At 33.4% G+C, this 72,089-nt stretch overlaps 5 protein-coding genes, 1 long non-coding RNA gene, 1 other non-coding gene and 1 pseudogene across 7 annotated transcripts; 3 read left to right on the forward strand and 5 right to left on the reverse strand.

Moving 5' to 3' along the window:
* Nucleotides 1-5,818: 5,818 nt before the first annotated feature.
* On the reverse strand, nt 5,819-8,011 carry LOC114740670 (probable protein phosphatase 2C 25; annotated as a pseudogene).
* Nucleotides 8,012-11,679: 3,668 nt separating this feature from the next.
* LOC114740724 (small nucleolar RNA SNORD25) lies at nt 11,680-11,763 on the reverse strand. Its single transcript, XR_003739710.1, has one exon. It is a non-coding gene; the product is annotated as a small nucleolar RNA SNORD25 (small nucleolar RNA).
* A 9,568-nt stretch (nt 11,764-21,331) lies between these two features.
* LOC114740633 (uncharacterized) lies at nt 21,332-30,484 on the forward strand. The gene is made up of 2 exons (XR_003739700.1): nt 21,332-21,381; nt 30,251-30,484. It is a non-coding gene; the product is annotated as an uncharacterized LOC114740633 (long non-coding RNA).
* LOC114740631 (asparagine synthetase [glutamine-hydrolyzing] 2) lies at nt 26,354-30,377 on the forward strand. The gene is made up of 13 exons (XM_028928819.1): nt 26,354-26,474; nt 27,198-27,336; nt 27,508-27,603; nt 27,727-27,868; nt 27,958-28,148; nt 28,292-28,453; nt 28,566-28,646; nt 28,720-28,941; nt 29,075-29,209; nt 29,292-29,372; nt 29,454-29,540; nt 29,640-29,747; nt 29,921-30,377. The coding sequence occupies exons 1-13, from the start codon at nt 26,395-26,397 to the stop codon at nt 30,158-30,160; spliced, it is 1,764 nt and encodes a 587-aa protein (XP_028784652.1). The 5' UTR covers nt 26,354-26,394; the 3' UTR covers nt 30,161-30,377.
* Nucleotides 30,485-30,596: 112 nt separating the features above from the next.
* On the reverse strand, nt 30,597-34,494 carry LOC114740632 (protein PMR5). Its single transcript, XM_028928820.1, has 5 exons — nt 34,108-34,494; nt 33,713-33,884; nt 33,018-33,196; nt 32,756-32,914; nt 30,597-31,215 (listed from the first exon to the last, which is right to left on the reverse strand). Exons 1-5 carry the CDS (start codon nt 34,434-34,436, stop codon nt 30,876-30,878), a joined length of 1,179 nt encoding a protein of 392 aa, XP_028784653.1. The 5' UTR covers nt 34,437-34,494; the 3' UTR covers nt 30,597-30,875.
* Nucleotides 34,495-38,636: 4,142 nt separating this feature from the next.
* LOC114740599 (uncharacterized) lies at nt 38,637-46,705 on the reverse strand. Its single transcript, XM_028928769.1, has 11 exons — nt 46,635-46,705; nt 45,911-46,012; nt 42,324-45,335; nt 42,099-42,216; nt 41,889-41,974; nt 40,792-41,036; nt 40,066-40,152; nt 39,811-39,910; nt 39,364-39,568; nt 39,133-39,263; nt 38,637-39,052 (listed from the first exon to the last, which is right to left on the reverse strand). The coding sequence occupies exons 2-11, from the start codon at nt 45,998-46,000 to the stop codon at nt 38,906-38,908; spliced, it is 4,221 nt and encodes a 1,406-aa protein (XP_028784602.1). The 5' UTR covers nt 46,001-46,012; nt 46,635-46,705; the 3' UTR covers nt 38,637-38,905.
* Nucleotides 46,706-59,656: 12,951 nt separating this feature from the next.
* LOC114740561 (protein PSY3-like) lies at nt 59,657-61,187 on the forward strand. The gene is made up of 2 exons (XM_028928720.1): nt 59,657-59,767; nt 60,871-61,187. Exons 1-2 carry the CDS (start codon nt 59,671-59,673, stop codon nt 60,993-60,995), a joined length of 222 nt encoding a protein of 73 aa, XP_028784553.1. The 5' UTR covers nt 59,657-59,670; the 3' UTR covers nt 60,996-61,187.
* A 414-nt stretch (nt 61,188-61,601) lies between these two features.
* On the reverse strand, nt 61,602-65,065 carry LOC114740688 (jacalin-related lectin 3-like). Its single transcript, XM_028928892.1, is given in 8 exon segments — nt 61,602-62,118; nt 62,247-62,468; nt 62,715-63,086; nt 63,189-63,416; nt 63,524-64,125; nt 64,128-64,203; nt 64,475-64,687; nt 64,770-65,065. Coding segments are annotated over 8 exon segments (2,157 nt in total). The 5' UTR covers nt 64,920-65,065; the 3' UTR covers nt 61,602-61,824.
* Nucleotides 65,066-72,089: the final 7,024 nt, after the last annotated feature.

The following is a 72,089-nucleotide window of genomic DNA, read 5'->3' on the forward strand; positions in this document are numbered from 1 at the left end:
GGAAGGTGGATGGAGATTGATTGGGAACACGACGTAGGTACCAACAAGACGAAGGACACGGTACGAAGTTACGTAGAGTGCAGCTAGAACAGGAACATGATGATGAATATGTTATGGTTAGATGCATGAATGATACTACTGTTGTTGTTGATATTGTGTTTGATATTTTGTACAAGTGTGATGAAACATGTTGGGTGCTTCCGCGAAGATTCCTGTGTCTTAGCAACTGCGTACTTTTTAATTTTGATTCTTTCCGTGTCGTTGTACCTTCCATTCCTTGTTCGTCCCAACCGCACCTTCGTCCCTGCTACTGCCACTACGCCCCTTCATTTCTATGTATTTAATTAAGTCAAGTTCTAGTCAACCTTTTCTCTTTTCCTTGTCTTCACTAGCTACCTGCCATTCTGTCCTCCCTTCTGTGTGTCCATTTGTGCGTTGGGATGTTAAGTGTCAACAATATCCCCCCCCAAAAAAAAAAATCTCGTATCAAATTGAATTGAGCTTAATGGAGTATTATAATAAGTGGGAGGATCGACTAAAACCTTAAAAAACAAAACAAAAAAGAGAGGGAGTTATTGCCTTAGTATGGAGGTAAATATAATATTTCTCCCCAATTCTTAATTTAGAGTTATTCATCTAATTTGAATAAATAAATTAAATTAAATTAATTATTTAATTCTAAAAAATATTTTTAGAATACTAAATTATATATTCATTTTATCTTATATCTTTAAAATGATAAATATAACAAATAAAATGGATTAAAATTTCATATTTAGAATTAAAATTTACAGATAAATCAGCTCCCACATTAATCTTCGCCAGAGTATATGTTACATTGTCTTATGGAGAGTTTCTCATCCCATATAAGCACGTTAAAAAAAAAAAAATGCTTTAATGCAGGTCGAAACAAAAATTCTCTCATGCATTTATCTTAATCTCGCTGTAAAATTATTTCTGAAAATCTAATTTATACACCGTCTTTAGTTGATTCTCTGAAGTAGTTTAGTAGTATTTTTTTTTCCTCCCCACAGTATTTAAAAATCAGAAGAAGATTGATTCTCTCGTTTTATTTTTTGGGTGTGGCTCTCATTCCACACTCCCTTGCCATGTTCATTTCTAATTTCTAATTTTCTTGTCTACTATTAAGTGATAAACTTTAAAATATCAGGTCCTTGAAAATTGCTCCCTATATTATCTATGTTATTATGAATAAGAGAATTATTCTTAATTATATACAGAAACGACCAGATTTTGCTCTGTATATATGTACTGTTTTTTTAGTTTTCATTTTGTAAATAAGCTGATAATGGTGAATTAATCTGTAAGACTAAATAAAAATCCTTTCCCAAATCAATAAATGCTTTTTTGTTCACAACTTTATCTACCAATATTGCATTGTTTCCTGACACACCTACTTATTTTTAATTTAACTTTTGTAAAGGTTAGATTGGGTAATGTGATTTATATTTGGATTTAATTTTATAAAAGTTAATTTGTAAAAGTAGAAAAATTATTTGGATTGGCTTTGTAAATAAATCAGTTTGTAAAAGTAAAGTTATTTGAATTATTATTGAAAATGCAAGTTTAGTTGTGAAATAACAAAAAAATGCATAAATTTATTAAATAATACTCCTTTTGGTTCAAAATATAAGTATCAAATAGCTAAATTATGCGACTCAAAAAAATTAAAACATATTTAATGATTTAACTAACATTCTCTGTTTTGTGAAAAAAGGTTTAATCAACATCTTATGTTATAGATTAGAAGAACTACTCTTATAGTCTTATTTATAAGTCACTTCTAATATATTTTAACCAAATTAAGAAAAATCTTAAACTTTATTAACTCTCATTTATAATTTAATAAGTTCTTAACCTTATTCTTATTTAATATAAATTATAAATCATGAAACCAAAGTCAACAAATAATAAATGAAGTGTAAAATTGTACATTCACAAGAAAAAATTCCCTCTCCTCCTTATAAATAAGGCAAAAAATATTTTTATCTCTCTGTTTTATAAATAGTATTTGAAGAGTAACAATTAATTTATTCTCTCTTAACTTTCCTCTTCGTGATAATAAACTTTTTAAAGTAGGATCCACATTTTTCCCTTCTCTCTCCACTTTTCCAACGGCATAAGCATCAAATTTTAGCTTTTGACTAGTGTTTGGCAAGATAAAAAAGTGATTTTTAAAAATACTTTTTCGCAAAACGAATTAAACTCTTCCACATATTTATCTCGTATACTGTAAAAGCACTTTTAAAACTATGGTTTGGCTTCCATCCAAACACCCTATTAATCTTGCCATTTTGATATAAGCCTTTAACTTTTCAAGTTAATCCAAACACCAATAAATATGCCAAAAGTACTTTTACCTCCTAAAAGCTCCTTAAACACCGCTCAAACGTGACTCCAATTACGGGCATTTATGCATTCTAAAAGGACTTAGGGTGTGTTTGGATGAAACCAAACTATGGTTTGGAGAATAGCTTTTGGAGAATAGATTTTAGGAAAAATAGATTCTGTGAGGAATAGATTTTGTAAAAAGGTGATTCTGAGAAGTGAGAGTGTTTGGATAGTTGTTATTAGAAGTACTTTTTATATATACAAATTACTTAAAAAAACATAAGTTAATATGATAATTATATAAAAGATAAATTTTATGATATATTTTAATTTGAAAGAATAAAATTGTTAATAATATATTTTTTACCAACATAATTAATAATACATAAGATAATGTAATTAATAAATAATTAATATGTGTATATATGTTTATAAAATATAATGTTAAATATGTTTATAAAAAAATAATTAAGAAGTGTTAAAGTCATATTATTGTTGAGATCTACTCTGACAGGCACAATCATCTTTTCAATTTGAGTCAAAAGCAGAATGAATTCACTTCTCCTGAAACCATGGTTTTGGCCCAAACCATGGTTTTAGATTATTGACCCAAAATTGATGCTGTTTGGGTGACATCTCTCCAAAACCATGGTTTTGAGGGTTACCCAAACAAGCCCTTAATCAAATCAACCTCTCTCTATCTAGAGTACTTTTTATTGTTTCAAAAATCGTGTGCATGCTGTTACTATGTAATAATCAAACAGAAATTTAACGTGTCCCACGAAATCAATTAGTTTTTGTTGAGATATCAATTAGTATGCATTAAAATACAATATATATAACCTTATTTTATTAATTCTGCACTCGATTATTCCCTTGTGATTCATAAAACTAATGTACTCTTCTGTTATCGAAGTCACTTGCTTCATATATATATATATATTTATATAAATCGACATCATACCATATCCTACACTCTATAGTTTGGGATAGTTACGCATTTGAAAAAATCCTAAACTTGCCTTGCTTACAAGTTAGGGTGAAGTATAATTTGAAGAGGCGATAATGAGATAGACTAAATCATGATATGGAGAGAAAAAGTCAAAGGGGCGATGAAATCAACAGGAGCATTATAGAATAGACATTTGAAACGGTAACCGAAGACAACAACGATATGAGCTGCCGGTGTGGTCGGCCGAGCCGTTGTCTCCTTCTAGCCGCCCACAATCTTGGTCACCACCCACCGTCGCTGTTATACTTCTTTTCTTTATTTTAGTACTACTATTATATATTTCCCTCTTGCTTCCTATTGGGCCCAAACAAGCCCAACTAAATAAATTAATGCTATTTACATTTATAATTTATAATTTATGATTTGTAATAATTAAATTTATCATCATTTTCATTACATAATTTCAATATTCACATCCTATTTTCTGCCACCTCCTCCACCTCACTCCCAGCTCACCCTCTTGGATTTGGATCCAAGGTTGCTCTATTAATTAAGAGATTTTAATCATCAAATTATGACCCAATGGTGTTAAGAATAACATGAGGTACCTATACTTTTTCTTAATTTTTAATTTGATATCTATATGTTTTTTTCTTAATTAAATAATTTAAAAAACATCTTCCCTTAAATGCAACTAAATTTTCTTACATGTAATTTATTTTCCATTCTATTCAAAACATATCACATGCAACTAAACGTAAAATATCTTTTTCTAAAGGGGTGTTTGGATGAAAATCAAACTATTATTTCAAAAATAATTTTAGAGTATACGAAATAAATATATAGAGAAGTTTTTACAAAAAAATACTTTTAGAAAGCATTTTTAAGTGTATACAAACACTCCCAAGTGTAACTAAGTTTTCTTGAGTATAATCCATCTTTACCAAGAGCACTATGATCATTTTATGAACAATTTGTCTTGAAGTAGCTCAATAATTCACAAAATTCTAAAGAACATTTCCCAATAGAATTTTCAAATGGGATTATTCCCAACTTTCCCAATCTCTTTCTCTTTTTGGTCCTTCTTCCCCAGACAAAAAGGGGTAAACTAACGGACGCTTGTGCAAGTCAGTGATCCAATAGTTCTGATTTAAAAAACAAGAGTTTGCCACTCTTTTGTACTTAAGCACTGTTAACCTTTTCTCTCTTGAAATTTTAATTCAAATTAAAATAATCTTGATGGGGATATGTCTACCTGTCAAGGCGAGATCACACAGAACATGTGCATATATATGTGTACATTGACAATTTCTGTATAGCTTTTACATTGGGCGAGTCTTTACTTGTGAGTCCGAAGAAATTAATTAATTAAATTAAACTACATGCAAATTGACCCGGCCGACTCTCTTCTAGCTGATATAATAAAATAGAAACTGCATTCAAACACATGACATTTTACTATATTGATCTACAGATATAAAAATACATAAAAAAAAAAAACAACTTTATTTATGCAGCTAAGCTACTGGTTTAGTTTGCCAGAGTCAATGGTTTGTGAGGCCAACAACTAGTTACAACTAATTTAAGAACCTTCTGTTGTGTAATTATAAAAATATTATGTGTGTGAAGACGTCAATTCAACCCAGTCGGCATTCGCATTATTAAGTGTTTTTTCCCCAAATTTTACTCTCTTGATATATTTTGAATTGAATATACAGTCATAGCAGAATATGTCAAATTTTTAGCGCTCCATTCCTGATAAATAATTGTTATTATTATTTTTTTAAAAAAATTACACCCTGGCTGGCCTGCCTTTAATCAACTGAAAATATATAGATTAATTTATATGAATATAGGTTGACCCAGACTGACATTTCTTCACTACCAGATTTCAATTTCATACCAGTTCACAGGTGTAATTTACCCCGTTAGAGGTGGCTAATTCATGCTATATTATATCCGTCTTCCTATATTCATTCCCAAATAAGTCGTTTGACAATTTAATTTAATATTTTAGAGCTTATTTAAAAGAAAATGCTCCTGAACTCTTCTCCGAATACGCAGATAGGGAGTTAAGGCAAAGTCTGCAGATTTATCTAATGAAATAGCATATCACTGTCACTCAGAAATGAATTGAAGTGTCACATCCGGCGAGTTTATTTATTCCGATCAATTCCTTTGAACTATATACTGCAGGCCTAAAGAAGTGATCCAACCTCTGAACTGATCATTACAAAATACAAATTAGTAGAATAAAGCAAATAAACAACCCGACAGCTCTAGTTTGTTGAAGGGGCTTCATAGTTATCATCGAGAAAACTAGGAATTTAGGATTATCTAGTAAAGCATAAAAGCTCACTCAGAAGGCCACCGTTTTATCAAATTAATCCATCAGTTTGATTAAGTCGAACCATTCTTTAATCTGACAGAAGAGAGATTGTTTCCAATTTTGCAGTTTTTAAGTATATTGCTATGACAGAATCAAAAAGAACAAGATCTCAGAATGCGGCTGCGAACTTTCAAAGTTGGTAACTTCCATTGAAAAAATCAATATAATGCTTATTACATTAACATCAGTATGAGAAGGGGCGAGGTAAAAAACAAAATGAATAGAACTTATTGTGCTGATTCTATGGGTTAAAAAAAATGGAAGTGCTGGTATGTACAGAGAAAGATTCAGTTCCCGCGCTTTACATAAAGGCAGTAATCTCTTCCGAATGAGAATGAGGAAGAACTAGTTGGCCCTACTCTTCAGCCCTGCTTGAGCCTTCTCCTCAGGCTGAGAATAAAATCCCTAATTCTGTATCATTACAATTAGCTAACTTGAGCCTTCAATTAAGCTCCTCCCAGGCCGAAACTAAAATCCCTAATTCTGTAGTATCAGTAATTCTCTCTCTTGTACTGGTGAAGCTTCATATATAGTCACCCAATTTGATTACCATAACGCTTATATCATCAAAAGAGCCTCGTGAAGCTGACAATTCTACAAGCTTTTTACAGGCCAACAATGGCTGTGGGTCATCAATCTCTATACAAAAGGAACGAGCAATATCCACTGCTTCCTGATTAGTAACCTGTAATCATTGAGAAAGAAAAAAGATTGATAAATATTTGAGGAATAATCCTTCTCGGGTGGAATTTTGATGATAAACTGGGAACGTTGTGCGCATACCTTATCCCATAATCCGTCTGAAGCTAGTATTAATAAGTCATGTTCAGCTTCAATTTTGAGAATTTTAGTCTCAGGTTCTGCTGTCACCCATTGCTTCAGGTGTCTGTCTCCAATTCCTCGAGACACGGCAAGAGATCCCTGGATCCTCCAGACTCCACGGCATAGATCCACATAGCCACCCTACAAGATAGTCAAACCCGGTTCTCTTCAGAAACTGATAAAACTAAAATCAAATAATGTTCTTTCAATATTTATATATCAGGATCAGAAGCATACCAGAGCTTCAACTCTGTCTCTTTCGTCTTCCCTTGAGGGGCGGTGATCAGATGTGAGGGCCTCAGCTTTGCCTCCTCTGCAGATGACAGCACGGCAATCACCAACGTTGGACACAATGAGGTTGCCATCTCTGATCAATGCTGTCACACAGCAAGAACCACCTTGGACATCCTCTTTAAGGAACTCCGAATCTGTGGTCAAGTAACCATGTTTCACTGCGTCTTCAATGTCGTCATCATCTTCTTCTTCGTCGCTACTCTTCCTAATTACTTCTTTGAAGACATTCTTTTCCAAGTTATGAGCCGCAAATTCCGCAGCTTTTGCTCCTCCATGGCCATCGAATATTCCAAAGAAAGCCTATCATTGGTGACACAGTACATTGAGATGTTAACTCTATGCCAGGTGCATTTAATTATTAAATGACTAGACATATTTTTCAAACTCCGGTCATTGTGACCATTCCGAAATTTTCCTTGTTTCAACATTCTATCGAAAACTACAGGTCACGGTTTCATTCGTTTAACAATCAAACTTTCCAGAAGTAACCATGCCCGACCAGGTCATCCAAAAACAGTAGTAGATGGCCAAAGGTAAAATTCTTAATCATTAAGTTATCCAAACAGTCTAGTCAATCTGTAGAAAAATTCAAATGGGGAAAAAGAAAGTACTTTTTTTTTTTTTTGTTTGCGGGGGGGGGGGGTTTACCTGCTTTGGTTTTCCTTGAAGGTTAACGGCAGCCGAGTAACGGTCCTCCATGAACTCCCTCCTTCCCCTCTTGCAATACACAGAAAACCCACTTCCTTCAGCCTCCAAGAAATCCCGAGCCGCCGCAGACGGCGTGCGGAGCACCAAAAGCGAAAGACGCGACAGGAATATCAAGCCTAGTAGGTCTCTTCCTCTTCAAGAGGGAGTTCGTGGGCAGGGAGGAGGAGGGTGAAGGAGCAGAAGAATAAGTCGAAGCAGAAGGAGACGGTGGACTGGGCAAGGCGATTGGAGGCTTCAAGTGCCTGAAGCAGGAAGAAGAAGGTGAAGAAGGAGGAGATATAATAGAATTCATATTGTTGCAGAAGAGAGAAGAAGAGGAAGAGAAGGCTGGGGGGCTAGGGACAGCGATGGAGCAAGACATATTGGCGAGTGGTATGAGGAGAAGAATAGAATTAGAGTGGATTTGAAGGGGACAAAGTAAATTTATACATGTGAGAAGTTTTATCGGGTAAGAAATCGTCAAACGTTGGAAATGGTGTCGGAGGGGAATGAAATGAATAAGGAAGGATATGAGAAGTGAGAAGAGGCGAATATAAAGGGGGGAGGAACTAGTTTTGCGTGTACACAATGCGGCAGAACTGTAGATTAGGTGGTCAACTTTTCAATGAAAAAGTTGTGTTTGACCAGATTATCATTTGGGCCACTCCTCAAAATCTCATTTTTACCCCTTCATCCTTTCCCTTAATATGTAAGCTAGCGAATCAGCGACAAAATGGTGTTTTTTTTTTTTGGCCACCAACAATAAATGGTGTCCAAGACGTGATCGGATGCTGAAATGTATATACTACTCCTCTGATTGACATTTTCAAAAAAAAATCTTAAAATGTATTAATTTTCTATTAAAATATAATAATTTTTTAATTTTATTCATATTTAATATATATACCTTTTAAAAGAAATAACTACTTATATTATAATAAATAAATAACAAAATAGTATATTCATACTGAAAATTTAATGAAATGACTTATAAATAGTATACAAAAAAATCTTCTCTCTCTGCCTTATAAAAAGGAACAGAGGAGTACATCCTTATGAAAATTTAGATTTATTCTTTTTTACATTGAATAATATGTGCATTCATAAGATTTCGTACATGGAATATTGGAAAGTCCATCTATGAATGTTAGGTGTTTTCAGGCAAAAAAAAAAAGAATATTAGGTTTTTTGTTTTAATGATTATATTCCTATTATCATTTTTGTAAATATCGATATTAAATGTGGAATGAGAATATTCTCCACATAAATTTAAATAATGCAAACCGAATATTAATAGATGCCTTTTTAGAATACATACTGGAGTTGAGAATTCAAACTCCAACAATTTGTTTGGAGAACGAGAGTTCGTATGATTCTTATATTAATAACCTATTACTTTTATCATTATTTATAAACACCCCATCGGTCTATATATAAGTTTTAAATTTAAAAAGAAATGTAATTCATTTTGTAAGTTTTTATTCAGGTTTGTGTTAATATTTAATGCATTTTTTCTTTAATTTTCCCCTTAATTACTTATTTTCTCTTATTTATTTTGCTCTCTTTTATTACGTTTTTCTACCTATTTTCTTTTATTATTATTTTATTTATAATGAGAGTATATTTAAAAACAAAAATATATTTTTAACACATTTAATATTTTTAATTTTTAATTTATTTATTATTTATAAATTAGTTATTTAAAATTTATAATAAATATGAGAGGGAGTATTAGACATGGGAAGGGGAGGCTAGGACCTAGGAATGGCAACATGGACGGGGAAAGGGACGTCGGTGAGGCTCGGAATGTTTGAAGCTGAAAGGGATTGTTTCTAGGACTCGATCAAATTTCACTTCTCTTCTTTCCACGTGGCACACCCCCCCAACGCAGTCGTTTCCCAGTTTCAACTTGCAAGTCTTACTATTCACACCTCACGGCTGAGCAGCCCCGGCTTCCCATTGATTTATGTACATCACCCGATATTTTGGATAAAATTAGTTAGGATTATGATAATACTACTGCTATTAAATAATTTTATAAAAAGAATCGAAGGTTGGTAAAATTATGCGTGGGTGGTAAAAAACTTGGATGCGCGTGACATGTGTCGTGGGGATAATATGGAAATAAGAAACCGAATTAAAAGCGGCATCCCCTTTTTTTGATTTTGGACAGCTGCAAGCATATGCGTCCATACAAGGCAACTTCCTCCGTGGGCCAAATTATTATTATTATCATCAAATTGACCCATCATTATGAATCCTTTCATGTTACTTTCTGAGCATGAGCCTGTATAATTCAATTTCGAATAAAAATAAATTATAATCATTATTATTCATCGATTCCTTTTATTCTCTTGTAATTATTTGGTGGTGTACGGCGGTGGGTTCATTTTAAATATACAAAATGTATGGCTCACTATGATGGTCTTCCCTGCAGGATACGGTCCATTGAATGGAGGCGCGAAGGGAAGGGAATGGGCTATATGAAATTGAAATAATCAATAATCAAAGCGGTGGTTGAGATGGCTAATGAGAATATGGAAAGGAAAAGCATGAAAGTGGTGGCCGTGGGAGTTCAGGAAAACTGGGAATGGGAAGTTTCAAAAAGGGGACACCTTTTGTTTGCGACAAGTCCCAGAATGATATGATAAAAAGTAAAGCTAACATGAGATGCTTTTCATAATACAAAATACAAGAAAATACTGTGAGCTTTTTGAGCCCTCAAAGGAAATACCCTATGCCATTATTCCGAGTAAAGGTTAATCATAAGGAAGTTTCCCCCTTCCTTTAAATCCTTATTTGTTCAACAAGGCAGAAGACCTCTTCCCAAAAGCAGAGCAGAGAAACCCTAATCTTGTTGGCTTCATTATCCATAAAATGAAATGTCGATTAAAATATAAGGTGCACCATGAAGAAGAAACTCACTTCCTATATACATCTTACGGCTCAATCCTGTTTTTTACTTTTCAAAAGTGCAGTATCCTAACGAACATGATGCACACTGGAATTCTAATTATTTTTTCACTTGGTGAATTATTGTAATTTCAATTTAAATTTAAACTCTCAGTACCAAGCTTGATGGCCACTAGAGCCCCGGCACATCTGTGTAACGTGTTTGTGTGTGTTCAAGTCTAAAGGGGTGTTTGACATTCTCAAAACCACGGTTTCAGAAACACTTTTCCGTAAAATGAGGTAACCTCCTCCACATATTTACTTCGTAATCCATAAAAGCACTTCTGAAACCATAATTTGGTTTCTATCCAAACACCTCCTAAGATGTTATACCAAAAACCAAAAGCAGATGATGTTCCTTTTGTGAAGAAAAGGCCACATCATTTTTGCCCAAGAAAAAGAAAAACCCACAACGAATCCACAAATACACAATCAGCACTATCAACCCAACATGTTGTTCGTGGGCCCAAGAAAACTTAACGTGATTGGCTTGACCCGAGCCCACCAGCTCCCGAGTTACCGGCAGACTAACATGATGAAGGTATTGCTTTTTTTTTTCTTTTGTTTTTTTACCAACACTGACTTATTTTATGATTCTTTCGTTAGTAGATACAAAATACTCCTCCCGTCTTAAATACAAAAACCTTATATTAGTATGTATAAGAGTCTTATATTTAAAACCGGATAATATTTATCATTCTCTTCCTGTTTTTTTTTTTCCGTTACTTTTATTTCAATCCATTCTTGGATCGAATGAGCACTCACATAATTAGCTGTACTTAAGAGGCCACTTTTTTGTTGAATTCAAATTCAAACCTTGGTTCGTTTGTGAGCTTCCGCTTGATTAAAGCAACCACCAGTCTGCATTTGTTGTGGCGACTTAAAAAGCAGTGGCAATAGTTGCCTAGGCATAACCTAGTGCTGCTATGGGTAAAAGCCGCCCGTATACACATCATCAGCATGGACAATTCGTTCTCATCCGCAGCAATGCAATGCTTGCTGTGTTGGAACTAGAAAGGTGTCCTGAGATTTTTTTCCGATTTCGACCACTTGCTGATCAGCCATCCTTTTTACCAATACAGCAGAAGGGACTTTTGGACGATTGATTGCTCTCATTTATTTTGCAGATCCCGAAACTTGTAATATGATGCGATCAGCAAAGGCCCTATACATGCTTTTCATTCATTCACAGTTCAAAAGCAACAAAGATATTAGTTGTGGGGTGACATCATGAAACTCAGTCCCTTAGATGTTCATTAATGATTGCGATCATATCCGCAAATCATTACAGGTCTGTAGGCTCGTCACAGTTGTGCACAATACACCCCCAGTGAGTTTATTGACCAGAAAACAAAAATTCAAAGCTAAAAAAAGAAAAAAGGCATGGTTTTAAAGAAATATATAGCTGCCCCGTTGACCTCCCAGAGCAACAGCAGAAAATAGCTGCGGGGAAGATATTAAGAAAGCAACACAGTGGCTATTGCTTCAAGGGAACGAGTCGAATGGGAATTGAAAACGAATCCTCAATGACCAGATTATGAAGCTTCTACGCAAATGAGACCCTAACAAAGCAGCACGAGAAGACGCTTGGAAAGGCGCCGGTACCCTAGCTCCATAGGAATATGACCCTAACCCTCACTTATGTCTCGAGTTTTGCTCCTGGAAGTAGAACGGCGTGAGGGCCCTTCTTATACAAAGCGATAGGGTTGGTTCATGGGCCGGCGGAAGCCCCAAACGAGTCCATGTGATTTTCCACGCAGTCCCGAAGGCCCAAGTATTAGTTATCAATTAGGCCCAGAGCATATCATGGGCCCGGACTCCAGTGAGAACAAACTGCTGGGCCCAGACAATCCCCAGTTTCTTAAGTTCGATAAGAATTTATAATAAAAACTTGGCAGGACCTATGCGCGTGTATATACATAATACAAGTATAATTCCTCGGTGCTACAAAGAGCCGAGGAGTATGGGGTTGGACTAGTTGGAGTCATGATTTCTTACTATCTCCCATCTCTAATATAAGAGCTAATTGATTGATTTGAATAGATTAAAAAAACTGCTTAAGTTAGTTATTTATAATAAATAAGTGTTGTATTTCTTAAAATATTTTTGCTAATCAACTCATTCAACTGTATTGGCTAGAACTACTAATATTATCAAGACTATTTTGAAAATAAATAAACAAATATAAGAGAAAACGTAGATTGGAAGTTTTATATTTATGACTAAAATAAAAATTAAACAGGCTCTTATATCAAGAATTGAGATAATGTTGTCCATTTATATAATGCAACTCGTGATTCTTCTTCCGATGGGAACACAAATAGAAGAACTCAGTGAAACCTTAAGGTACAAAACAAATGTGCATGAAAAGATTATGCTGGTGGGTGAAATGATATGGGATTTAAAAAATAGATCATGTAATTAGGTACGATTAACTTTGAAGGTTGCAATGCAAAGCTAACTTCCTTAGGGAACAGAATTTGGTATATATACTACACGCACCTTCCTTTGCCTCCCATTAAGTTAATGAACTCAAATCTGCCACGTTTTTAAATTTTATATATTAATTATCCAACATCTTCATTTTGATTTTCATTTTTGCCATATTTTGGATGGAGGAATCTCATCAAACGTTGTGACGTTGTCAATTCATTTATATTTTTAGCACCGTCATAGCCCATGCTTCACGTTGCTGATTAGTGGGAAGAGATAAGAATGGCTTAATTAATAATAATGGAATCCGACTAATCAGTGGAAGCTGAATTATTTGAGGATCCGATGCAGGGTTAATTTAATCAGAATCGTCCTCTCTTTCTTTTTTTTGGCCAACAATCAGAATCGTTTTCTAATCAAATGATGACACATAACTAGACTTGGTCAATATAATTATATTATCCTTACTTATAACTGATTCGCGTGATCACTCTCGGAATAACTTGAAGTTGAAGTAAATCCATGATTATCCATCCAACAATTAAAATAAAGTCACTATTTAAATATATGCGTTTATGTGTGTCACAAAATTATTTATTTATTTATTTATTTTTCTGGGTAAATGTATACATAGTTTTACATATTATAGTAGTATTATTCCACGCACGCCACTTCATCGTGTCGCCGCATGCTACATTTCTGAGTCTGGAAACGCTTATCGTCAAACTGTTGATTAGTCCTGTTTGGTAGGAAGAAAATAGCAAATACTATGCTTTTCTTTTTTGTTATTTTAATTTGACGTTCAAAATCTTGAAATGTTTGAGTTTAACCTACAGATGCCGATTCCGAGTTCATGTTTCTACAAATGACGACGCCAACGTCCGTTTGGCTAATTAATATTTTAGTTTGAGTTCAACAAATCAATTTAAATAACTTATTATTATTGGGTCGTTTCATAATTATCATTTAAGCCTCCTTTTTTTGACATAAAAAGGTTAATATATCTGGCGAAGCATCTTTTCATCCACATGCCAGATGCGCCATTGGCTCCTGAAAACGCTCAGAAAAAAATCAACATAATAGTAACATATCCTCTTTATTTAGTTGCCGTAAATTAGCGCACACAAACCTAGTCGTCAATGAAGTTTAGTTTTGCATAATATTCAAGATAAATTATATATTGTTTATATTGCAACTTGTAAATAATGCATTTATATATAGATTTCAAATTATATATTGTAAAGAATAACTAACAGCTTGCTGAGTTCTAACTTCTAAGGCTCTGAGATCAAGGGAAAAAATTCGGAATATTTGAGTTTTTTTCAGCTTCGTTGCTTCCATTCCCATCCCATATCTATTATTCTAAACATTATCTGGAGAAGTATAGTTACATTATTCTTTTCATACTTACCAAATATTATTTTTTTATATATACTGACCATTTTACCTAACATTAATTTTCTATTCTTGTTCACACACTGCATAATTTAAATTTTTTTTTTAACTTACAGAGTAAGGAGAGCCTTGTAGTTATCATGTACGGAAGGATAGGAAGAAGATGTAATAGTGGGGACGCCATTATTGTCACTCTCCCCCACGAAGATCCATTCACAATGGCCAGTAATTTGGGGGTTGTGGAAGAACCGATAATTGCTTCTTCCTGTTCAAAAAATAGAAGATGCCAAAAGCATAAAGTACAACAAAGATGGAAAAGAAGGTCCCCAAAAAAATAACGAAGAAGGAGGAGATAAAGCTTCAATGTCAATCATTCTTTCTTTTTTGTTTTTTTTTTGCTTGATATAGGTATTTTCTTACTGAAAGTAATTATCATTGGGTATTAAATATGAACCCATCTTTCAATGAGATTTAAATTTTGATTCATCATGTTATAAGATATCGTTTCTTCTGTTATACCCTATTCCTATTATTAACGTGAATCATTTTATAGAATGTGTACACGTGAAGCCCTGTCTCACGCAGGCCCGACCAATAACACTCCTTATCTGTCTTTTTAATTTTTGACCAACAATCTTTCATGTCTATCTAAAACACAAATCTGAAACGTAGAATTTTTGACCCAAAAAAAAGAAAAGAAAAGTAGAATTAGAAGCTGCTAGTAAAAAAAGCCAGATATCACCCAAAAAAAGCCGGATTTTTTGATAGGAGAACTGAAAAGGATAAAAATATAAGTCGAAATGAATTCAATAATAGCAATAATTAAATCGTATAAAGGCAAGTCATTGAGTGTCTAATATTCTTTTTCTTTTTTTTTGGTCAGAGTGTCTAATATTCAAATTGTCGGGTTTAACATAGCGGCAAGCCAGTGCCAATCCACATGTTTATCTGCTTCTTTGCAAACATAGTTACATAATCTATTTAATATTAATATTAATGCTTCTTCTGCGCAAAAGGACATATTTAAATTGTATAATTTATCCAACAACATTCGAAAGTACAAAACAGCTTTGAAACAAACAAACAACAAAATTAAACAACTCTGACTATTAATCCTTCATTAGTATAATGCCTATTCATCAGTAGCTTCATAAGAAGAGATGGTGGACATAATTAAAACCTAATTTGAATGGCACTTTGTTATATAGTTAGCAACTAGTAATAAATTACTATCTCTGGTACTTAATATAAGAACTACTTAACTAATTTAAGCAGATCAAGGGAATTAGTTATTTTACTTATTTGTAATAAATAAATGTTGCGTTTCTTAAAATATCTTTACTAATCAAGTGTATTGGCTAGAATTACTATTATCACAAAGATTATCTTGAAAAATAAATAAATAAATATGAGAAAGTGGATCGGGGTCTTACATTTAGAGAGTGTTTGGGAACTGTAAAAAGTGCTTTTTAAAAGTATTTTTCTGCAAATCAGGATAAACCTCTTCACCATAACCAAAATAAAAGCCATTTAGAACCAAAATAAAAACCAAACGAGTTTTTATATTAAAAACCGAAGGTGGTAGCTTTTTTTGAAAATCCAAATCACCAATGATTCTTGATTAAATTTCCTTTATAAATTTAACGAAAATGCATGTCATCTTTTCAGTCAGAAGTCATCCATTTCCAGTGCTTCCACCATAACCACAGCAAAAACCTAATGTGACTTGTTTGATTTATATATGTATACGTAAATAAACTGGCTATCATCTTTCTCCTCACGGATGAAATCTTCTCTGGTTGGCTGGCCTAAAAAAAGGTGAATAATCTTCTGTCACGAATGTCTAGTGTGCCAAGTAAATGTCTAGTTACAAAATTAAATATATGCTAAAGTATACTTTTAATTCTTTAATTTTGTACAAAGTTTCAATTTGTTCTCTTAACCTAAAGTATATTTTTAGTCATTTAATCCTAATTTTTTTAAAAAATAATGACTTAAAATCTTAAATATTGATAAAATATTTTTAAATGCTAACATATTAGCTTTAATTTTTAGAACATTCATAATTGTTACGAAAAACAATCATCGAATCCTAATGATTTTGGAGTTTAAGAATCAAATATATGCTTTTTAAAGTTAAAAGATCAAATTAAAACTTTATACAGAGTTAAAAGACCAAATGTATACTTTAGTCATTAAATATGTACATTTATGTGTGTTACAAAATTATTTATTTATTTATTTCTCTGTGTAAATGTATACATAGTTTTACATATTATAGTAGTATTATTCCACGCACGCCACTTCATCGTGTCGCCGCATGCTACATTTCTGAGTCTGGAAACGCTTATTGTCAAACTGTTGATTAGTCCTACTTGGTAGGAAGAAAATAGTAAATATTGTGCTTTTCTTTTTTGTTATTTTAATTTGACGTTCAAAATTTGTTTAGCGTACAGATGCCAATTCCGAGTTCATGTTTCTATAAATGACGACACCCATGTCCATTTGGCTAATAAATATTTTAATTTGAGTTCGACAAATTAATTTAAATCGCTTATTATTATTGGTTCGTTTAATAATTATCATTTAAGCCTCCTTTTTTTTGACATAAAGAGGGTTAATATATCTGGCGAAGCATCTTTTCATCCACATGCCAGATGCACCATTGGCTCCCGAAAACGCTCAGAAAAAAATCAACATAATAGTAATATATCGTTTTTATTTAGTTGCCGTAAATTAGCACACAAACTAATTCGTCAGTGAAGCTTAGTTTTGCATAATAGTCAAGATAAATTATATATTGTTTATAAATTGCAACTTGTAAATAATGCATTTATATACAGATTTCAAATTATATATTGCAAAGAATAACTAACAGCTTGCTGAGTTCTAACTTCTAAGGCTCTGAGATCAAGGGAAAAAATTCGGAATATTTGAGTTTTTTTTCAGCTTCGTTTGCTGTCATTCCCATCCCATATCTATTATTCTAAACATTATCTGGAAAAGCATAGTTACATTATTCTCTTCGTACTTACCTGGCATTAATTTTCTATTCTTGTTCACACACCTCGTAATTTAATTTTTTTTTAACTTACAGAGTAAAGGGCGCCTCGTGGCTATCATAGCGGGGACGCTATTATTGTCACTCTTCCCTACGAATATCCATTCACAATGGTCAGTAATTTGGGACTTGGATTCTTTCCGCTTTTCCTCCCATCCTCTTCCCCTCCACTGCTTTCTTTTTTTTTCCCCTCACAACCATAAGATTAAAATTTCAATAGTCCAGATTTAACATCTTATAAAAATATTATTAAACAAAATAAATAAATTTAAACTGTTAAAATCAGGTCTAAACAGTTAACAACTATAATTAAAAAAAGTTAAAAAAAATTTGCTCTGTAATAACAATCTGTAGATATGAGCTGTTCAAATTAGATTTTAACAGTTTAAATTTATTTATCTATTTTTATAATTATATTTATTTCTATAAAATGTTATAAAATATTAAATCTGACTATTGAAGTTTTGATTCAATAGTTGTGAAGGGCAAAAAAATGTAATGGAAGTGAAGAGAATGGGAGAAGAAGTGGAGAGAATCCAAATCCAGTAATTTGGGGGTTGTAGAAGAACCAATAATTGCTTCTTCCTGTTGAAAAGAAAGAAGATGCCAAAAGCATAAAGTACAACAAAGATGGGAGAGAAGGTCCCCTCCCCCCCCAAAAAAAAAGAGGACGAAGAGATAAAGTTTCAATGTCAACTATTTATTTATTTTTCCTAGACATTTTTTTATTTGAGGTAATGTTATTTAAAATATTTTCAGATGCTAAATATGAACCTATCTCAACAGGATTTGAGTTTTTTTTTAGTGAAAAGCAATTTATTGAAAAATAACAGCAAACTTACAGGGGGAATAAAAGAAAAGAAAGAAAAAGAAACTACTAAGAGATTACATAATAAGCTATTTACGCAACTCAGCAGATCTTATAATTTGATCGGTCAAAGACTTCATAAACTAGTCTTGGAGGCTGGGTCGCCTCATGAACAGGATTCGAGTTTGATTATAAGATATTAGCCTTTTTCCATTCTATAGAATGTGTATACGTGGAGCCATGTCTCACGCAGGCCCAACCAATAACACTCCTTATCTATCTTTTTTATTTTTGACCAACAATCTTTGATGTCTATCTAAAATACAAATGTGAAACGTAGAATTTTTGACCCAGAAAAGAAAAGAAAAGTAGATTTGGAAGCTGCTAGAAAAAAAGCCGGATATCACCCCAAAAAAAGCCAGATTTTTTTATAGGAGAGCTGAAAAGGATAAAAATATAAGTTGAAACGAATTCAACAATAGCAATAATTAAATCGTATAAAGGCGAGTCATCGAGTGCTTAATATTCAAATTGCCGGGTTTAACATAGCGGCAAGCCAATGCCAATCAGCATATTTATTTGCTTCTTTGGAAACATAGTTGCATGATTCATTTAATATTAATATTAATGCTTCTTCTGCGCAAAAGGACATTTCTAAATTGCATAATTTATCCAGCAACATTCGAATATACTACTTTCGATCCTAATTATAAAACCTCATTTATAGTCTACAAATGAGATTTTATCATCTATAGTCTGTAGACAAAATCTTATAATTAAAACCGGAGATAGTACAAAACAACTTTGAAACAAACAAACAACAAAACTAAACACCTCTTGCTATTAATCCTTCAGTAGTATAATTCCCATTCATCAGTCGCTTCACAAGAATAGATGGTTTACACACTCAAAACCTAATTTGAATGGCACTTAGTTACACAGTTAGCAACTAACAATGAGTTTGCTTTTTCTTGAAAATCCAAATCACAAATGATTCTTGATTAAATTTCCTTTCTAAATTGATATTTTCAACGAAAATGTATGTCATCTTTTCAATCAGAAGTCATCCATTTCCATTGCTTCCACCATAGCCACAGCAAAAGCCTAATGTGACTTGTTTGATTTATATATGTATACGTAAATAAACTGGCCATTATCTTTCTCCTCACGGATGAAATCTTCTCCGGTTGGCTGGCCTAAAAAAAGGTGAATAACCTTCTGTCACAAATGTCTAATGTGCTAAGTAAATGTCTAGTTGCTAACTAGCTATTGAGTATGTATAATTATAAAGCTTGATGTTTATATCGTTATATTACGAGGGATGATTATTGTTATTACTCAACTTGTTATTAAATATATAATTGTGACGTACAATGATTATTACTGTTGCTCAAGTTGTTATTCCTTTAGTCTTTAACATAGGACTTAACTAGCTAATTTGAATATATTAAGAATATTAATTAAATTAGTTAATATGATATGTTTTTCTTAAAATGCTTTAAGTATTTTACTTAATTCCTTTCCTCCCTTTCTTATTTGATTATTGTTGGAGAATATTAATAAACTTAATTTGAAAAAAATTGGTAAACATATGAAATAAGTCTTATATATAGGAGACCATCATACCAATATAAACTCTCTAATTAGGTTTTATATTAAGAACCGGGAGAGTATTAAATATGGAGCCCCACAATTTGTAAACTTAATATACACGAAGACAACGATTCACGGCCGGTCCCATGTGTATTAGTTTCTTAATTCTTCGTTAGTGTTATTCGGGCCTTAGAATCTAATCGCATATTCAATTTAGGAAATAAAACTTTTCAGATTCGAACATTATTTTGATTTCAAATTTAAAAAGAGTTGTTTAATGACTAAGAAGCTTTTCGTTGTTATTCTCTTTGTACAATATATGTAGATTCCTTGAACCTAACAAAATGCTTGTTAATTCACACCCGACATCCTTATATAGTTGACATCAATTTGGATATAAATAATTAAAGTGAATTAAAATAGCATTGTTTTGAGATTATATCGTGATAAGAAGACAAGGGAAAAGCTAGTGAATGAACTAATTAAATAAACAGGCAAGGTCGTCATTGATGAAGCTGAAGGTGATTAGGAAACAACGAAAATATATAAACAAAGAGAAGCGACCTAACGGAGATACCAAAAGACGCATGTATCACCAAATAATAATAATAATAATAATAATATATTGCTTCTTTTTTTCTTTTCGCCATCAATAATATATTACTTCATTCGATCATAGTTATAAGACTACACTTATTAGTCATTTATAAAATTTAATAAAAATAATTATGCATTATCTACACACAAAAAAGAAGATATACTCATATCTCTTATGTTTAACTTAATGGATTTTTCATCCTCTTCTCAAATGAGGCTTTTTTTTTTTGGAAAAAAAGGGAGAGACTGATATGTTAATTAATGGGATGAAGAGAAGGATACAAAACGGGAACAACGTAACTCTATGGAAGCATTAAAAGTCAGATTAATATATTTGCGGCCATTGCGAAATAAATAAATTCGTTCCAGCTCATTGATCCAAGACTCTTGCTCTATAGAGTACACCATAGACTAAGACGTACATGAATCGTGATGGGATTTCAGAAACATTTTGATGTCATCTTCTATTAGTTGTTAATATCAATTACTGTATTATTGTTTATATTTATTCGATCCATGCAATACCTTTGAGCAGGGTAAAACTGGATAATGCCTTATAATGTGACTTGCAACATTAATAAGATCAAAATAAATATTCTTATCTTGATGTATGATCTTATATCAGGTAGATGTTGAATATATTATTAGATACTGAGATTATATTTATTATCCTTAATTTAAAATAATATTTTTATATTATTCTATGTGCTTATTAAAATTTATAGTCTTTTTCACTTTATGGCAAAGCTTACCTAACAAATGATGTTTTTTTTATTACTAAATTATATGTTTTACAATGGTAGGAACTACTAGGAAGTAGGAGAGTATAATTAAAGGAGTAAAAATAAAGTTTGCATGCTTAAATAATCATATCTCTTTCTAGTATAACTAAACACCTGTTGCCATGAACGGAGAAAATGCTGTTGAGAGAGCTGTCTTCAATTGAATTTGATAATACTCAATTCTAATTAACTCAATAGTTTCGGATGTGTCATGCTGCTATATAAATACATATATACATATATATATATATATATATATATATAGTAGAAGCAATAAAAAATATATCTCTTGTATAAAAGAGAGGGGATCAGAGGCTAAAAAGTAATACTATATTATTCATCATTCTTAAAAAGACACATTATACTATTAATTAAAGTCTTCGTAAAAAACTATAACATACTACTACTCATTGTATTTATTTATTTATTTTGATATCCCTCGACAAATTATGTTCGACACTCCAAAACAAAGTAACAAATCTGGACTACTTGCTGTGCTTAAATATCTATGCGATACTATATACTCAAGTGCATGAAGAATGAATTTATTATTATATACATAAATAATGTTTTAGCTACATATATAAAACTTTAGAAGAGGCCGAGTAACATAAAACTTAATATTTAAGAATTAATATTTATGTTGGTAACAATTTTTTAAAAAAAAAGTGATTTTTTTCCTCAACTTTCAAAGTGAAAATATGCCGTCATTATTTTGGTAACCCAACGTGTTAGTGGGGTTGATGCACTAAATCAATGTACCTGTATAACTGGCTCTGTTTCCTTGTCGATCAACTTAAAACAATGGCCTTTTAGATAGCCAAAAGTCATTCTAACTAATAACACCCACAGATTCGATTGCCATAACGCATGTTTAAAAGCCTAACCGCCTGTGGGTTTTTTCGTTTTGCCCTCTCATCTGCAATTATATTTTTATTAAGGGACAAATCAAGTAAATAACCATATTTATACTCAGAACAACTTTCATATGAACATGTGTAGGTATATATGTATGTATAGACACACGAAAGTTCAGAACTGTTGAGAAGAACTAAGTGCGTAATTAATAAAGCGCATAAACTACTTTTTTTTTTCCTGAATTATCTCATCATTAGTTTTTCTCCAGCCACGCTAGCTAGTACTCCTCTGGTCCTATTTATAGGGCAGAGAGAGAAGGTTTTTTGTTTGTCTTATTTATAAGTCACTTCATTAAATTTACAGTGTGAATGTACTACTTTGTCTTTCATTTATTATAGTGTAAGTAGTTATCTTTTTTGAAAGGAGTATATATTAAATAGGGGTAAAGTTGGAAAATTGCTATATTTTAATGGAGAATTAATGCAGTTTAAGGTTTTCCTTGGTCTGTGTGAAACATGTTGGAAGTGCCTTATAAATAGGACCAGAGGAGTACTACCTCTGGTCCCTAATATAAGACATTGTTTAACTTTTATTTTGATTCTAAATATAAGATCTCAATCCACCTTATCTCTCATATTTGTATTTTTTTTTCCAAGATAGTCTTTATAACAATGATAGTTCTAATCAATGTACTTGATTAGTAAGGATATTTTATGAAAGACAACATCTATTTATTACAAATAACTAACTTAACTTATTTTCTCAATACCCTCAAATTAATTAACTAACTTTTATAATTAGGAATTAGTATTAAATTTAATTTATCATCAATTCATTGCGTGCGTGTGCGCGTTTTAATTATAGTAGCGGGTTGTAAAACAAAAACCACACTTGCTTAACTACGGATACATGTCATTCTCAATTAGTAAACCATTTCATTAAACAATTTTTCGTATGAGGACAGGTACTTTTTTAAAAAAACCAAGAGGAAAAGTAAGTTGCCTTATTATTACCTTATAATACAAGGTAATAATCTCTCTCTCTCTCTCTCTCTCTCTCTCTTCCCCCCCGTCCCCCCACCCCTAAAAGAAAAAAAAGAAACCTTTTTGGCATGGCAAACATTACATTCCTTTTGTATCTAAAGAATCTTTTCTACAAATTTTTTCTAAGATATACGTTTTTTTCTTGGAATGGAAAATAATTAATAAAAAAGGTCCAAAATAAATTAATGCTTCGGGAAGAAAAAACTACTAAAAAAATTAACTTTGTGAATCACGTTGATGCTTTTTTATGTTTCCAATCCAAATAATTAAACTAATATTTTTTTGCGGTCATTATTATAATTATCTTTGGATACTCGAACCAAACTCAATCTAACCTTATATTAGAGCGAGCACATTCCATGTTTATTTTGAACCATACATTATACATAAGTGACCCGTAATCAGTGAAAATAATGAAGCATGCATGCGTCATTCTCGGCCCCATCAAACACTAAAATAACAAAAAGCACGCTCAAAAGCAAGTTGCTTGTTTTTTCCCTAACGATAACAAGGTGGTGCGTGTAGATATGATATAATATGTTTTAGCGTTTTCTTTTTTCTCCCCTCTGCGATGTTTTTAACGCAAAAGATAAACAATTACAAAAGCTTTGTCGTAGTTCGGTGGCCTTATTAATCCTAGGCTGTCAATTTAGAAGGGAATCATATCTACTTCTAACCCTATAACATTTTTTAAGCAGCAGGATCCATTTAACTATGACCAAGACATGAAAATGACACCTATTAACGTTGAACTACTATTTGCTAAGCCAATATTGACATGATGAGGTTACGGCTAAGAGCATCTCACTAAAAATTAATGCTCCTCCAACCCTTAATATAAGACCAATTTAACTAATTTGATTGAATTAAGGAAGTTAGATAAGTTAGTTAATTATAAGAAATGTAATATATTTTTTCTAAAACATCATAATCATCTGTCTTAATACCCACTCTTCCTCTTCTACTTGATTATGGTTAAGGGAGTGTCCATATGAGTAATTTAGATAAAATTGATAAATATGAGAAATGAGTCTTATATTTAGAAGCAAAACCAACTCAACAATTGGGTCCTATATTAAGTACCGGAAGAGTATATATGTGTGTGTAGAGTTGAAGTTTCCAAAGCTTGTACATGTAAGCTCAGGTTAACAAAAGGATAAGTGGGTGAGAATTTTGATGTGAGATTGTATTATATGCAACTTGAAGTATCCATGAAAAGGACCGGCGGATGGCGATAAGCTATTTTTCTTGGTTTCGTGGGTTAATCAACTTTGTTTTTATCTCTCAGAAACTCACAATTTCTTTTTTTTTTTTTTCCTTTTCTTCTGAACCAAGAAGCTGCGTTTGATTGGCTAAGCCTCCTTGTCCGCCGATCAATACATGCGAACGCGGCAAATATACAATGAACTGCACAAACATTTCCAAGTTGATGAGTCACACACAAAAGATCATTAGACTACAGTGTATAGATTTATGGGCTCCTTCTGATATTTTCAGAATCGGAAAAGGGAATATATATGTATGAATGTGCATGTTGATATACATGATTAAGCAAACAGTCCCTTTTCTGAAGAAAAAAAATAGCAGTACAGAAAAAGGGATTCATGAACAATATATAAACAAGACTTTAAAAATAGCAGGGCAATTTCAGAATATTATTTGTAGAAAAGGACTCATTGATAATTAAACTATGATGCGAATTCAGCCTCCACTTTTGTTAGAACTGCAATAAATATAATATACCCCAAGTTGGCACCAAGAGGTAAATAATTTATTTTTGATTCTAAAATAAAGGAATGATGAAATATCTTACACGCATATGAATATAAATATTCTGACCCTCATCCCCGTCATAAAAGCTACGATCCACGAAACACTTTTGTGTATTGCACTTAATTCTTTTGTTTTAAATATAAAAAATATTAAATCAGAGCCCATGCGATGTCACATTCATTATACTAAAATATAAAAAGATGGTGTGTGAGTTGAAAAAATAACTGATTAGACAAGGCATCGTATTCATAGTGACTAATACTGATGAAGAGGTGATTAAGAGTTTAGGACTTCAAAGTAGGGTCACGTAATTAGTTTAATAAATAATTAAATTATTACGTGGATAATTGGATTCACGATCTTATTCGAGATTGACTGGATAACACTGTTATTGTTCTTAGTCAATATAGTTTACTCAATTCATAGATTTAATTTTTCACAACCAAAATATATAGCAGTAATTCACTTCTAATATTATATTACAGCCTGAATCTCCGCGATATTACAAAGTCAAAAATAACACGCGCATCCACCGTGTTATTGTTTTACTTTTGGAGGCAAATCTGCAAAATTCAAAACTTATTTCAATGACACCGGGTGATCAGGCGTAGAATGGATTAATCATTTTTTTCTTTGCTTTTTTTTTTTTTAAAAAAGGGCTTAATCCATTCCGATAATATGTGACAAAGAAGTTACAGATCACGGCCACGTGGAGAAGGAGTGGGGAGCCGCACAAGATACTGCCACGTAGATTCGTTGAAATATACAGAGAATCGCTTTGACTTTTTTTTTAATCCTCGGCAGTAATAATAATGCTACCTCCCGTGTTTGACAGTATCTTCAATGTTTAATATAAAAACTTATTTAATTTTTATTTTAATTTTAAATATCAAATATTAATTTATCTTATCTTTTATATTTATTTATTTAATATATTCTTATAATAATAGTAATTTTAATTAATATAATTGATTAATAAGAATATTTTAAAAAATAATATATATTTATTATAAATAACTAATTTAATTAATTAATTAATTTTATATTAATAACTTAAAGATTGTACTGATGCTAGTTCTGACAAATGAAAACAGGCTGACGTAGCGCCTCATTTAATTATTCTTAACTTTGAAAAGGTAAAACTAAATTTGGGCCGCGGATAAATGTCACCGTACTTGGGACAGAGTCTCAGGGAGCTTCAATTATTTACGAGATATGGGAAGAAGGAAGGGTGGGGTGCCGCGGGGAGCAATAGAAGACCAAGGAGGCGGTGGTCCCGGCGAGGGAGGGTGCGGAACGAGGCGGTAACCGGTAAGCGTGGAGAAAAACGACAACGTTTGATGGCGTAAGCATGGAGGATGGACGTGCATATAAATAGGTGCCAGGTGCAAGGGGTACTTTACTCCTTCAACCCAAGCATCTCTTACGTGGTGTTCTTTCCTCTCTCCTAGTTACCTCTCCACTTCCCACTCTCCGTCTAATTCTCTTCTCTTTTCCCCTCGTTATCCTTTCACTTACTTTCTCTCTCTACTTTCTCACACCTTTCTTTCTCTTCCTCCTTTTTCTAGTTTTTCTTTCATCCTCTCGTTAATTTGCTGTCACAATGTGTGGAATACTTGCTGTGCTCGGCTGCTCCGATGACTCTCAAGCCAAGAGAGTCCGCGTCTTGGAGCTCTCTCGCAGGCAATTTCATCTTCCTTCTCATCCTTTGTCTTTTCTTAACCTCCATCATCAATCCAAAGTCTCCCTCTTTTCTCTTCTATTTGCTATTTTCATTTCATTTCCTTTTCTGTACCTCATCTTGTTTTGCCAAAACATCATACCATAAACTGCTATGTAACATCAACCTGTGGTTTGTTTTTAAGTTTCTCGATCATATCATAACATATATATATATATAAGTGTATTGTTTTTGTTGTTAATAGTATAATCAATATATATATAATTTGATAGACGAGAGGCAAGCATGCCGTGTTATATATTACTACTAGTATATGCAGAATTGATGGATGAAGAATATATAAATTACGTGGGACCGTGGCCATATAATCGACTTTCCTCGTTTTAACTGTCATGTTGTCTGCTCTCTCCTTTCATATTCTAATTGTTTAGAGGAAAGGAGGCAGCTCAGTCCACAATATTATAGTTGCAGGCTTGTAGCCAGCTAGTTACTGCTTTACATTGAAGATAAATATATTCGGTCACAGATTTAACATCTATTATAGATAGATAGAGATAACCATTGAAGACTTTGTCAAAAGGGCAAGTACTATATATTAATAATATAATCAGAAGAGTAACTTTGAGATATGAACAAGCGCGGGGGATGTGGGGGGTCCACTTATTATATACCATGGAATAGTATAATATTGTTGAAATATGCTTATTGTGAGTCGTCCGCTGCAGATTGAAGCACCGTGGTCCAGACTGGAGTGGCTTGCATCAACATGGTGACTGCTATCTGTCTCATCAACGGCTAGCCATAGTTGATCCTGCTTCTGGGGATCAACCTCTCTTCAATGAAGACAAATCCGTCGTCGTCACGGTACTCCTTCAATAATTCTCATAGGCAGAAATTTGGAGTCTTGTGCATAACAGCCGCTTCAGATATTCTTCCCTCTCGTCCACTGTGGCTCTCATCTCATACACATATAGATTCACATATTTATATTACTTTCTTAAGCTGGTTATGAAAAATACGATCTTCTAAACACAGGTAAACGGAGAGATTTACAACCATGAAGAGCTCAGGAAAAAACTGTCCAACCACAAGTTCCGAACTGGCAGTGATTGTGATGTTATTGCACATCTGGTTAGTCATGTAGTCCTTTTTCCACTTACAACTTTCGTTCAATACTTCCTTCTTTATGCAGAAGCAGTTGTCGTTTTTGTGGTGGATTTAAATGAATCATTAATGGTTTTAATTAATACATAGTACGAGGAATACGGAGAGGACTTCGTGGACATGCTCGATGGGATATTCTCCTTCGTGCTCCTCGACACGCGCGACAACAGCTTCATAGTTGCTAGAGATGCTATTGGGGTCACTTCCCTTTACATCGGTTGGGGATTAGATGGTAATAATACGCCTTCCATGGTCTAATTAGTAATAATTATATTAACAATCTCCAAGCAATTAATGTTTTTTGGTTATTTAATTCATCAGGGTCAATTTGGATTTCATCGGAGTTGAAAGGCCTGAATGATGACTGTGAACACTTTGAGTGGTTCCCTCCTGGTCATTTGTACTCCAGCAAAGAAAGAGGATTCAGAAGATGGTACAATCCTCCATGGTTCTCTGAGTCCACTCCTTCTACTCCTTATGATCCTCTTGCTCTCAGACACGCATTCGAAAAGGTTTAGTGCCAGAATCAATCAAGTAGCATAATTCAGACACTGTTCATACATGTCGGAGAAAGTGGCACAGATTTAATTCCTTTTATGTGGAAACCTTTGATTCATATACTGATCATGCAGTTAATGGTTGTGACTTCAAACAGGCTGTGATTAAAAGGTTGATGACAGATGTTCCTTTTGGTGTGTTACTATCTGGAGGCTTAGACTCTTCATTGGTTGCCTCCATTACTGCTCGTTACCTTGCTGACACCAAGGCTGCTAAACAGTGGGGAACGAAATTACACTCTTTCTGTGTAGGTCTTGAGGTGAGTTACAGTCTGTTAGATTAGAGGAAAAAATAGGAGACTTCTTGTAGTATGTTTCAGATATTAATGATATTAATATGGCGAGAATCCTCTCTGTTAAATTATGATACAGGGTGCACCCGATCTGAGGGCTGCAAGAGAAGTTGCTGACTTTCTAGGAACGGTCCACCATGAGTTCCACTATACAATTCAGGTTAGAATAATGCTCTTTTTTTATACCCTTCAATTTCAAGTAGGACTGAAGCATATTTGTACTGTGTATTTAGGACGGCCTGGATGCAATAGAAGACGTTATTTACCACATAGAAACCTACGACGTAACCACAATAAGAGCCAGCACACCCATGTTTCTGATGTCAAGGAAGATAAAGTCACTAGGAGTGAAGATGGTTATGTCTGGAGAAGGATCTGATGAGATCTTTGGGGGGTATCTGTATTTTCATAAGGCCCCCAATAAAGATGAGTTCCACCAGGAAACTTGCAGAAAGGTCACAGATTTATTATTATTATTACAATTACTATTATGATCCTTGCCCGCTCAACATAAAGAATTCACTTAAAAAGTCATGATAGATTTCCCCCATTTTCAATTTTTCAATTTTTATTTTTGGACATGTGCAGATCAAGGCACTTCACAAATATGATTGCTTACGAGCCAACAAAGCAACTTCTGCTTGGGGTCTTGAAGCTCGAGTACCATTTTTAGATAAAGATTTCATCAATGTCGCCATGAACATTGATCCTCAGTACAAAATGGTGTGAACAAAGCATCAGATTTTGTTTTATTAATAAAAAGTATTGTAAATCTTTCTTTGAGCTTACAGTTTAATCTATGCAGCCAAAACCAGAGGAAGGGAGGATTGAGAAATGGGTCCTCAGGAGAGCATTTGACGATGAGGAGCAACCCTATCTGCCAAAGGTATTACGCAGTTTTCTGCGATTTCTCAAGTTCATGTATTAATTGATGAAACTAAAATCTGAGCTTTTTAATTTTGCGCAGCACATATTGTATAGGCAGAAGGAACAATTTAGTGATGGAGTTGGCTATGGTTGGATCGATGGCCTCCGAGACCATGCTGCAAAACATGTAAATATGAACACGGAAAGCATATCTCCAAAATAATTCCTTGTTCCCTGCTGTTATATATGATTTCTGGATCTTACAAATTGGTTGTTCACATTCCAGGTGACTGATAAAATGATGCTTAATGCTGCAAACATATTTCCTCACAACACCCCTTCCACAAAGGAAGCATATTACTACAGGATGATATTCGAGAGGTTCTTCCCACAGGTAATACAATCGATCAAATCTTAAACGAGCGGTTTTTTTTTTTTGGGGGGGGGGGGTTCTCTGACAAAAACATGACAAATGGATATTTTGTGTTACAGAGCCTGACAGCAAATACTAAAGGAAATTTATAATTACTAGTTTCTAATTGTTTTTCTGTGACTATGGTCTTGCAGAACTCTGCTCGGCTCACTGTTCCTGGAGGAGCTAGTATTGCATGCAGCACAGAGAAAGCAATAGAGTGGGATGCTGCCTGGTCAAACAACCTTGATCCTTCTGGAAGAGCAGCACTTGGAGTGCATCTCTCTGCTTATGATGACAAGGAGGTTAACTCAGTCCCCACTAAAACTGCAGGGCCAGAGAAGATTATCCCTAAAATGGAAATTAATCCTCTTGGAGTTGCAATCCACAGCTGATGCAGTTAAAAAGGGATAGACAGTTGCGGGATTTTCAGAAGAAGCGTACAATGAAGAAGCTTTTGCCTGCTGTATAAATAATCCAGGCAGTATATATATATTTATATAGATCAAAGGCCTTCTACCTGATGGTGTTGTTGTAGTGTTGTGGTAGCCTCATCTTGTATTGTTTTAAATACTGTGATCTGAACTTTATTGCAATATATTGGGTTTCCGATTCCAAGTTAAGTTCTCTGTTTCAGTTATCGGTTTATTGTGAGTTTGTGACCTGCTACTGGATGTATATTTTCACATTGTAAAGCCCATTGTTCAAGTTTATCCAAATCTGAGTGGCACTGGCATATGCAGGCCCGAATACTTTAATACTGTATATTATTAATAAACAATTTCCTAAGCATATTCTTGTAGTAAAAGAAAAAAGAACACTTGAAAGGGGAAAAAAAAGTTTGGCTTGATCAAGTTCAAGCTCTCATTGCAGCCATGTTCTGATCTCGGACAAGAAAGTGAATCAGCTAGTTTTGAAGTACAGTGTTCGTTGGTTTTGTTATTGATGGCCTAGCAAATTATTTTTTGTAATCTATCGTTTTACATCAATAAACAACAAAGAAAACTTTGTTTTCTCTTCATTAGCGGTACTTTATGAGGAGTTGCAATTACTCAACCCTCAAATAAGAATTATCAGCACCTAATAAAACATTACAGAAAAAGAACACAACTAGAAGAAGAACAGGGCGGTATAGAAGAGTTGATTCCATGTATCAGGCAAGCCAGGAAGGCACCAATGGCTGCAATCTGCAGAGAAGTCAGGGTTAGCCCTCTGCTGAGCATTCAAATCACCACTATAAATGGAAGGATGGCCATCCTTCCTCAGAGCTGATAGCATTGTAATGTCAAGCATGTAAGCAGGTCTTGCCATTTCCCTAATCACCATCTCCACTATCCTCATTTGCTCTGGATATGCTCCTGGGTATGCTGCGCTGTGGATTGGTGCTGTTTCCCCGTAGCAATTCTTCGTTGTTGTTTCTGTTGTCCCTATCCCATTCCATTCCCTGGGGCTGCAAACCAGTCCCCTCCAGTTTTAGCGTGATTTATCTTATAAGTTGAAAAGATTCTTAAAGCAGATTCGATGATTGGAGTAAACTGATTATATTGCAGATAGGCAGCTAAATGATGGATTTCATTAGTACTAACCCTTCTTTCTTGATATCCCTATGTATTCCAGTCCCTAGGCCACACATTAGTGTCCTCCAGTTTTAATACGATTATTGGAGACTGAGGGATCAGGTCTTTTGGAATTGAAATACAAATAAGCACGTACAATTTTGTGGCCACATAATGAGATATTTTATGGCTTCATGACAGTGTCGAAGCCCGAGTAGGACCATGCCTATCTCAATGTTAAAGCCTTTTCAATGATGGGGATATAGACTCTAAACTACAAAACGAACAGCATAATGTTACAGATAGAGACCATCTAAATGCATCAATCTCGCTGTCCTGCCCCATCATCTTATAGTAACATTCAATTGTGGGCTTTCAATGAAAAGAGGTGGAGTTTTATATATAATTTTTGCATTATTTTTGAGGTTGTGATATATCGAAGATTTTTTCCCTCACAAGCTTGCATATGAGTTGTCAATTAAATGTGTGCACATATAGGTGGGTTGAGATAATCGTTGCTTATGTCTTTTAACATATTCAGAAAGATCCCTTATTTGAAAAGATGCATGTGTTTGATGTCGGTCCACCGACAACGATTTTATTTCAACCCCCTTCTTTTGAAGGCATGCGTTACGGTGATTATCCTGCCCCCAGAAGGAATTAAAAAAAAAGAAAAAAGAAAAAAAAAAGCTTTCTCCAAGTTTATTACGGATTCGGGACAAGTCTGGCAAGTGTAAATTGCTCTGTGTGCGCCTCAAAAGCCTTTGAGAACGACAAAGGAGAGCACCTTTACAAGATTTTTCAAAGGTTAAAAATTATGGACATGGATCACAAACTAGCTTTGAGACCTGATTGTTTAGCGCTTCAAAATATTACATGATAAATTATGACAGCGAAATTATTTTGATTTTCTTTTTCTTGGGACCTACTGACACATGTTGACATTAATGCCTAAATGCAACTTTTAGCTCTAGCAAGAATTCTATTATTGTGCATTTTACTCCTAATTAGCAACATAAAGCATCCCTCTTCATGTATTTTACTCCTAATTAGCAACAAAAGCACTTGAAGCACCGACAGACACCCAGGACTTGCATAAATGTGAAGGCAGTGAAGGTTACCTAACAGGGCCCAAGCGGGGTCCTACCCTCAAACGAAAGACAACTCATCCCGTGTAGGCAAATTTCTAGTGCTTGGTGCTCCCTCTCCACTTGTACAAACTCACAATTATGAAGCCCGAAAATCAAGCAAGTTTCAATCAATACGATAATGATGAATTGTCTCGGTCTAATGAACAAACATATTAAAAAATCACCATTTATTTTCCCAATGAATTGTTCCGGTTATAGCATTTTTTATGAGTAGGATCCGCATGAAAATCTTTCTGCCAGGATGTAAAAGAGGAAAAGCAATTTCAAGAGAGAGAGTGCCTACTTGTAATGTGTGGGAGAAATGGCCTGGAAGAACACTTTAGTTCTGCTTCTATCAATATTAGCATCCGCCCAATTAGACCAAGTTTTGAGACCTCTTTCTAAAGCTGCCAAACGGTCCATGTCTGGATAGAATTTGCCGCTTAATTCTATATAATCCCATCTGCACTTATTTGATAAAAGAACTCAATTCATAGTAAAATATTCAAATCAATCGTGGCAAACCTTTTTTCCATTTTCATATTCGATTCCATAAAGTTTATTACCCTTGAAGGGATCCTTGATGAGTCCACCAATGTCCTGTGTTAAAGGACAGTACATCAGCATTTCTCCATGCCTCACCATTCCCATCTACCTCATCCAGCCTTAGAATTCTCTTCCCTCCGATCAAATCAACGTTTACCAGATATGGAGATCTGTAGAATGAAAGTGACACTTCATAGTCCTGCACGTACCATAACAAAACCCAATTAGGGACTGCCTGGTCTTGCGGTACTTTTTCATGGTCTACTTTTTTTTTTTTTTTTTTTTGAGGTGAATTTTTCATATTCTACTTTCTACAAGCAAAGAGTGTTGTTATTTCAACGTAAAGCCTGGCAGTAGGTTTGGTCCCCTCTGTAACACCCTTTCAAAATATAGTGACCCAAGCTCTCTGCTTTTGAATTAAGATGAACAAAGAGGAAAAGAATTGTTTAGCTGCTGGGAAGCTGCAGGCATTTGTAATTTCACTGATTTTCCTTCTGAAACAAAATTTCGCCGACTAGAGAAGGGCGAATAATACTATGGCTAGATCTTGAAAAGGAATGAGCTGTGTTTAGCCTCTGCAAAACTGCGCCATTGAGTCTGAATGTAAATTTAGCTCGGAGAAGAAATGGTAAGAGACAACATGGCCTAAATCTTTCGGGGAATGAACATTTTGGGGAAATGTGAAGTTGTAATTGTTCAGAAATTTCAGACTCACCAAGAATCTGAAGGTTGAGATTGGATCTCCCCTGACCATTTGCGTTTTTGCACGAGGTACTGCAGAATATATCATACAAATTAATGACTGCCACTGGTTGCGCCCCAGCGAGTCTCCCACAAACATCACAGTTTTACCCTTCATGTTCAGCAAAAACTCAATCCCATTGAACCTACCATAAAAATGCTACCAAACCATTCAGTACATATTCAGTTAAAAAAAACTAAGAACTGAACGCCATTGAACCGACCATGATAATTTTACAGAAACCACCCAGACTATTATGCAGCATAATACAAAAAAGACTGCACCAACTTTAGCACAATGCAGTATGATTAGATAGTTCAGTACTGTTCTAGGAAACTTCATTTATGCTTTCCTCGTTGTCCTCTTACCTTGGGAGCTCGCAATCAAGGGGCCTCCATCTGTATTTGAGGTAATCGGAATCTGGGCGACCGTACATTTGACAGTTGAATTCCGGGTCAATGATTGGACAGTCAGAAGATTGGTAAAGCGGGTAAGTTTCATCACGAACCCAGGTGCCCACGAACAACGCACAAGATTGGTTGGCTTGAATCATGTGTCCGTGGTAGTGGTGGTGGTGTGAGCGGTTGTGGGGGTGGTTTCTGAAGTGTAACAAAGCAGAAGATGCAGCTAAACGCCATTGAAGACAAACTAGAAGAAGAAGAGCAAAAAATGAGCGCAAAACGCCACAAGAAGCCATTGCAGAGCCTTATGATAGAGAAACAGAGAAAAGTGGAAGCCCAATGGCGCAAGGAAGAAAGAGAGAGAGGAAGAAAAGACAAGAAGGAAGTTGAACTGTTTTGATATATAAAAAGGAAGTGGGAGGTTTCGGTGGTGGTGTAAAGAAATTCTGACAAAAACGGCGTGGGATTTTGTTATGTACGAATGAACGTGTTATCGTGAGCGGAAAAATGGCTCCAATGTACTGATTTGGTGATCATTAGGTGATTTTGCATACAACTTTTTCAAGCGAGGGGAAAAAAATTAACTCCAACATTAATATTACTAATATACATGCATGTCATCGTCATGCAAGAGAAAGGCCTCTGTTAATGTCACTTTACAAAAAAATTTAGCAGTTTTTCGAGGTTTAAGAGGTGTTTGGCAAAATTAAAACCTAGGTTTCAGAATCACTTTTCCGCAAAACGAGGTAACCTCCTCTACATATAGTTTGGTTTCTATCCAAACACCCTCTTAATCTTCAACCGAATGGTGTTCATAAACGGCGAAGACCCAGAGATTTGGATCATTATTCCACCATCCAATGCTGTGAATTCTTTTGGAGTTTCTCTGTTTTGTCAAAAAGGCACTTGCTTTTTTCACGTCTGATTAGATGGGCAATCACTGAAATTTACAGGAGATCGAGGAAATCACTGTGAAGAAAGTGCCAATCAGGGATGACTCCAAAGTCGAGCAATAATTTTATTAGAAACTTTCTACTATGCAAGACTGAAGATAGAGAGATGGGGTGAGAGAGGACATGTTGAGGGGTTACACCTATATTTTCATCTCTTTTCTCATCTGAAAAATTAAAGCAAAATTGAGGGATCCAAATTTGACAATTGATATCACTGTAAATATAAAGTATAGGCAACCTGGTTTGGAAGCAGTAACTTAGTGCAGAAGAGAGGGATGGGGCCTTGAGAGAATAAGTTAGTGGGTAGCCTCCTTTGTAGGTATAGTGAGAAGGATGGGATCTTTCATGCGGCAGGGTGGTGCGAGTAAACTTTATGGCATCACAAACAAAAAGAAAAGGCTGGTTTGGTTCTCTTTGATGGCAGAGGACAATGTTGATAAAAAGCACATTGTTCTTTGCTTTCCTTCAACTACATTCTTAGAACATTATCCTTTCTTCTCCTCAAAAATTGTGGGGAAAGCTTGATTCTTCTTCATCATCATCTTCTTCTTTTATCTTATGTTAAAATAAGCATTTCTAGTCTTATGATTCCATTAATAATTTTAAATTAGTTTTCTTTGTCAGCTTAAAGCTCTGTGGGCCTAGTGTATTATGTGAAGTCTAAACAATAGATGGTAGAATTTACTTTGATTTTTTTTGCCGATAGAATTTACTTTATGACCCATGAATAATATGATATAAATATACTTATTTTTTAACTTGTGCATATGCAAATGCAAATATCTATATGACTTAGCATGTCTATCCATGCATGTGGCTTTAATTTTTGACAATAAAATAAAAACTTTTTCAGTTTTAAAGTGAGACTGAAAAGGGTCTTATCATTGATTATAATAATGAGATTATGTTTTTTTTATTTAATACTGTTTTCATGCTGGAAAAATGGAATAATGATTTTATTTGTATGATGCTACGGAAATTTAATCTTAGTTTGTTTTTTAGCAATTATATTATGATTAGGAGGATTTAGTACTCCTTTTTCTTATGGGGAACGGGGGACTAATCACCTTTTAAAAGTTTTTTTTCCATCTTATAATTAATGAAAAATACTAATGTTGCTCAATCATTTATGTCTTATTCTGCTTTGCTTTGCCGGCAATATTTCTCGAATGTGATTATAATTGAAAGTAACCATTTTAAACTATTTTCTTCTTTTACTTAATTGAATCTGGCTAAAACAGGATAATTATGTTTTAAGTCTTGTTTTTTCTTTTTTTGAAAAAACCGTATTGAAGCTGCCTATATAGTGATCGTTTATGTCTCAAATATGCCTGTGCAAAAAAAAAAAGGACCGAACCTGCCCGTCTTTCAAAGAGAAGTTTTTTTTTGTTTTTTGATACAACTAAAATAAGTATTTTTGTCATTAAAAAAAGTTCTTTTTTTTAATCAGGATGTCATTAAAAAAAGTTGAAAACAAACAGCCCAATAATGCGTGGGATCAAAATTATTTGGAAAAATCATTGTGTAAGAAATATAATTACTAAAAAAATTTCAGTAACAATAAAGTAATCTGCAGCGACGAGTTGCAAGATAATAATTTATAAGTGTTCACTTGTTATTAGGCTTGTTGATTCCTTGAAACTTCATTATAATTTTCCCAAATTATTTTAAGATATTTGAAATCGGAGAGACAAATTTGAAATTGAAAAAATTAGTTTGAGATGTTTAAAATTCAGCAGAATTATAAAAGTAAATTAAATTATGAGTTCAAAATGTTATTGCAAACTTACCCCATGAGTGCCACATGAACTTAAACTGGGACGAAAAGAAAAAGAATACAGTTCAGAGGGGAAAAAAAAAAAAGTGACATCACATTCAAATAATGATGTCCCAAAAAAAGTTATGATTCGTTTTTCTGGAAGAAGAAAATGTCAACAATTTGTGCATAAATCATGGAATCCAGATAATCATAACGCGAACACAGGAATTATAATTATCTGAGTACTTTTTTTCCCAATACCTTTTAAATTAAAAATAACATCTACCATTTTTTTCAAGAAATTAATAATGATAATGATTCCGGGCGGGTATGGGCAAAGCAACATAGATTATGTGTGTTGGTCCCCCTCAAGACTACATGATATGAATAAAGGACATGCTTAACCCTCCACTAATGGCACTCACCAATTTGATTAGCGTGGCCAAACAAAAAAAAAAAATTATTTGGCCACTTTTATTTTATTTATTCTCGTCCTCTCCTGTCTCAATCCTCTCAAATGTTATTTGGGATTGAATCCCCATGTTTTAATTTTTCTGTTTTTTTTTTGGGCTATGCCCTCTTTAGTATAAAAAAACAAATATTATTTGAAGAAATATTCTGTTTCTTTCTTTCATACTAGTAGTTTTAATAGTGTTCTGTTCCATATACTCTCTCTTATCCTATATGTTAGTTTCAAATTTGAAAAAGGATATAGTCCATTTTATAAGTTTCAATTTGGGGTTTGTCTAAATATTTAATACATTTTTTCATTTTTGTCTTTAATTATTAATTTTCTCTCCTTTGCCACACCATTTTGTCATATTTTTTCATACATTCTTTTTTATCATTTTTCTAATTTATTATAAGAGTATATTTGAAAACAAAACTATATTTCTAACATATTTATTGTAATGTTATAGCAAAAACAAATCTTATGCCGTTTGCTTCTTAATTATAAGCTGCAACAATATTTGTCAATTCCTATAATCAGGGAGGATCTTCGGTTCCCATAATCTTTTATATTTTCGGAAGTTTTGATTTTTCCCTGTAATTTTTTATAATCTTGATAATTTAAAAAATTTATAACTCAGTATTCATATTTTTCACCTTTTTTTATTTAAAAAAATATAATGTAGATATTTTTATAATATATGTTTGTTAATACTTCATAAGTCATAAGCTAAATTTATTTTATTATTTCTATTTTTATAACAAAAGTGAACTCTTTCAGAAAAAATAAGGGAAGAATACCTGTGTAAGTATTCATATGTGAAGAAGACCAAAGATAACATTTTTTTTTTGTCAATGAAAGATAACATACTCAAATAACATAAAAAAGAATATATTCCAAAAGTTTCAGGAGCATCACCCATAGAAAAAAGGATGTATATTTATTTATTCTCTCATTTTTCAAAAAAATAATAATACATATAATTATAAAATATAATGGCCAAATCTCATGTTTGCTAGAGAAATCTGAATAATGAGCAAAACAACAACAACTATAAAGCCTTATCTCACTCGATCAGATAACAATGAACCTAATTAAAGTTGCAACCCCGCAGCTTTCGGTTTTGGGCAGCGTAGTTTTACACAAATAAGAGAGTGATACCAATGCAAGTGACATTTCATATAATTATTGAACAAAATGAAACAAAACGAGGCAAAAAACCACTTCAACCTTCTTGCATGTTAGGAGTTTATCCCTGTCTTTGCACCTAAGCTAGTCTGCTCTCTCTTTGCTTATTTTTATGCTGCCTTTGTAATTACTTGATTCAATAAAGCTCCTTTTTCACTCCCAAAAAAAAAAAAAACCACCACAACCTTCTCTACCTTAGATGACATAAATGAGGTTACATTCGTGGGTTAGATTACATAAAATGAGATCCTGATACACCAAAACAAGGATTAAATGGCTTTGAGCTGGTAAATATACACAACTTTGTACAAAAAAATTATTGATGACGCCTAGTTCAGACCTCTTCAGTACAATTTCCACAGCTCGACCCAGATGGCTCAGAGATTTCAATGGCCACCTTTTAAGTGAGAGTTCTCATCTTTTCATGCTGATTTTCCTTCGCTTGTAGTACTTACATGGAGCATTATTGATGGAAACATGTTTTAAGCGGCCATCTTCAAGTAAGCATTCTGCAATGCTTCCGTTCTGCAATTGTTTGCCCTCAGAATTTGCCAGTTTTGCCTATGCACCAATGGGTTGAACCAGTTAGAAAACTGCATCTAAAATGATCTAATCTGAACCTTCTACATTTAACAAATTACCACCATTTGTAGATCCAGCGTCTCATTTGTGTCAATCTCTTCTGCTTGATATGCTTCAGATACTGGACTCCGCTGATAAAAAACAGTACCACCCCTTACAGATAAACCATCATGTGCTTTTGTTTGGTTCACTGCAATGTGACAGAACTTGTGATTCAGCTAACAAAAGAACTTGATTACCTATCTTTCTCAATTAACAAGTGACTAACAGGATGACTATATAATACAAACCTGTTGACAAAACTGAAGCTGGACGATTCTTGATCAAAAGCTTCTGGCACATGACGGTGTCTTGAAAGTCAAGAAAAGTGCAGTCCAGAAACTGTGATCTCTCAGCATTTGTCATCTTTGCAAAGCCAAAAGAAGTAGTCCACGTTTCTAGCACACTTGGAACAGCAGGCAAAACTATCCTCTCCACCCCTAGTTGCATGAGCCTCTGATGGGAAAATGAAGTAAGAAGCCTCGTACAAAATTTTAAGGAAATAATTGAATCTGCAGAACTTCATTTTTATTTATAACTAACTAATAATAATTTTTTTCACTTCGTTTCACCGTTGTAGTCAACATCATAACTGAAGAACCCCTTTTAATATCATTCATTGCTATTTAGCAAGATTCTACTGCACGCTGCGTCAGATTATTTGATAAACTAACTGGGTAAAATTATATAAATATCACCTTTTCAAGCTCATCCATTAAAATGCGACACATTCCAAGGCGACGATACTGAAATCTGGTACCCACAAGAGGTACTTCTGCTACCTTCTCTCCATAGATCCTGGAAATGGAAATAGTTAATCAATTGGACAAAACAGGAAAAAGAATTTGAAATTCATTGGCCAAAATAAAGAAAAGAAATTGAAATTTACAGCTCAAATAGAATATATGATCTCACAAAGCCTACCACTTTAGGATAGCAGATCCTAAGCTTACCTAACAGTTGCTACAGTTATCACTTCTTCATTTCTCTCCAGAAGTACGGTATAGAAACCTTGGAAGTTCAATCGATTAAGCTTTGACCTACAAGGTTTTGAAGAAACAGAAATCAAGCATTACACCAAAGAACATTACGTCAATGTAAACAAATTAAAGAAATATAATAATCTCTGTGTAAGGTAATAGATGTCACCAACAAACTTGTCTATCCTCCAATATCAATCAATCCAGAAATCTTGCATTAACATAAATGTGCAAGACTAGCACTTATAGAAACACACTCGGTCTTTTGCAATGAGAGAGCTGAGTACTACCGGTGTATACTAATAGAAAAGGCCAAAAATGGACATCATTAAAAATTGAGGGAAGGGAAGGAGAGCAAAGAATTGATTCTTCATGGTTCTAATCGCTTTGACATTACCAAGGATTATGGTAAAGTAACAGTGTGGGGACATAGCTTATCAGAATACAATGAAATGCAGATTAATGATAATAAAGAATCTCATCTAATGTTATTAATTTTATGTTCAGGCCAAAGTCCCTAAGCATAAAGAATCTATCCGTTTAGACTAATAACAATTTTTTTTTTAACAAAAAAAAAAAAAACTATGATCTGGTGAATCACAACACATGATGTTACAAGCATGAATCACGACACAAACATAATGCACCAAGGTTTCAAAAACTAAAATAGAAACAATTCAAAGAATTAGATTTCCTGACCATCTGCTAAAAATAACGTCTTCCATGAGATCCCTGCCTGAATAAGATTCCTTCAAGGGCTCAAAACATTCATGCATCACTGAAAGAGCCACATTGAGTTTGCTGTAACTCTCTACCTCTAGGTCATTTCTACCATTCCCAAAACCATAATTCTCAGAGTCAACCCACTTCAGCAATGTCCAGTTTAAATTCTTCGCATCCACTGCAACAGGTTCTCCTAATAGCCTTTGAAGGCCTGCATATATCTGAAAAAAACATAAAAGAATGTTGAGCAAAATTAGGATCCTTAAAGCTTTCTAGTGTATAAAAGCAAGAGCACGCTCTATATTCTATAATACTTATCTGATATTAAGCTTCCATTATCTTATTGTCACTTATATTTAATAATAAGATTTACTCTTTACCAAAATCTTGTATCAGTTCTTAGCTCTCATGAGTACCATTAATAAAAGGGGGCATCATAAAATAAAAATTGGAAGCAAATAAGGAGTTAATTCAGAAACTAGCATGCATTAGGAGTGTCTTTGGATTGCCGGAAGGCAAAAATCTGTTGCCCCGTTATAGATATTATACATGGAACCAGTGATGAAGCATTCTCTGTTAAGGGTTAAACTAATTTTGCTTCCTCAAATAATATCAACAACTGTTATGACCAAAATAACTTTTCACTAGTGCTGCTTCATTTGTTTGCGCCAATATATATATATATATATATATATATATATATATATTTATATATATCCAGCCCATTCCATGTGATTTTACAAGTATGTCCTAACTGTTTACATAAACATATTTTGAGGAGTTTTTTAATGCTTTTTTCAATTAGACGCCTGAATGAACTTATAAGTAGCATACTCCCCAAACAAAATGCTAAAAACGATTTCTGTATGAACATTCTTAAACATCAAAGTCATCCTTTATAAATAATTTTTCCAAAAGGTAACAATCAATGATCATCCAAACACATGCTAAGTATGTATCATGTGAAACTGTCCAAGAGAATCACAAATGCAGAAGTAATTTGAAAAAGATTTAACTTTGTTCTGGTAAAGGAGAACACCCAATCTGTCTAAAAGGAAGCAGAGTTGTAATACCTTTTCACAGCTTTTTCCACAAAACCAATTCTTCAGATATCTTCCTGACATTGTTACGGACCTTTTACCCAAGCACTTAGCATGATCTTCATGATAACAAGAATGAGATCATAAATATTACCATGTTGATTTTATATGTGCATAAATATAGACATACAAAGAAATCACGACCTGCATGTAAATTGAAGTGTAAATGCTATATTATCTTACACTTATGTTCACACTGGCTGCAAGTCAAAAGTTTTTCATCATCAGCCCCTTCAGTTTTACGTTGGCGGCAAATTCCACAACAGCATGATGGGCAAAACCAGTCACCTTCAGGGATATCCTGGATAAGCAAAAAGAAAGCAGTTCAATGAAAAACTAAGGCCCAAGATTACTTCATTACCATGTAAGTACTAAACTGAACTATTTTACAATAAATAAATAATCTACCTCCAAAACTATGCAGCTTTTATGAAATGAAGATGGGCAATTATCGCACAATATTAGTTCACCGCCATAGTGACAAACAGAACAAATGCCGTCATTCTCTTCTTGATGCACGCTTTTTGATGGTGTTTTTGTAGTTCCTCTGGTCCTACGCTCATTCATTAACTGCATCTGGAAATCTCGGAGTGACTTGCCATTTTCCAAAACAATATTAGCAGCTGCTGACCTGCAATTACGACGACCAGTTGCATGGCCTTCAAAGCCACCAAGACTATATAGCTTCTGACAACAACTACACTTGATTCCATCACGAGTTATTCGCCCCTCAGCCATAGGATGACCTGTGGCTCTTGCCCGGTAATGGACCTTAGACCTTGGTAACAACACATTGCAGTCTATTAACCAGGACAGGACATTTTGAGCTTTCAGGTGTGATGAACAAGGAGCGTTCACCTTCTGCACCCTTTTGCTTGATCTTTGTAACCGAATAGGTAATTCTTTTCTCTGGAGATTAGGTGGCCTGGACCTTAGATTCCTGGAGGGTTTGAGCTTGCAATGCCTGCTTGATCTGCTTTCTGGTACCCCTTTTAAATCAGAAAATTCAGGCTCCTTTTGAAGCAAATGGGACACATAGTCCAATAGTTCGTCACTGTCAACCTTACTCATATTCTGTTCATTAATGCCCAAGTCATCTAGAGGCATCATTCCAGACTTAATCCACTCAGGAAGACATTTTTTAATACATGCTTCACATGCTACTCGGAGTGAGCCAAAACGCTGACTTTGTGGTGAAATGTAGATCATTCCTCTTCCCCTTATGGTTGGATGCTCAAAATTCCATCCTTCTGATGACAGGTGTCTTCTTGCCTTTAGTATCATACATTTTTTAACATCCTTGGGGCACTTCTCAGATGAATACAAGTAATATCTCAAAACAGCTTTAGGACAAAATTCAGGTTCAATTGCATCTTCAACAGAAGGAGGTGGCAAAATTGCGGGAAGCGAGATACTACTGCCAATTGTAGAATACATAGTTCTCTGATTATCTTGGGACTTTTGCTTCCTTAAGGGTTTTGACTTGCATTGCCCAATTGACCTGCTTGATGGTTCACTGGTTACATAATACAATTCAGGCTCCTTTTGAAGCAATTGGGACACACAACACAATAATTTATTACTAGCAACCAGGCCAGTGTTCTCTTCATTTATGCTCGAAACATCCAGGGGTATCATTCCAGAACTAATCCACTTAGGAAGACATTCTTTAATATATTCTCTGCATGCTACTCGAAGTGAATCGAAACGCTGATTTTGTGGTGAGATGTAAATCATTCCCTTTCCTTTTATGGTTGGATTCTCAAAGGTCCATCCTTCAGTTAAGAGTTGTTTTCTTACCTTTCGTATCATCAAATTTTTAACACCACTGAGGCCCCTCTTTAATGGGAGCAAGTAATATCTCAAAACAGCTTCAGGGCAAATTTCAGGATCAACTATGTCTTCAACAGAAGGTGGCAAAATTGTAGGATGTGAAATATTATTGTCAATTGTAGGATTCGTCCTTCTCTGATCATCTTGGGATAGCAAAGAGTTCATATTGGTGTCCTTTTCAATATGTTTGCAAACTTCACGAAGTGACATGTAAACAACCTGTTTTCCCCCTATCTCAGGTGAGGTGTACCTATATTGCTTTTGTTGCGTACCTCCTTTATGTTGCATCCACTCAATTTTCCATCCAAGGTATGCAATATGTTTTCTGACATTTGTCTTCAGTTGTTCCCTGATCTTCCTATCAGATGCGAGTGCATATTGATGAACAGAATCAGGGTAGAGTTCAACTTCAGAAAGTATCAGAGGTTTCCACTCAGTAAAACTTCTGCGAGTTGATAATCCGCCTTGTCTTTTTCTTTTATAACAACCAGCTCCATAATTTACTTCACCTGCAGTACCAGCATCCTGCCCAGAAATTCCTTCGGCTTCTGGTGACATAGATTCCTTTTGCACCAATCCTTCCTTCTCGGGAAAGGACACGTCTGAGTCTGCCACCACAGGTGTATTTGACACCCGGTCCCCCAAGGTCACCAAATCATATTTCTTCTGGTTAAGAATGATGCTACCACTGTTTTGATCAGCATCCAAGAAGTTTGACAAGTCACCTTTTTCCAAATGGTTCTCGGCCAAACTTATGTCATGGACAAATGCATTCCTGGGACCAGCATCATAATGAACATTTGATTTGCTAGTTAACTGATGATTATCAGGACTCGAAACAGAATAAAAGTTGTCTGAATTTCTTTCCGGACTAAAGTGAATATCAGCAGTAGGTTCACCGGACTCTTGTTCCGTTGCTTCTGTCAAGAGATCTTTTGAAAGATCCAGGACTCTGAAAATTTCTGTCATTGTAAGTGCAAAGTAGTCATTAATTACCTCAAGCACCGGACCCCTCCACAAGTCTTTCACATTACAAGTCCAGTCTTTAATCTTACTGAAATCTTCTTTGGCACGCACATCATACCAGATTTGCTTTATTGAAACTGTAACATAAGTATCCTGTTCACACTCTTCAATCAATTCAAGAAATACCCACATGCCCCGTCTCTCCCATTCCTCTGTAACTTCATTCCAGTCATGAGTAATACGCAAATGACCAATTTCGAACTTCATTTCATCACCCAAATCTGGGAAAAATATGGATCTCTTCTCCCTCCCATCAGATTGATCAAAAATAACACCTTCCCACCAAGCTTCTTGGTAGTTCACATCAACACATAGACCAAACGGAAGATCATAGTTCCCAAACTCCTTCAAATGTGGTACTGGTCTAATGAATCCACGTTCTTTGTAACTTGTGGAACTGGCGCCATCCAAAATAGCTGGAACATCCACTATATCGACAAGATATTTTGACCCATTATCAACTAAAACATTGTCATATTTTACATGACGTTTCTGCTTCCCACAATGGATAACAGTCCCTGGGTGCCATGAACCCAAAAAGCCATCTTCCATACTCCTCACCTGAAAAGTTTCAAAATTTTCTTAGCACAACCGGTAATTTCGAATGAAGAGTAGCCGCACTGATAGTCTTTTTTTTAATTATTATTGTTATTAAAATAAACCAATTGGTAAAGTGGGAAAATATCGGTACTTGCGAACAGCACTCTAATGACCCCACTGTCGTGGGACGAGACGAGACGAAGTGTAACAACAACAAATCAAAAAGTTGCACGACTGCTTGGTCCCCCAAAAAAAAACAAAATAAAAAGGAAAAAAGAGAGAGAATAACTCGCGACCTCGCGTTACTGCCAAAGCGAACACGCAACGAAACGTTTACACTTTACAACTTAATAACGAAACCAGGTATCGGGGAGCAATGAAGGCAAAGAGAATGTGACAACTACGGCAAAAGCTCAATGAAAAAACGTATCATCGAAAAGCATAAAAACAATTGATAAAAGAAACTATAAATCAAAATTCACAATGAAAGCAGAGGCCCTGGATTTTTAAACCCAAAAAAAGAAAATTTTGTATCTTTAAATTTAGGGGGAAAATTGTTTAAAGCAGGATAAACAAACTCAGAACTGTGACATTACCTCCACTCTGTCGTTGACGACGAGTTTTCTTCTTCCATAACCTCGTTTGCGCTTTCTGCACCCAGTGGACTCCAATTCCTCAACCGCCATTGAAGACTGGTTCTGAGCAAAGAAAAAGTACTCATGACATTATATACAAGTCCAAATCCCTTAAATCAAGATTATTTTCCAAAAACTAAACCAGTCTATTTCTATTATTAACAATTGATTTAGACAATTTTTAAAAATATGAATTTTTTATTTTTAATTACAAAAATTTAAAACTTTATGTGATATGATAGTGAATTAAAAACAAATTATATTACTATTAGCAGGTTTCTATGGAAGCAAGTCTAAGAAGAAGGGCTGGTAAAAAAAAAAAAGTCTAAGAAGGGGGTAAAAAAGTGCCGGTGATTCCCGAAAGCAAGATTTAAGGGTTCCGATCACCCTTGAGGACCTCCTGCAACTGAAAAGAGCAAGAAAAACCACTCCTCAGATGAAAAAGACCAAGAGGTTTCATCATGCATTATAACAGTGGGCCTGGCTTTGGCAAAGAAAGAATAAAGAATAATTTCCCCGATTACTGTTCTAAAGCCGAGAGAAGAATGCACGCTGCCTAGTGTCTACCCTAATCGAGTTGCTTGGCGATTTCCTGGTTAGCGATAGCAATACTAGATCACTGAATATTTTGATATGACTTTGATATGTCCTTAGCATTGAACGTATTGAGCAATGGCCGACTTACGTAGAGCACCCGACTTCTGAAAACTAAATATGAACGTGTGCTTGCGTCTACTGCGATGCTTTGGGGCGGTTTCTCATCAGGAGCTGAACTAGCCTGAAGGAAGGGAGTTGAATGTCGATTCCCGCACCGAACTCAATAGAAAGGAATAGCCAAACCAACCCAGCCGGCTGCTCAATCTCAGAGATCTTATCGGCGAGGCGATTCGAAAGATTGAGAGAGGAGAATGAAGAACAGTACAAAGAGAGAAGAAAAGTGAAAGAACTCAGCATGAGAGGGAGCACCATAGGCATAGGGGAAGGGAGGGAGAAGGAATTAATTAGCGAAAACGTCCAACGAAGCAGAGAATGGGGGAAGTCAAAGATTCAGGATATTGGACTGATAGAATGAGATTTTATCAATCGCTAGCATATTTTGCTGTAAAATATATTTATTTGATTTTTAAAATGGTGTTTTCAGCCAAACCAATTATTTAATCCTCATTTGACATAAGTTTGTTACAAGGGAAATGAAAGGGAGGGGAAGGGGGGAAGAAATTTTAATAAGTTTAATTTAAAAGATTGAAAAGGTGATATTAAAATTTTTTAATTAATTTTTATTATTTTTTATATTACTTCTTTTTTATCAAAATTTTAAAACTCCATTTTTAAAATTTTTTAAGTATATCTCATTAAAATTTGTCTTCCCTTCTATTTTGCCCATACCAAACAGTACATTAGTGAAATTATTTAATTTCTGTTTGCATTTAGTTGCAAGGTTTCTAAATTTTGAATAAAAAATGGAAAAAGTTTTAAAATGAAAATCGCTATTATTTTTTTTGGTAATATCGCTATTATTATTTTGTTAAAAATGCTGCCCGACTACCTCTTCAGTCCCAAGGTACCAAGAAATGTGTTACTAAAAAAAAAATTAATATAAACTTTAGTCCCTTAAACTTATTTTCATTTTGATTTAGATTTCTCAAATTTCAAATTATAGATTTTAGCTCTTCAAATTTCTTTTCATTTAAAGTATCATAAATTTTGGTTTCTCAAACTTACATTTATTTTAGTTTTGGTCCCTTAAATTTCAAATCACAAGTTTTGGTCCCTCAAATTTTTTTTATTTAAAATATTAGTCCCTATACTTCATTATTTATTAACCCTAAAAGAAATTAATACTTCAATATAAGCATTAAAATTAAAATATATCAAAATTTTCAAAATTAAAGTTGCTGAAATTCTGTGAGATCAATAATATTAAAAAATATCAAACATATTATTTATTAATTGAATGATATAATAAAAAAATTAACGAAAATCCATTAACACTTGGGGCCCAAGAAAGAGTGAAACACACCCGATGCTCTGACAGGCTCTGTTTCCTGCTTTCCTAATATGGCCTACGCTGGGGTTTCTGATTCCCCTTGGACCCACATCAATATGCTTCCGTGGCATTTTGATTTTAATAATATTATGATTATAACACTAACTCCAGATCTTAATATAATACTCTTTCGGTCCTAAATATAAAACTCTTATACGCACTAGCATAAAGGTTTTATATTTAGAACCAAAGGAGTATATTATTTAACTTTTATTTTGATTTTATATATAATATCTCAATTAACTTTATCTCTCATATTTATTTATTTTTTTAAGTTAGTTCTTGTAATAATAATAATTCTAGTTAATACACGTGATCAGTAAGAATATGTTAAACAATACCTATTTATTATAAGTAACTAACTTAACTAATTTTTTTTAATCTACTCAACTAGCTCTTATATTAAAGAAAGAAAGTAGTATTATACTACCTCCTGTCCTAATTATAAAAGCCAGTTGACTAATTTGAAGAGATTAAGAAAGTAAGTTGGGTTAGTTATTTGTCCTAAATAGGTGTTATCTTTCCTAAAATATCTTTACTAATCAAGTATATTGGCTAGAACTATCATTATTAAAAAAATTATTTTAAAAAATATATATAAATATAAAAAAGAAAATATATTCGAATCGACAAAAATCAAATAGAATTTTATATTATGTACCGGAATAGCATAATTCACGCTTTCTCCGCCTATCCTTCAACGAATCGAAGTGCTCAGATGCTTCTTCCGAAGGCGGGCCCCACTAGATCCTCTCCGGGAAATCGGCGGCATAAGAAAATCATACGTACTGTCCTTTTTTTGGGGCCGAAGCTTTCTATAGAAAATTCAAGGTTTATGATTACATTATCTAATAAAAGCATAAAAAGCACAGCTTCTTGTAAGTTTTTTTTTTTGCCAGCCTTGTGAGTTTTTTTGTTATGTATATAATATAATGTTGATGAATAATACTACTTCGGTTCTTATTATAAAATCTTATTTGAATTTTATTTTAGTCTTAAACATAAAACTCTAATTTATTTTATCTCTTATATTTATATATTTTTTTTCAAGGTAATCTTTCTAACAATAGTAGTTTTAGTCAATATACTTGATTAGTAAGGATATTTAAGAAAAAATAACACATATTTATTAAATGTAATGCAATGTAATATGATGATCATTACATAAGCTTGTTTGGTACGTCGTTAAAGAAAGATGATGTATAGATGTAAAAATGTTTGGTTGAATTACAAAAAACATGGAAATAGGTAAAAAATAATATACCAAAAGACAAAATTACCCTTATCTACATGCTTATATATATATAATTAAAATTGTCTATTTTTTCCTCCAACAGTATAATAACCGTACCCCACATATAATGAAAAATACTAGACAAATTACCCCTATCCGTTCATATGCATAACATATCAAAATATAAATTTATCTATATATATATATAATAGGAAAAACTATAAAATTACTGGTTTGATAACTAGAATTGTATCTATATATAATGTATATACATATATTTTTTCCTTTCCAACGCAATGTATATTAAAATCAAAGAAGACCATACGAATGAGTAAAGGAGTGATTACTTTTCCAGCGCAATGATGTTGTTGGCGGCTAATGAGGAAGACGGTGGCAATGTGAACACAGTGGGTGACAATTGATAAGGTCCATGAGCCTTTCATTAAGGGTAATCTAGTCAATTTTAAAAATTAAAAGGGTAACAAAATGTTTTTCACTTGATTACAAGAAGTATGCATCCCTATTCATGAGTCTTAGCTATGCCTATGTAATCCCTATGCATCCACTTGTGGTAACTAGGATTACAATATGTAATTCCTTTTACATTACAAAAGCCTAACCAAACAATTAAATCAGCTCATTATATCAGAATTATATACAATAAACTTTCATGGAATTGAACCAAACAAGTCATGATTTAACTTCTTTTCTTAATTTTCTGAAATTAGTCAACTAACTCTTATAATTAGGACCGAAAGTAGTATTATATATATGCTTATTGTTGCTACTGCTAGTGAACCCACCCTCTCCTTGCCATCTTATTTTTCTCTTCTTCCTTTTATAACCATTATATCAATATTTAAATGATTCAAAATTAATCTTTTATAAACTTATTATTAAGATGATAAATTACAAAAAGGTAACTAATCAAATGCAAATGGTTAAATTTAATTTAAAACAATTTAAATTAAATAAGAATTAAAAATATTTTATAAAAAATTGAAAAAAAATCATGAATCTCAGGCAATACTGAAGGTCATAAAAACTAATATTTTTATTAATTATATTTATAAATATGTGGGTTTAACTTATAAATATAAAAGTTTTTATGGTAAATAACTAAATATTAATTTTTGCCTCTAACCACAGCGTCTGGCAAGAAGGTCTCGCAGCAAATCGCAGCGGCCTCCGTCAATTCTCAACAAGCGTAGGAAAATCTGTTGGCGAGAAAATTCTGAAAAGTTCAATTGTCAGCCAATTCTGAGCTAGAAGGGAGTTTTGATTCAGCCATGTTTAACGAGTTTAAATCACGAATTCCAGTAACCTCCACACCTCCATAATATATTTTAATTAATTAATTCATTCATTTATCAGAATAAATAGGATATCAGTTTCTCGCCAAAAAGTTCCCCTAACAATATTAGAGGCTAACTTACTTTAAGGTGAAAATAGGCCAGATGGCTTATCAAAAGCCTGTGGCCTGGCCTATTTGGCTATCAAAACAGGCTCAAACTTGACAATAAGCTTGTTAGACTTGTCAGGCGGCCTGAGCCTGTTATTATTATTTTAAAATTATAAATTCACATGTGTTAGAAATTTAACATAGGTCACTGCTCCCATTTCTTATTCAGCTCTGTAATTCCCCTCTTCCCTTCCTGCCTTCTCTAGTAGCTAGTGGCACACGCTTTCCTTCTTCCCTTCTTCTTCCATTTTGTTCTTCGCTTGATTGCTTTTGCAATATGTAGATTCAAGTTGACGCTTTGCTGCCTTTGCATTTTTTATTCCTTCATATATATAGTATATATCTAGTCAGGCTCTGCCTATTAATTCTTTGATTTCTGGATCGAGAATACTGAATGTTTTAGCCCAAGTGTTGTAGCCTGATTGTTGGTTCTAATTTGCTGATATCGTGTAAAGACCCCAAGTGTTGTAGCCCCCATTTGTTCACATATTTGTCTCCTGAAGCTCTCACATTCAGAAGTATGCGTTTATGTGTATACAAGTTATGCTTGAGTCAAAATAATTTGCGTTGGTAGTTTAACCCTCAACTGCCTCAAAACTCAATTCTTTCTATCGATGCTATCTTCCTACTGTACTGCAAGTCATTTTACTACAAGCCATGATTCAGATATGAACTTTTGCAGTTTTCGAGTTCATGTCAAATATTTTCATAGATATGCTTGTATTCTTTGTGTCAGAAGGCTATTCCAAAATTGAACGAATAATGGTGAGATTAGCGTTCACGACCTTGAAAATTCATCATTGAAACAATGAACCGTATCCTTATGCCTTTTGCAACTCTGAAGTGGCGCGATTTATTTTCATGTATTGATTTTTCAATAGATGCTCTTGTCTATTCTGTATGCCATTATAATTTTTTCATTTGATTTTGATAAAAGTTACTCCTCCGAACCTTACTGAACATTGGGATCAAAAGGGTCTCCAATTACCCAAGCTTTGATTATTCAGTATATTAATTATGGTTTGAAAAAGAAATCAAAGTTACAAATTTTGAATTCTAAAAATAATACCATTTTTTATATTTATTAGTTATTAAATTTTGTTGTGATCTAATATATATTTGCTTTCTTCTTCTCAGGTGTTTGAACAAGAAAAAGAAATTGTGTTGAAGATTTAATATTCGTTGTAATTGTAACAAGAACAATTATATTAATTTGGTTATTTCTTTTTTTTTTTGTATTTTAGATTATTTGAATTAAGTTATTGTAATTTTGAATTGATTTATGTATGTTTACAATTTGTTAAAAATACAGGCTTTTTAACATTTCACAGGCCAGCCAGGCCTAATTACAGGCTAGGCTTATTCCAAATAAAAAGGGTTTCATAGGCCACAGGCCAGGCTCAAGCCAACAGGTCTCATCACAGGCCTAGCCTGTTAAGGATGAGGCCTAGTTTGACTTGACCTGTTTCCATCCTACTTGTAACCCCACACTTTGATCAAAGTGCAACAGTCTCGGGAAATATCCACCTAATTTATCACGTTTTTAAAATAATAAAAAAGAAAATCTTAATAATACATTTTACTAAAATTATTATTTAAACAATAATAAAAACAAACATTAATTAAAACAGGATAAAGTGAAAGTCCTTGTCCAACTGCTGCTCCAAGCTTCCTCTTCGGAAACAAAACGTTCATGGTGGAAAAATAATGAAATATAACACCGAGTTCGCTGCGCTTCACAAAATTACGGGCTCTATGACTGGATCCATCCAAGTACGAAATTAGGAAGTTTGGGCTATTTACCATAAATGTGTTAGTTCAAATAGATGGGACTTAAACATCTTAAATATATGTTCTGGGTTTAATTCTTGGAGTGGTGTATATGAAAAGAAATACTGTTAGAAGGAATCTCTTTTACGGTGTCTGACAGTAATTTGAGAGATTAATCTCTGAGAGATTAATCTCTTATCATTCGAATAAGAAGATACTCTTGGGAACAACAAAAAAAAGAAGTTTGGGCCATTTTCTGAAGCCCAAAGTTGGCTGTTCGAGTCCCCCTTCCCCTTGTTCTCCATCTTCTCAACGCCGGTGATTGTGTTTCCGCAAAGGTTGAGGTTAGTTTGCTTACGCTCTTCCCTGTCTTCTACCTCTCTTTGTTCCCTTTCACATCCTACATTTCTCCTTCGTCTGCGTGGTTTTTCTTCTGCTATTTTCAGCACTTGTTTCTTCTTCTTCTTCTTGTTTTTTTCTTTTCTGGGAAATGGTTCAGATGCTCTATTTCAGGATGAGCGCATTATTTTGAAATTTGATCCGTCTTCGTTTAATGCTTTCGTTTTTGTTGATAGTTATCTGATCTCTTCTGCATTTGGTTTGTAGACTTTGAATATTTTATTTTAAAGCTCTCAACTGAAGTCATACAAACCAAGTTTGTTTTTTGGGAACAAAAAAAAAAAAAACCTTGCCAAGATGAACATTTGGGTCCTTAGTTTCAATTCCAACAGCAATTATTTTTTTTCATGAAGAAGAAAATGTTTCAGCAGATTGAATCCAAAAAAACCTGCAGTTTGCTTGAACGTACAAAAAAATTTTGTTTGCATATTATGCACTGAACATTGAAGTCCTTACTGCTCATCATGGAGTTACAAGCATAACTTTTGGCTCTAGTCAAAAGACTAGTCCTTCATAAAATGACGAACTAAATTTTAAATACTTGTGTTTAATGTTCAACAACATTTCAAATAAAATTGTGCTTTTAAAAAAGAATACCTACGCTCAGGGAAAAAAAGTTACAAGCATAAAAAAAGAAGCACGATGTAATGCAGGGGCATTAGGAGTTGTAATTACTGATTAAGTAAATATTGATACTATAAGCAAACGCATAAGGAATCAATAAATCGTACTAAGTCAGAGATTTTACCCCCCTGTGCATATTTCTTACAATCCTTTTTACAAAGTCATCCTCCAACAGTGTTACATAAGTACAAAACCATATCCTTTCAGACACTCTCAGTAAAATTGTTCCTTTTTTGGGGCCAAAGCAGTAAAATTGTTCTAATCTATTAAAGAATAGCCTCTACAAATATCAATTAACAGAATAAACTTCGGGAAAACGGAATAAACAGGAAGCTAGAGCCTAGAGACATCGGGAAAAGAGGAGGATTGAGATTCCAGCTGCCGGAATTAGAGCACGGAGGGACAAGTAAGCTTGTGAAAAACAAAGGTTCAAAGCATTTGAAATACTAGTAAACCCTTTTTCTTCTTTCGATCGAAAGAAGAAACATTATTTGGGGTTTGCAAAGAGCAGATTTTCCAAAGCTTTCGGATCTAGATGGAGTAGTTTTATCAAATTTCTTAACCATGAGTATCTTTCTTTTCTTTATTACAGACAATCTGGTTGGAAATACAATAGGACACTAAAACACGGAAATCCAAATCTTAGTCTTTTTACTGATACTATAAATTTAGTAGCGTTTGACTCAGTTTTGTTGTACTCCTTGGAAACAGGATTATCATAACCAACCCAGATTAGTTGAGAGGTCTATAAATTGGTTTATTCAATTTTGGTGTTCCAACAGAAACGGCCATTTTAATTAATTATATCACTCATTCAGACAACTAGAGAGACATGGCTTCTACCCATCGCTTCCTTTTGTTTCTGTTGCTTTCTTCTACTCTCCTCACATGTTTTGCCCGTAACATCCCAAAAGGTACTACATATTTCTCTATCATTTTCTTTTCCAAATTATATATATATATATATATATATATATATAGCATGCTTGGTTTCATGTTAAACTACTCTTCCAGTTGTAAATAGAAGACCCTTATACTAGTGTGTGTAAGGGTCTTATATTTAAGACCGGAGGAGTATATAGGATCTGTATAAATTTCAAGAATTGTCTTGTTAAAAATTTGAAGTTTTGTATTTTGATGATTTTTGACATAAATTTGAGGGCAGAAGGAGAGAAATGAGTTGCAATATTTATAATTTATAAATAGCAGGAGATGTGTTATAGATATCAGGAAAAATTAATAAACAGCTTTTTCTTTTTTTGCTACAGTTAATGAAACAGACTCAGATCACATAGAAGATCATCATGGAGTGTCTGCGACTAACCATGACCGAAGTCCTCCCAGTCCTCATCCATCAGGTGAGCATGAGTTGTTAGAAGTGCAATTTATTGAAGATTTTATGCATCCCGTTATATCAAATATTGATTATTTAAAAAGTTAATTTTAAAAAAATTCGCAATACAGTGAATGGAACAGACTTATATCATGCAGAAGATTATGCACCCACCGGGGCTAATGGCCGGTGATCAAAGTCCTCCTGATCCTCCTCCATATTCAGGTGAGTTTTGTGTGTGTGTGTGTGTGTGTGTGTGTGCAGCTAATTTTATGTTTTGATTTCTACTTGTAACAAAAAAAAATAGTGTTATTGTGGAAATGACAAAAATAATATTTACTGATTAATTAGCTAATTAATGTCAGATGCAGACAAAAAAGCTCCATGAAAGAGAGGCTTTGAAGACTCCGAAGCTGAAATAGCTGGTCGACGTGGAGGCAGAAGTGGCTGAGTTTAATTAATTATGTGGGGATAAAAAATCAACTGTTTTTGAAGTATGAGATCAAAATCAAATAAAAATAAAGTTGAAGATTTGTGAGTCTCATATCTCAATTTCATATTTTTGATAATATTCCCATATCTTTGCATTCAGCTTGATTTTGAAATGTGAAATCAATGTAAGGTTTTATTTTTCTCCCTTCATTTTATGCATTCAGCTTTTTTTTCCCCCCTAGTCTCTTTATTGCCCCAAAAGGGCATCATTTTATCTTTTTCTTTTTGAATTAGATGATTGAGTATTAACAATACGATATTACAAGCCGAATTAAACAAGTAACTTTCGATTTACGAATAAGCATTCACGTATCTTGTTGTAAAATAACATTGTCTTCACTTTTCTAAAAGGCACTAAACAAACATTGTAACTGATTTTGGAAACGACATCAACCACCGACTGAAAAAGGGTAGTTGTAGAAACGAACAAATTAACGTAAGAAACTTAACAAACTCAACGTTAGAGTTTTGTCAACGTCTCATTACAACGAAAAGGAAGGGGGGGGGGGAAAAAACAGTGAAATTGGCACCGAAAATTTATCTAAATATATATATATATATATAATCATTGAAAATCAGTTGCAAATAATGGTGTACAAAAACCAATAAAAGAATTGAAACAGAAAGTGTTAGCTTTATTTTTATTTAAACTAGTAAGTATTTTGTTACGCTGATTGTTTGTTTTTTAAAGTTAAAAGAAAAGGTGTACTATTAACAAAATCCGTTTCAATATTACGTACAGTGAACCAAAATCCTCATCATTGATGACAAAATCCGTTTCATTTAATGAATGCTTTCTCAAGAATAGCAAAAATAAGGTCACAAAAATCTCACCATTAACTACGTACAAAAAGCTTCTTCCTAATTTAAAGTCAATGTCAGATTGAGAAACGGAATTACAACCGACCCAAAATTATATTAATTTCATCATTTACTGCATTAATTAAGAGGCTATAAAAGCAGTTATTCATTTAGTGATGATCTTCTAAAACAAATCTTCATTTCATTTCTCTTCCATGGCTTCTAATGTTCTGCGCTTCCTTTTGCTTCTTCTGCTTTCCTCTGCGATCCACTGCTTCGCTAATAACATCGCAAATGGTAATTATTTCTCTTCCCTCTTACTCAAATTAACCAGCACAAAAAAAAAATTGTAATTTTCTTCTAAACTTAATTTCAACTTCCAACTTAAACAATAATTTCTGTGGGTTTGTTAATTTCTTCTTCTTGTTGTTGTTGATCTTTGATATTTATCAGAGAATGAAAAAGAGCTTTACCTAATTGAAGATTATGGACGCGCGGGGCCTAATCCTAAACATACTCCTCCTTCTAAACTTTTTGGCCTAATCCTAAACATTTACCTAATTAAATTTATTTCATTCATATGATTATTATTATCATTATTTGTTAACTCTTAATTTTAGATATTTCACTCTTTTGTAAAATAAAATCATGTTAACGATGTAAATTATGTCAGCAAATGTTGAAGGCGTTGATAATTTTTTTTAGATAATTAAATTTTTTTGGACCAAAAATTTCTTACATAAAATTGACCAAAAGGAGATGTGAAACGAAATGAAAACGTACTCCAAATTTTGTGTGTGCGTGAGTGAGAGAGAGAGAGAGATTATTGTAATACGAGCAACTAACTTGTTTGGAGTTGAAATTGAAACTTAAAAACGATTGATTATGCAATTTTTGTTTAATAGGGAACCGTAAATATTTATTGGAGATAGAAGATTACGGATCCACAGGACCTAATCCCAAGCACACTCCTCCCAGACATCCTCCATCTTCAGGTGATGAGTTGTGCAGTTAAGATACACTCTTTTCCGATCCTTTTTATGTTATAATTTTCTGAATACGTCTCTGATTTTTTTATAAGTTACATTTTGAAAATATTTAAAATTTTAATGCGTTTTTTCATCTTAACCCCTAATTATTAATTACATGTCTCTCACTCACCCTCTTTATAAATAATAATACTATATTTAGAGAAATATATTGTTTACATATTTATTGTGTTTAATTAATTATAACCGCCGCTCTATATGATTTAGCTATTTGTATTATTATTTGTAACTTGTAAAAAAATGACGGATAGTTTACCTATTTGAGTTTATTGAAAAAAAATATACAATTCGTGTTTATTAGGATCAGGGAACAACAGATATTTATACGAGATGGAGGATTACGGATCGACAGGACCTAATCCCAAACACACTCCTCCCAGACACCCACCATCTTCAGGTGAGTTGTCCAGCTAATTAAAATATATATTATATATGTCCAATCTTCTACTTATTAAGTTTATTATATAAGGTTAAATTTCTATCTATATGGATGAATATTGTCGTATTTAGTATTCCCTGTGATCTTTATTATAATCTTCAAATAATTAATTCACGAATAATAAATAAATAGTTAAAATTAGTTAAAAATAATAAATATGTTAAAAATACAGTTTTATTTCTAAATATGCTTTTATAATAAATGAGAAAAAAGATGAAACAAAATATACAAAGAAATGTGACAAAAGAGTATGACAAATAAGAGAATAAATAATTAAGAATAAAATTAAAAAATAAATTAAATATTTAGATAAATCTCAAATTAAAATTTATAAAATGGATGACATTCTTTTATGAATTTGAAATTTATAAATAGGAACGATAGAGTATATATTTAAATCTGCATAATCCAGCAAACTGTCACGGGCACATAATCACGCGCATGTGTGTCCAATCGATAGCCTAACTTTATATTGACAACTCTAGCGATATGAGAAAATAGTCAAAATGCTATATGGCTGTTCGGAAAATCCTTGACTTACTTATTAATCGCATCTTAATTACTCTTAAAATACTCTTAACTATGAATTCTGATATGGTGCTCCTAACATAATCTCATCATTTAGTGCGGACGCCTTAAAGCCCCATATTTAAGGCATTGAACCATGCAAAATTTCTTTGACTTTAAATGAAAGTGACGTGAAGTTGTGACTTATTTTAAAGCCGGTGATTAATTTTAAATCATGGGGTTGACTATTAGTTTTTTTTTTTTTTCAATTTGAAGTAAACTTCGAAATGTTGCTTCTTAGTTATTTACTACTCCCTCCGTTCCTTATTATAAGAGACATTTGATACTTATGGTATGTTCCTATATATAAGAGATATTTAAAAGTTGTCTCTACGTTTTTGTGTTGATTTCCTATTTTACCCATATTTATTATCTCAACTCACACTCTCTCTCCCTCCCACTTCTCTTTCTTTTAATATTTTAATTGTTCTCTCTCATGCTCTCTTTCCTTATTAATGAGGGCATTTTTAGAAAACAAATTATACTTTTTACACATTAATTATTCTTAACTAATTTTAACTGTTTTTTTATCAACGTACTTCGGTTATTTGTCTCTTATAATAAGGAACGGAGGGAGTAGTATCATATAATGAGCTCATCACATGCAAATTTCATACTTACAATATTCTTAAACATCAAATCAAAATATTAATGGATTCAATTAAAAATTAAATAAATATTACGAAAAATAAGTGAAAAGCCTTTGTTTGAATTTTACAAAGACATATCAGGTATAGTCCATAAAATTTTTAAATATGAATTTTTTACTGCAATTTAGTAAATATTACAGTTTTAAAACAAATTTTAAGCTTTTCATATTATATTTTTTGATGAAAATATCATACACAAATATAAATGTTTTATGATAATTCAACATGTGATCATGCAATTAATCAAGTTTTAAAAATACTATCTTCGGTCCCTAATATAAGACCTAGTTAACTAATTTGAGGATATTAAAAAAATTAATTTAGTTATTTGTAATAAATACGTGTTGTCTTTTTTAAAATATTCTCATTAGTCATGTGTATTAGCTAAAACTACTATTTAATAAAACTTTTAATATGTGCAACTACTACAATGACTATTTTAAGAAAAATTAGATAAATATAAGAAACAAAGTGGATTGAGATATTATATTTAAGATCAAATTGAATATCAAACTAACTTTTACATTAAGAACAAGGGATAATATCTATCTATAAGTCATGGTTCATTAAAAATTGAATGTCATGGGTAAGAATATACCTTACCTCTATCACCTACATATCGTATGTATATAAAAATGGCGTTGACCCAAAATGAACGGGCTAAGATGAGTTAGGGATAGAGTTTGTGCTGATGTTGAACGTGTAACCCACAAATAATTAATAATAGTAATAATATCAAATATCACATTATAAATAAAACTCTGATATTTTCTCTCTCTGGTCTCTCTCTATAAATACATATCTCTGTCATCACCAACTCATAACTAATAAGAAGAAAAAAGGGAAAGAGATCAATGGCTTTGGGTTTGGGAGGTCGCTATTTAGGCCTTTGCCTTCTGCTTGCTTTCGTGCTTGTCTCTAATGCTCGAACCACTCTTTTCTTCTCTCAACGTGAGTACTTCTTTCTTTTCTACTTCTTAAAACTTAATATGTTGATTTTTTTTTAAATTCCTGGTAAGTTTTGAATATGTTCAGAATTAAACTAATAAGGTGTAAGAGGCTCTACTACGGTACGGTTTGTTTTTTTGCCAGTTTGATAAGCTATTTCTGGGGCGGAAAGGTTTCCTTTCTTCAGTCATTTTGAATCATATCTGTCAGCTGAAATGCACGCAGAATCGAGGTTTTCTGGTTTTCATATGTAGTTTACTTAGAACAAGCATGCTCATATATGTGTGTGTGGGTGCGCCCCTCTTTTTTCCTTTCTTATATGAATCAAAATCTGTCCAAGAAAAATGTTTGCTTTCGAGGAAAAAATAAAACATGAAAGAAAACATATAGTCACCTATCTTCAGTCTATAATAAACCTGGCAAGTTTTGGTTGCGCGGTTCTGAAATTGTCTCAAACATACCTACCATGGGAAAATAATTCATTAAGAAGTTGTCTGTTTTAAATGGTTCAAAGCAAAGGAACAAGTTCCTAGATATGTACGTTTGGTTGACTAAGTGGTTGGATAAGTTCAATGTATACGTCGGTCTCCCAAAAGACAGTCACGGATTATGGAAAAGAAAATGTTCAATTAGGATAATATTTGCTCTTGTTTCTCTCAAAATCTTCAACACTACGTTTATATATGTCCACTAATTAAACTTCTCATATTCCAATGACTAATTCTATAGTAATCATTTCATCTCATATACTTTCTAGTTTTTTTTTTTTTTTTGCCTTCATGTATTCTAGTTTTTGCCTTCATATATTCTAGTTGAACAACCCAAATTATCCATTATATCCCAATATATGGTTTATGCTCATCGCTATTACCCATCATTTTATTACGCGAACCCGTGAGAGGAAATATATTTCTTTAGAAATACTTTGCTTTATAGTTCATATATATGTTCTTATTCTTGACGATGACTTAAAAAATATATGTTCCTTCTTATATGAATGCAAAATAATGAAAATTATCTTGTCATCCATATATATATATATATATATATCAGAGTTTACCGATTAATTATAATGAAGATTATATTGGTAAATATAATATATGCAGATGATGAAACAACAGAGATGAATGTGGCAGGAAGGTCCTTGAAAACGATCAGCCTTAACGACTATGGTGAAACCAGGGCAAATAGTAGACATGATCCTTCAAGGCGCGGAGGCAGAAAAGGTTGATCCATGAATTTAAAATTAATTTAGATTTTGTGAAGTGAATAATTTGTGTGTAAATGCTCCTTATATGTACATGAGAGATGGAAATAAGATATTACAGAGAGGATAAAATTAGAGAATGTGAATCTCATAATTCATATTCTCACACTTGTTGTAATCTTTCTGTCTCTCCACTTTAAAGAAAACTATTACCTATATTTCTGATTTACCCTATTAGAGTTTATATGTACTCATTTTAAATATTTGTCAAACTAATTAACCAGATCACAATGCACATATAGCTTTAGTATATCAAAATTAGCAGCTGTTATTAATAAAATAAAATGATGTCACATGTTTGGCCTTTACTATCGTGAAAAACTAGAAGGAGCTCGTGATGGTAGCATGTGAAGATCAAGAAAGGGAAGTTTTAGTATTTTTATAAAGCTGCTAATCCCCATATGAACACTGTTTTTGCATGTCACGTGCACGCGAATAACCAACCAACCATATAAAGAAGCTTTAATAATACGAATGGTCAAAACTCAGAAGTTCTCTTTATAATTGACTCTGCATCGTGAAAGAACCTAACAAAGAAAAGCACAAAGCTTTTGTAAATCGTTTCCCTGCTGGTCAAAGACAGAAACCACATGGTTTTATATTAATGTCTTTAACTAGTTAAATTAGCAGCATTTCAAACACACATTATTCAGAATTGTACAACAAATCTTAACACTGTTGGTTAACAGAACAACCACCGCAACACAAGCAATTGATTTCTTATTCTAATTTGAAACTTGAACTCCTTTAAATTAAACTTTGTCTGAAACGCCAAACAGTTAATATTTTCATATCAGAATAGCTTGAAAAGTGAGGACTTGGAGGTTTTCTGACTTCCCAGCCAATGTTGCATATGGACTCCAATTGCATCCAAGTACAAGCTACTCCTCCCATGGAAACCCACCACTTTCCCTTCTGTTGTAGTTGAAGTGAAAAACGTCCCTACTTCCTCACCGTAAGGCCCATACTTTCCTCTGCTTGTAAAGAAACTCAGTGACTTTATCACTACTTGCCGCTCATCTTTAGCGATTGGTCCATAATACCCACATACGCAAGTCAGTGTCTCATGTGGGTACTCCAATTTTATCTGAGTTCATAGTAATTAACAATTGATTGAGTCTAGCAGAAGATGGAGCATGGGGAGACTATACAAAGGATATATAAAAAATGAAATGCGCTTTAACAGAAGTGGAAAACTATCTTTGATATACATACCCGGTGCATTGTTTCTCCTACATTACTTCCATGCTTCACGGACCAAACAGATTGACCATTTCGATCATACTCAATTTGAATTGAGCAAACGGCTTCTGATACCCTTGTCAGGTAAATCTGCTTGATCCCTGAGAAGACTCCATCATCCCAAGGTCTGCCTCCATCCCCTCCCCATGGACCTGGTCCGCAAGGAGCTGGTTCTTTGATCACCCCGTAAGAAACCTGGGAAAGAGACAGAAAACATTTCATTTTTGAGAGTTTTTGATATCAAGTTCTCTGATGAAATTATGAGCAAATTACCGAATCAGCAGACTGAGTCACTAAAAAATGAATACAAAATGAATGTCAAAAAAAGATCACAGTTAAAATGTATATTTAGTATTATTTTGATAAGTTTTTCAATATCTTCATTATACTAATGTATTCATCTAATTATGTAATGGTTCTTGAAATGATTAAGGAATATACCTCTTCTAATGGTGCCTGTTTATGGAGCACCAGTTTTCCGGGCAGAGCATTGTTTATTTCAGCAGTGCTGGGTTCTTTAGGGAGGATTGCATTGCAAGGAGGTGTAGTCGGCGCTGGTGTTATTACTTTTCCTTCAATTACATGCACACCAATAGCATCAACAAACAAACCTTTTCTCCCATGGATGCCAACCACTTTCCCTTCTTTCAGCTTAGTGGTGAAATGAGTTCCTTGTTCATCTCCAAATGGTCCATACACCCTCTTGGTGGTGTGGAAAGTGAGTGACCTTATCGTTGCAGGTCCCATGTACATCAATGGTCCATAGTAACCACTTATGTGCGTCAATACTTCGAACGGAAAATCCAAAACTATCTGCAAAATCATACACAACTTGCTCATCAACCAAATCTATTCGACATAGCCGCAGACTGATGATTATAATTGGTAATAATGTTTTGCTATCTCTCAATTCACCTTGTCAGTTTTAAACCCTCCTGTTCCACCTTGTTTATTTCCCCATATGGCTTCCCCACCTTGATCATACAAAACTCTAATCCACACGATCCCAACATTACGGGATAAGTTGATTTGTCTAACTCCACTGTAGGCTCCATCATCAAAGATACTCCCGCCATTACCTCCCCAAGGTCCATATGTTATCACGCCTTCAACCTTTGAGGTTACCTTATCCGCACGAGCAATCTGAAATAAATCATTTTGGTCAAAAAAAAAAAAAAGAACCATACTTGATCTAATTGACACAAAAAAATCAAACACTTGGAAGGTATAATCCACGAAGATTCTCTTACCTTCTGTTTGTGGTCTTTAGTGGTGTCAGGCGCCTTTTCTTTCTGGTCTTTAAAAGGGCTGGGCATCTTTTCTTTCTGGTCTTTGATGGGGCTGGGTACCTTTTCTTTGTGATCTTTAATGGCGTCAGGTGCCTTCTCTGCCTTCTCTTTGTTATATTTAACAGGGAAGGGTACCTTCTCTTTGTGATGTTTGATGGGTTCAGGTTCGCGTATTTCAGTAATCTTGGGAGCAGCAGGGAAATTGCTTGGAATAGGTTTACCAGAGCCATCCTTCTGCCTCACAGCAAGAACAATATCAAAGCCCTCACCCATACTTCCTTGTATTACAGAGTAGCCAACATGTTCACTGGTGTTGGCTAAGTAGTTCTGTGAAGGATTATTCGTGTTGACCAGGTAGTTCTGTGAATGAAGTAAAGCATTGGATGGGTTTTGCTGCTGCAAAGGTTTCAGATACACTCCAATGGCATCTAAGTACCAGCCACACCTGCCATGGAACCCAACAATCTTCCCTCCTATCATAGGAAATGAAAAGTATGTCCCTTCTTGAACCCCAAATGGTCCATACTTTTTCTTGTTACTTTCAAAACTCAGTGACCTAACAAAGTTGTCCCCCACTGGTTTAAGCTGCCATAGTATCCATGAATTGATGTTAGGTACTCATCTGGATAGTCAAGCTTGACCTGCAACTCAATTATAACATGTGATTACTATGATGCGTATGTTTAGTAAGCACCTAATAAGCAACAATACTGACACTAATTTGGATATGGATCTTTTGAAGTGTAACAGTGTATAAAGTGTTTCTTAAGTTATATCCACTCACTGTGCCAATCTCTCATAGTCACGCATCCCGTTTTCAGAGTTCAGAAAATTGAAATCCCATCAACTTGTACATTCACACTCACTATGTGTCTCCTAGTTCAATTTTTGCAGGTTGAGGGAAAAATTTACCTTGTCAGTTTTGTGGCCTCCACTCCCACCGTGTTTATCAGACCAGATAGAACACCCTTTTTGATCATATTCAATTTTGATGGAGTCAATTCCGGCTCCGTGAACAATCACCAATTGCCTGACTGTAGAATATATCCCATCGTCCCAACGGGATCCTCCACCGCCTCCCCATGGCCCAACCGTTACAGGCCTCTTCCCAGGATCCTCAAAACTCTGCAATTCAGATTAATCAAAAAAATATAAAAAGCATGTTAATCAATTTGGGTCGAGATTAACACAAGCAATAAGCATTAACCATACCATTTTTTCCCTTGTGGAACAAGATTGATTGCAATAGGAGAAAGAGGAGTTGATGAGTTGGGAGGATTGGGGAAGACGAACAGGGATTTATGGCAGCAAAAGGGTGTGATCGTGGCTTAGGATTTAGTCTTAAAAAAATGATCATGAAGAAGAACTATGTAGAAGAGAAGCTAATTCGGTGATCCACCATGGGAGGAAAAGATTGAAAGGAAGGGAATCAGATGCGCCAATAGAAAATCAATTCAATTATCAGGAAACATGAAAGACCACCTTGTTTTTCTCTGAGGGTCACAGCGGAGGAAAAATCTAATGATTTCCTTTCAATAATACCTGATTCCCATTTTCTGAGAAGATTCTTCTAATGGAGGACAGCAATGCAAGTAGCAGCAGGATTGATTATCCTGATTCCAAAAGATAGTGACACTTGCACAGAAGCGACTTATTTTCCTTCCTCTGTTCCTGTTTCTCCTTAAACAAATGAACTACACTTCTTTTATTGCTTCTTCCGTTTTGGGTTCGTCTCTGAGATGATGATGCTGACGACGAAGATTCTGGTAAACGAATTTTTGGATCAGAACAGGAGGCTCATAATTGCCAGACGCACTCATACTGTGGTGCTTTTGCAGGCGGGGGGGCCGTCAGATTCTATGGAACATGTTGATCAGCTGGCGGGAAGAATGTCGGAACCATGGTTCATAAGATTGACCGGTTCGACTTATAAATGGAAGCCAATGAAAGTTAATTGAAAACTTTAATTCTATTTCTTTATTTTTTTTTCAAAATCCAACTCATGATTTTTTTTCCTTCCACCCCCTCGAATCAGAGAGAAATACATGTTATGCTACAAATTTATGAAGTATTTTGATGCAATCTTCTTGGCATGTGTTTAAAATTATATGAAGCTCGTATAACATAAAATATTATTCTGCATTCAGGACAATATCATTAAAAAAAGGTTAAAATTATTATAATGTGGATAATCCCATGTCACCTTTTGGTAATAACACCTTAGAATTATACTCCACTTTAATGGTCAATGCTGTATAACCTTTAAGAAAAATTGATATTGCAGTATATAATGTGTTTATACATCTTGTGGCCTTTAAATTGACCTTTAACATTTTAGGCACACAAATAAAAGTTGTGTGGTATTTATTAAACATTTCCAAGTGATTGAGACGTACTAGTATTGTTCAATTTCTCAGTCTTGTTCTAGTGAGTTTTTTATAGTTCTCTTAGTTTCTTTAAAAAGAAAAAAAGAAAAAGAAAATGAACAGAGAAAGAAGATGTCGTAAGTGGTAAATACCAAAAAGTGTTTTTTTTTTTTTTTGCTAAAACATAGAAATCCTCTTATTTGAGGTAACCATATTCAAGAAACTGTCGAACATTAAATGTGGACATCTTTTCTACGAAAAATTTGAATATTGATTCGTCATATTGTGAGGGACTAACCTCTTCTACTAAACTCAATTCCCGTTGATCCAAAAAGTGCAATTGATCAATGTTCTGCCTTAAAAAAAAAAAACTAAAACTCGGTATCTCCTCCAATATAACAGCCCAAGACCCTCCCAGAACTCTCCAAAAAAAAAACAGTTGGACTAGCCCAAAATCATATAATTGAAACTCCAATTTAGTGGAGATGTAATCGTTCAGGGTTTTAACTGTGCTAGAGCCCATTCATTATACAGATTTTTTTTCAAAAAAAAAAAAGGAAAGCCAGGTCATTAATTGCGTGTGAACCATGTCACTGGCCATAAATTTTGTGCTTTATTAGGCGGTCAAGGCATCTTTGCTTAAAGGAAACTTACTCCGAAACATTTAGTAAATTGGATTTCAATAGAGACCAACTCAATCGTTGATTGGCTAGCCAAGTCTGCTTCTAAGGGAGTGTGTCATTCTGATTGCGTTCTTTACTTAAAAATAAGTTATTACCTCTTCTTTTGAATCTCTTAAACAGAGATATTTATGGCGAAATTTTGTCTGATAAAGAAAGTGTAAGTATTGGATGATTTGTGTTCTTGTTGTTATAGTTTTATTTCACAAGCTTTGTGTGTGACTTTATGTAAGATAAAATCATCTATTTTACACAAAATTTTGAAAACAACTTAATGTCTTTAAAATTTTTAATATTATATTATATTTTCACAAGTGCTCTATTTTTTCTCACTCTCATCATTGATTTAAAGCTCTCGTTTCCAAAAGGCGTTGTTAAAAAAAAAGATATTTAACAAAACTTAGATTTTGCAGATTATATATCTTATAAACAGAGACATTTAAATTTTCTGAAAGTTGTCTCATAAAAAAGAATGAAGGGAGTATTATTAGCATTGATTAATGTGACTTAGAAAGAAATAAAGAAGATAAAATTAGGAAAACGTGGACGCTTTCTTACTAAAAAAGATCAAAAGGACTTTTGTATTGCAATTAATTTGAACAAATTTAAAAAGTCACATTCAAGCATCAACTAATTTAAATAAATACAAATGGATCGAATCCCATTAATATCAGTCTCTCCCAAGCATTTCCAAGCCACGTAACAAAATTCAATTTTTAATTAGTTGTCTTCAATATCAGTTGACATTACAAAACGATATAATCACGTATAAAAACCTGATATTTTTGGTAATTAAGAACCATTTAATTATCGTAAGCCTAACAATTGTCTTTGTGTGAATAATATAACTGAGCCACAGCTTTTCCTTTGCCCGACAATATTAAATAGGGTCGTGCATATGATTAATGATCTTTGCTTCTCGAGGGGCCGCCTTCCATTGTTCTGGGTAGTGTTGTTGAGCAATAAAACTATATATTAAATCAATTTCCAAAATTTGCCAATCAAAAAGTAAATCATTAGATTTATCGTCGGCAGAATATTTTATTATTTTATTATATGATATTAACTTTAGGCTTATTCTTGGTAAAAAAAAAAAAAACTTTAGGCTTATTCTTTGCAAGTCTAAAATATACAGTGCTTTTACATCTGTTTAGTCACGCAGATTATATTGTGTGTGTCTATATATATGTATATTTATATAACCCATGGCTCCTAAGGCCTATCATGAGGATTATTGGCATGATTTTATTATCATTGCTAAAAAAATTAGGAGAATTACTATAATAAGTTTTAAGGAAAGGTTTTATTAATTATTAATCCAAAAATCCGATAATAAATAAGAAACTTGCGATGGCAAGTTTTAATGTAGGAAACGATATTGTGTTTATGATATATACTTATAATTGAGAATTTTTGTCCTTAAACTTCTTGGTTGGGATTTCATAGTAATTCTGTTTGAATGATAGTTTTGTTATGTATTAACTTCATGAAAATATTTGGGCCACCATGATATTTTTAAAAGGATTAACGCAGATTTTAATCCCTCAACTTTGCTTTCATTTTGGTTTTAATTCCTCAAGTTTTAAATTATAAATTTTGATCCCTCAAATTTTTTTTTATTTATAATATTGACCCTTACAATCTAATAAAAACTTGAACCATTTTTTCTTTCGACGAACCAAAACTTATGGTTTGAACTTAAGAGACCAAAATAAAAATGAAGACAAATTTGAAAGACCAAAAATTATATTAACTTTTTAAAAACATAAAATATATAATCAAAATCCATTAATCATGCTAAAAATATGTAACGATCAATCTGTAAAATATAGCAGCTAATTAGGTAGCAGCGGCAAAGGGACAAGATTCACGTGTTTAATTAGTTGCGTTCAATTAATGAAGAAAAATGAGGTTACAAAACCTTGTGCAGCACGTTGGGTTGCAAACCTAATTTTGTTAATGAGCATTATTATTATTATTAGAGAGAAACATTATTCCAGCTAATGAGAATGCCCAGTTAACTGAATTTATTCAACAATATATGGGTTTCACGTCACAATGTAATAAAGATTGAAGAACCGTCCTGGACTTTCTCAGTCATCAACACACCAAATTCATTTTAATTTGTTTTCTTCGGAATTTTAACGCATTAATTTTAGCATCAATTCCACAAACGATGTCCAATCAATCGGTGCTGATTAATAGTCTTGGGTTTTGGCGTCGGTGGAGTACCAATATAAAAAATCACTATAACTGATATAAAAAATTATATTAAAAAAAAAGAAAAAACTTTGAAAAATTAGAAAAAAAATTTTCTTTTCTCATCTACTACTCGCTATCTATCACTATTGATGATAATTATGCATATCAAAGCGTGATTTTTTATATATTTTTTTCAAATGTAATTTTTTTAAAAATTAATCCAAACAATATTTTTTGTTGTTTTGTCCAAACTATAATATTTTTTTCTTTATAGTTTCAACCCAATTTTAATTCAAAATAAAAAATCACTATAACTGATATCAAAAATTATATTAAAAGAAAAAAGAAAAAACTTTGAAAAATTAGAAAACTTTTCTTCTCTTCTCATCCACTGCTCGCTATCTATCACTATGGATGATAATTATGCATATCAAAGTGTGATTTTTTATATATTTTTTAAATGTGATTTTTTGTTAATTATTGTCCAAACAATATTTTTTGTTACCAAAATTTGTTCTAAAAAATAATTTTATAAAATTATTTTGAGGGGAAAAAAAACAAACAAGCCCTTAATTTTTTTTTTCCTTATAGTTTCAACCCAATTTTAATTCACTCAGTACAACTTAATCGCCGCACACCTTCTTTTTTTTCCACCGGTTCTCTTTAAACTTGTATCGAAAGCAAGTGCTACAAAAGTATAAACAGTGTAAATGAAATTAAACATAAACGTTGCACATTCAAAAAAAAAAGTACATAATATTATCTGCACTTCTCCGCTCAATAATCATGATTTGTATATATAAAATGAAATAAACATAATACATCGATGAAATGAAATTTTAAAAAATGAGTGCGAGAAATGTCTGCACTTTTTTAATTTACTCAATAATCATGTTTTGTATGTAAACTGAAATTATAAATGTAGAACAAAAATTAAAAAATTAAAAATTGAGTGCGAGAAATGTCTGCACTTTTTTTTTAAAATTCAACTACCAGCTATAATACACAAAATTTCTACTAATTGTTGTGCTCGTGAGTGATAAGTTTACCATATTAAATATAGTATTTCCATTTCTGCAGCGTAGAACAAAGAGACATATACTTGATGATGCCTAGCAAATCATTGTTTTGATAAAACGTAAATATTTATAAAATGAGTATAATTTTTAAAGGGAAAAAAAATAAATTATAGTTTCTCCCGAAATTGAACAGGCCAAAAGTAGCCAAGGGTAACAACTCGAATGCCATTCAACGCCTACTTTCATCCCCGATCAGTGTGTACGGATATTCATTTTGGTACAGAAGAAGATGGAAATTTTTATTGTTAGAAAAATGGAGCAGTATTTTATGAGTTGACGCGAATCCAGCACTCTGAAATGGTTTTCCGCCGCATCTAACATCTTGAAATTTTTTTTTTATCTTGGTACTGGATTTACTAGAAAATATTTTTAAACACTGGACGCAACTAAAGAAATATTTTAAGATGCTGAATACGTTAAAAAAAATTTTAATGTACTAGACGCAATTAAAAAATATACTTCAGGGTACCAAGGATGCATCTTAACCCATGTTTTATTGGTAACCGAGAAAAATACTAGATCTCATTTTATTTGTTCTGAAATTTAAGAGCTTCTTAATTTTAACACAACACACACTTTTTAAGAAAATAAAAGTTTATAGAATAATAAATTATGGGTAAAAGTATACGCTTATATGACAAATTTTATAATATACAACCTCCGATCTTTAATATAAGAGAATTTTAACCCGATACACACACTTTTTAAGAAAATAACAGTTTATAGAATAATAGATTGTGAGTAAAATTGTATATTCACATAACAGATTTTATAATATACTACTTTCGATCTTTAATATAAGAACTAGCATGACATTCAATTTAGTTATAAATATAAAATTACAATTCACTTTATTTTTCATATTGATTTATTTTTTGTAAAAGTAGTCTTTGTAGTAATTTGGTATGTTAAATGTTCTATCAAATAGTAGTTTTAGTTAATACACATTATTAGTAAGGTTATTTTAAAGAAGATAACATATACTACCTCCGGTCCTAATTATAAGACCCAGTTGACTAATTTGAGGAAATTAAGGAAAGAAGTTAAGTTAGTTATTTGTAATAAATAGATAATGTCTTTCCTAAAATATCCTTGCTAATCAACTATATTGGCTAGGACTACAATTATTAGAGGGACCATCTTGGAAAAAAAATACATAAATATGATAGACAAAGTGGATTGGGGTCTTATAATTAGGACCAAAATAAAAGTCAAACAGGGTCTTATATTAAGGACCGGAGGTAGTATTTATTACAACTAACTAACTTAACAAATTTTTTTAATTTACTTAAATTAGTTAATCAACTCTTATATTAAGGATCAGATTTAGTAATTTATATTTAAGACAAAAAAGTAGTCTTTTTATTTTATAAACAGTGCCAGAGGTACATCTTGATCTAATAAAGTGAGAAACCAAAAAGAGGAAGGTGGTGGGTGAAAGTTTAGGTAGATGATTAGAAGTAAATTAATTGGTTTCGCTTTGAGAGAGCAATAAAAGGGCAGCACCGACGTTGGTTTTGAGATTTTCAACACTTTTCGTGGCATCCCAATTCGGGAAAAGTAAACCTTGCTTTTCCCTTTCGTGTTTTGAAGTAACATAATGATTATGCTGCTTCCTAATCTCCATTAACTTCGGCACCTGTCTTGAGACTTTTTCCCAAGTTATTGCTTCTTGTAATTTTGTTTTAAAATTATATCAAACACAACATTAAAAACGAAAAAGCTATTGGTTAATTTATACAATCATGTCACAAACATGACATTGCTTTTCTTTTATCCCCCCCCCGGGGGCGTTCTTCTGATATCGTTGATATATGATGAGTTGTTCATGCCAAAGCCCTAGAGCTCCATGGCATGCTTTTTGTTTTTTTATTTTTGAGTTACAGGGACACGCTAAGCTTGGAGGAAAAAACACAAAAATGTAAAAGCCTAACTAGCAGCTAAAGCCATGGCTTATCCTGGAGAAATAAATCTACACACCCTTCTGTCACTTCCATGACCAACCTGGTACTGCTTGATGGCATGCTATGTCTCCTGCTTTGTGGAGGTCCTGTCCTCGATTTCGAAGTGTGTGTTGGAGAGCCCTTCCCGCGTAAGGTCAAATAAAGGCTTTGTGGATATAAACACACGTTAGATATAAAACCTATTTTACAATATATTACTTCTGATTTTTATTATAAGATTCCGTTTGACTTTTTAT

This window comes from Neltuma alba, unplaced genomic scaffold (assembly GCF_004799145.2).
Source record: "Neltuma alba isolate B1F8T4 unplaced genomic scaffold, ASM479914v2 tig00003186_pilon, whole genome shotgun sequence".
NCBI classification, from domain to species: Eukaryota; Viridiplantae; Streptophyta; class Magnoliopsida; order Fabales; family Fabaceae; genus Neltuma; species Neltuma alba.

Coding starts and splice junctions, on each gene's coding strand:
- LOC114740632 (XM_028928820.1), bottom strand. CDS start 34,436: ATGGCTTCTTGTGGCGTTTTGCGCTCATTTTTTGCTCTTCTTCTTCTA. Junction 32,915..33,017: donor CATCAAGGATCCCTTCAAGG/GTAATAAACTTT, acceptor AAATAAGTGCAG/ATGGGATTATATAGAATTAA. Junction 31,216..32,755: donor ATTTCTCCCACACATTACAA/GTAGGCACTCTC, acceptor ACTGGTTTGCAG/CCCCAGGGAATGGAATGGGA.
- LOC114740561 (XM_028928720.1), top strand. CDS start 59,671: ATGGCTTTGGGTTTGGGAGGTCGCTATTTAGGCCTTTGCCTTCTGCTT. Junction 59,768..60,870: donor CACTCTTTTCTTCTCTCAAC/GTGAGTACTTCT, acceptor TAATATATGCAG/ATGATGAAACAACAGAGATG.
- LOC114740599 (XM_028928769.1), bottom strand. CDS start 46,000: ATGGCGGTTGAGGAATTGGAGTCCACTGGGTGCAGAAAGCGCAAACGA. Junction 39,911..40,065: donor ATAACTGTAGCAACTGTTAG/GTAAGCTTAGGA, acceptor TTCCATTTCCAG/GATCTATGGAGAGAAGGTAG. Junction 39,264..39,363: donor AGCTTCAGTTTTGTCAACAG/GTTTGTATTATA, acceptor GTCACATTGCAG/TGAACCAAACAAAAGCACAT.
- LOC114740631 (XM_028928819.1), top strand. CDS start 26,395: ATGTGTGGAATACTTGCTGTGCTCGGCTGCTCCGATGACTCTCAAGCC. Junction 27,337..27,507: donor ACAAATCCGTCGTCGTCACG/GTACTCCTTCAA, acceptor TTCTAAACACAG/GTAAACGGAGAGATTTACAA. Junction 28,647..28,719: donor AGTTCCACTATACAATTCAG/GTTAGAATAATG, acceptor CTGTGTATTTAG/GACGGCCTGGATGCAATAGA.